The 58,842-nt window shown below is 40.0% G+C and overlaps 2 protein-coding genes and 1 long non-coding RNA gene across 5 annotated transcripts; 1 reads left to right on the plus strand and 2 right to left on the minus strand.

Annotated features, from left to right (window-relative positions):
- Positions 1 to 11,556: 11,556 nt before the first annotated feature.
- Positions 11,557 to 18,228, minus strand: LOC107310361. The gene is made up of 3 exons (XR_001553574.2): positions 18,120 to 18,228; positions 15,580 to 15,796; positions 11,557 to 14,568 (listed from the first exon to the last, which is right to left on the minus strand). It is a non-coding gene; the product is annotated as an uncharacterized LOC107310361 (long non-coding RNA).
- On the plus strand, positions 18,222 to 28,757 carry OSGIN2 (oxidative stress induced growth inhibitor family member 2). 2 transcript variants are annotated; one of them, XM_015855914.2, is made up of 6 exons: positions 18,222 to 18,505; positions 20,858 to 21,012; positions 23,155 to 23,291; positions 24,220 to 24,411; positions 24,962 to 25,053; positions 26,956 to 28,757. In XM_015855914.2, exons 1-6 carry the CDS (start codon positions 18,462 to 18,464, stop codon positions 27,998 to 28,000), a joined length of 1,665 nt encoding a protein of 554 aa, XP_015711400.1. In that variant the 5' UTR covers positions 18,222 to 18,461; the 3' UTR covers positions 28,001 to 28,757. The 2 variants fall into 2 exon arrangements, with proteins under 2 accessions (XP_015711400.1, XP_015711401.1); XM_015855915.2 differs by lacking the exon at positions 18,222 to 18,505 and adding an exon at positions 18,582 to 18,897.
- Positions 28,758 to 36,083: 7,326 nt separating this feature from the next.
- NBN (nibrin) lies at positions 36,084 to 58,575 on the minus strand. 2 transcript variants are annotated; one of them, XM_015855912.2, is made up of 16 exons: positions 58,359 to 58,575; positions 56,639 to 56,772; positions 56,325 to 56,470; positions 55,406 to 55,565; positions 53,912 to 54,015; positions 51,989 to 52,106; positions 51,526 to 51,716; positions 50,680 to 50,780; positions 48,590 to 48,722; positions 47,244 to 47,504; positions 46,551 to 46,983; positions 43,614 to 43,685; positions 41,673 to 41,828; positions 40,915 to 41,028; positions 39,971 to 40,020; positions 36,084 to 36,534 (listed from the first exon to the last, which is right to left on the minus strand). In XM_015855912.2, exons 1-16 carry the CDS (start codon positions 58,387 to 58,389, stop codon positions 36,504 to 36,506), a joined length of 2,235 nt encoding a protein of 744 aa, XP_015711398.1. In that variant the 5' UTR covers positions 58,390 to 58,575; the 3' UTR covers positions 36,084 to 36,503. The 2 variants fall into 2 exon arrangements, with proteins under 2 accessions (XP_015711398.1, XP_015711399.1); XM_015855913.2 differs by lacking the exons at positions 56,325 to 56,470; positions 58,359 to 58,575 and having other exon boundaries at positions 56,639 to 56,751.
- Between the last annotated feature and the right edge of the window lie 267 nt (positions 58,576 to 58,842).

A 58,842-nucleotide genomic window follows, 5' to 3' on the forward strand; every position in this document is an offset into this window, starting at 1 on the left:
AGTCACATGCAGGAAAACTTGTCTAATTTTCCTAGTATTACAAGCTCATCTAATAAGAGACACTTGCTCCACCAGCAAACTGTCTTGGTTATGTCTTTAGGCTGTCATAACAGCACCATCCTTATATTTAACATGACATAGTCAACCAGTAGATATATTTTGTCTTCCCATAAGTGGCGCATAAGGCAAAAATTCCATAACTTGTGGCTTCTAAAGATATAAAAAAACAATTGAATGAAAAACTAAATTCAGCATAAGGAAAACACCAAGAAATATATTCAACTAATAGTATCTAAATGTCAAATAAACTCTTGAATTAAACTGGAGTTATATGTGGAAAATTCTTTATAATGTTGAATCAATTGAATACTACACTTAACCAAACTTAGAAGACATAAAGCTGAATACTTTCATTTCCAGGTTTCTTTTTACTTCTGTTTTTAAAGGCTGACATCTGTCAGGGATACTTTTTTGAGGAGAGAGAGAAAACCCGTATAAGGAGATCATTTGCCAAACAAGGATGGGGCATGATATAAGCATGATGTGCAAAAGCTACCAAGAGAGGTAGTCTATTGGGACTGCTTGAGTAAGTACAGAGTGGCGGAAGGGAAAAGGAAGGAAACAAAAGGCATGCAAATATTTTGGCTATATGTACAGAAAATGAGCAAGTCTTAGAAATCTGATGTAGATTGAAAGGATCTGGTGAAGGAAAGGGAAGGGAAGGCATTGACCAGACCATGGCTTGGTCAGTGAAAGAAGATGAAAACATCTGTGTGAGGATTGTAATCTCCATCCAAAATCATGTAACAAAAAGAATCAGAAATAGTAATATTACTAATTACGTATCAGGAACAGATATTCTTAAAGCTGGTTGTTAACCACTGCTTTCATGTAATTTCTGTTATAAAATTCAATCTCATACTTCAGCAGATGTTAAAGACCTCAATTGCTTCTGAACCGGATGACTGTTTTACATTTGCAGATTAGTTTATTTTGCTAAAAGTTTAATCTGCTAAAGGTAAAGCAGACACTACAACGTCAAAAATCTTTCACTGACTGTTGCACTGTTTTTAATGAGTAATGGAGAGCCATTCAAGTATCTGTTTCCTTGAATAAGCTCCCTATTTAAAGAGGCATATTGGGGGTTATTTGCACACATATTTTCAAACATTCATTTGGATCCATCACTTTCGCTTTTCACACTTCTTTAAAAGAAGAAGCAGACATCTGAATTCCAGTGTAAGCGCATGTCTACCACGCATCATCTTCTGCACAGGTGCAGTTGTATTCAGCACTGAAGAGAGAAGCAATTTCACAGAGCTGACAGTGTTATTAGAAGGGGATTAGTCTAAAGGATTAACAATGATTGTTTCAATGCTACACTACACAAAGGAAGGGAGCTTAAAATAAAAGCTTTCAGATACTCACTACTTACTATATCTGAAAGACTATTTCATTCTCCTTTTCAGACTATTCCAGAAATTAGTTCTGAGCTCCCCAGAAAACAATAGTTTGAATGCTAACAAGGTCAGATATCTCTCCCTGGAAGGGACAGACTCCTTAAATAGAATGGTGACTGCCACAAGTCAAAGAAGGAACTCAGTAGTGAACAATGTGGGGGGATGTCTCTTGGTGGAGCCTACAGGAGTGGAACATGCGGTATTAGTTCAGAAATGGGGAGCTGGAAATGATCATAAGGTGATGGCTGTTCACTGAAAGGAAGGCTCTATCAGATGAGATAAACTTCACTCAAATCTTAGATATTTATAATTATTCTGCCAACTTTTTCTTTCCTTTCTCCAGTTTCCACACCACCTACAAATAATTCAAATGCCTACTTCACCCAAAAGTCATATACTGAGAGTCCACCAGAACCTAAACTTTGTGGATTTGAAAATTTAAGTATGGTTGTTAGCATAAAGTTCTGAACTTTAGCCATCATCTTGCCTTATTTAGCCTCAGGTACCTCTATGGCTAAAGAGCCTGAATTTTATTCCCCCATGAATAATCATTGGAAAGAGCCTGCTGAACTCTATGCAGGCACAGCCATTCTTCCTGCACCTATTAGTAATTCTGAATGTCCCTACAGAGTACTGAGGTAACTACACCAGTGAGTTCATGAAAACCACTCAGCATATACTACTGGAATAGGCTCACAGGGAGTTGGTTGAATCGCAATCCCTGGATGTGTTTAAGAGCTGTTTGGATGTGGTGCTCAGGGATATGATTTAGCAGAGGATTGTTAGAGTTAGGATACTATGGTTAGGCTGCTGTTGGACTTGATGATCCTTGAGGTCTTTTCCAACCTGGGTAATTCTATGATTCTATGATCCTTGAGAGGATCAACAATTGCTAATGATACTTAGCATGTCACAGAAAAATGATTTCTTAAAATAACCGCTACTTCCTCCTTTGTTGGCTATTTCCCTACTAATGTATATTTTGTGGATTTCAAATTTCAGACATTTATAAACAGCTATAATTAGAATTATTTATTTATTTATTTATTTATTTTTAATGAGGTACTATGTGAATATGCAGAACCGGACATCATTTGCACATCAGTCTCAAAACCACCCAATGATACAAGAAAGCTGCAGTTTTCTGTTGCAGGGGAGCTGTATTAGATGACTTTAAAGGGTCCCTTCCAACTCAAACGATTCTGTATTTCTAGGACCCCATGATTTTAAAATACTTGTCTGAATTTTCCAACAGAGCTCAGTAAATCTCATCTCTTATGCTTCCTTAAACTTTAGAACACGTGAAAAAAGAATCTATATTGCTATGAAAACGCATCACAATGTTTTTCTAAAGTCTGATTCTTGCTGTAAACCTCAATGGAACTGGTTTCAGATTAGAAGGTTCCTTTTAGTAGATTGGTGTCCCTTGGTAACATGTGGTGAATAAAACTACCATAGACTTCAGCAGGACTTCAGCTGGCCTAAGGAATCCAGCATCAAATCAGACAGGTAGAAGTCACAATCTTATTTCACCATCTTTAAAAGCACGAAAAAGTCAGAGCCATTTTGTTGAGTTCTGGTTGTTGGTGGTATTTTTAATTACATCCAACCAACTCATTGACCAAAGGCATCAGTTGGTGGCCTCTGGAAAACTCAAACTTCTTTTCTGTAAGAGTTCATGTTGGATTTTCTGCTCATGTTTTTCATTCTCTGTTCACGTAATCGTCTTAACAAATTGTTTGGATAACAGCTTTCCTTCTCAAGAGCGAAGTGTTAACTGAGTTCATTTGTAATCCGAAACATGCCCACTTAGCAACCACCCTTCAAAACGATGCATTAAAATTCCAAAATGTTGTTTTCAAAATGACATCCAAAATGAAGGAATCAAATCAACACGTTTTGCATTAAAATTCATACAATCCTCAGCACAGATTTCAGATTTCATTATAAATTCTCTTAAAAAAATTAAAAAAATAAACAAAAGAAAAGCTGACAAAACATTATCAAAGTATCTATATTAGTTCATGTCAGGCAACATGACAAAACTCACATTTTCCTTATTAGATAAAGTCTATTTTTATGCAAACTCTTTTAGAACAGCGTGAGCTCAAGCAATTCATGAACAATATAATTTCTCCTCACCCACTGCGATGCACCTATAAAAATACAGCTGCGCTGCCCTCTTTTATGGAACTGAGGCACAGTAACAAATTCCCTCTGGCTTTTGATGGAGAACTCATTATAGTTTTGCTTTTTTGCAAGCAGTGTCTGTTCAAACTGTTATGTCATAGTGTGGGACCAGGTGACAGGAGTGTAAAGCCAGGTCTGAGACCTGGGTGAAAACCTACTGCAGATGCAATGAAAAGAGGGCCTGCAATGGAATATGGTCCCAACCTCATAATTCATCATTTTCTACTCTAAAATTAATTACTTGTAATACTTGCAGAACAGATTTCTACATTGCACCTTCTGCCGTCTTCATTTTAACGAGTCTGTTGGTATCAACATAAATTTTCCATAAATAAGCCCCATGGACTAAAATCTGAAAGCTTTTCTACCACTGGCAGCTTCAGCCAGCGATATTCGTGCAGTTGCCATCTCATCCAACGTGGGCAGGTTGAGCAACAATGTACCTCTCAGATTATATTTCTTATTTTAAATATAATTAGGCCCTGTTGATGGGTGCGGACAGTTCACCTGGCTGTGTAGTTTCTCCATTAGAGCAGTGTGGTGCTCCTGCTAGTAAGGTCTCCCCAGAAGGCACTGCTTTCAGATGTGACCAGACTTAAAGTCTGACAGCACAGTCTGTGAGGAAAGCAAACACACACCAATTTCCCACTGCATACCTGGATGCATCTTTATTGGTCTATAGTGACACAGGATACCTTATACCATGCATGCACTCTCTTTCCAGGTACTGGAAATGCATTAAAATTGAGAATAAGAGGAGTAATATTATGGCAACTTCAATAAGGACATCTTTTGATGGCCTAATGAAGAGCAAGATTCAGAGGCTGATAAGTCTGAGAATCCCCACAAAAATGAAGTTGCTTAGACCAATGCATTCCTATACAAATGAAGTTTTGGCAGTATTGTTCACTTCAACAGTACCGCGAAGGTGACTTTTATTGCCTTAAACACATATTCTGTATCATGCACTCTTGTCAGCTGATTTAATTAAACAGATCACAGAATCACAGAATCACAGAATCACAGAATTACCCGGGTTGGAAGGGACCTCAAGGATCATGTAGTTCCAACCCCCCTGCCTAGCAGGGCCACCAAACATACGCCTTTACTAGATCAGGTTGCCCAGGGCCCCGTCCAACCTGGTCTTGAACACCTCCAAGGACGGGGCATCCACAACCTCACTAGGCAGCCTGTTCCAGGACCTAACCACTCTCCTAGTAAAGAACTTTTCCCTAACATCCAACCTAAATCTTCCCTCCTTCAACTTAAAACCATTTCCCCTAGACCTGCAGATAATGTTCTATCCTAGAGGTAGCTGGCTTTGTTATGAAGCAGTGATTTACCATTCAGGAAAAGAAGTGTTTGCTTAACACCAGTAACTACCAACTGCAGATCTGGTGGTTTAAGCTGACCTCAGTTGACTTTCATGGAACAACAAAGGTGCTGACTGGTAGGAAGGGCCTCTCAGAGCTGCTGGCTCTCAGCTGCCAGCCAGCAACTCAGCGGGGTCAGCAGCTTCTTGTGTTACTGCACAGGGGGACAGGGAAAACAGAGATACAGACTGGGAGAAGAACTCCATGAGAGAAGCTCTGCTGAGAAGGAAGAGGGGATTCCTAGAGGGTGCTCAGAGGGCTGGAGCACCTCTCCTGTGAAGACACACTGAGAGAGTTGCACTTGTTCAGCCTAGGGAAGAGAAAGCTCTGGGGAGACTTCACTGTGTCCCTGCAGTATTTGAAGGGAGGTTATAAGCAGGAGTAAAACCAACATTTTACATGATCTGATAGGGGGGAGTGATTTAAAACTAGAAGAGGGGAGATTTTGATTAGATGTCAAAGGAAAATTTTTCAGTCAGAGGGTGGTGATGCTCTGGCACAGCTGCCCAGAGAAGCTGTGGATGCCCCATGCCTAGAAGCACTCAGAGCCAGGCTGGATGGGGCCCTGGCTTACTGGGTTTACTGGGTGGTAAGCTGGGGTTGGAAGTATATGAACTTTAAGGTCAATTCCAACCCAAGCCATTCCATGATTCTATGATGCCGTGATTCACATAAAGAGTAGAAGCAACTGGAGCAAGACTTGTCAGTTGAAAAGCCCTGTGATTATGAGACGATGAGATTTTCCAGTTACTTGAGTCATATTAATCATAGCTCAGCTAATTAGCAATTTTAAAAGGATCAACCCACTAACAAATTAAAAGAAATATCTGTGTACAAAGAGATACTGTTCTGTTTGGCTCTGCTCTTGACAGTAGGAAATAAAAGCATCTATTGTGTAAAGGCAGGGAAATGTCTCATCTGTAATGATAGCTTTGTTTCGGAGTGACACAGTCACAGCTTCTGTTTTCTCAGTGTTTTGTGGGGAACATTTGGTTTTCTGTTTATTGAGAGTGAAATTGAAGGTTAGAGCCTAAATAATGTCAAAATGCCTTTTGATCATCTGATGTGACAAGGCAGCTGAACTGTTCAGGGATGTGTCCCAAATGCCAAGAATAGATGGTGCTTAAAGGAATGATGTTGCTGCACTTATTGTTTCAGTTTACAGCTCAGATTTCAAAAATAAAAAGACCAAGTAGGAAATCTTTGAAAATATTGCAATATTCTTCTAACATGAGAAATACTGTTACACTAGCACATAGATTGCCATAGAAAAGTGATTCAGGAGGTGCTGGCTTGATGCCTCATTGCCCTAAGCACTGTGATGGTTTTTATGGGTGCCATGAAACATTTCAGTTTCCCTTGGATAAGGACACTGACAGTACAGATCATGTGATACCAGCCTCGGTAAAACATTCTTTCTCTTTGGGATACAGCTATGGAGTGATTTTTCCTAGGAGATTTAATGAATCTAGCCTGGGCATCTCCAACACCTTTTTTCCTCTCACATAATGGAATGCTTTTAATCAGAAATGCAACCCAAGCTACTAACTGGGGCCCTACTGGTTTTGTCAGATCAAAAACAGAGAAATCAGAAAGTTCCAATGAGCTTAAACTGGCTCTCTGTGTATAATTCAAACAGAAAGAGCTCCGTGTGCCAAAAAGAGATTGCAATTGCATGCTCAACAATGATTCTACAAGCAACCAAATCAAACCAAACTTTATACCAGCAACTATATATATATACAGGTATATGTTTATGATTTGTGTTTTGTTGTTTTGTCATTTACTCTGTCATTATATGCCACTACCTGTGATGAGAGGTCTCTGTCATACTGAGCATGATAGCCATTGCTGATGGTGGTAATGCCGCAGTAGAAGAAGCAATGTTTGGGCTAGGGGATCTGCCAAAAATAAGGAAGAGTGCTGTTGGTTTTTATTCTATTTGAAATGACGTGCACAATTATGTTCTGCTAAGATAAAAAAGATAATTTCCTAACTTGATTAAATTACCTTGTTCCCAAGTGAGGCATTTCTAAAATGCATGTTAGATAGATGATGATGAATAAAGGGAATGGATTAGCACAAACAGTAGGAAAAAGAAGTCATGTAGGAAATAATTCAACAGAAGAATTTAGTAAGAATAGAGGTGATCTGAACAGTTTTCCACATGCCAGGGGTCTGTGGGAAGAAGGGTCAGAGAAGAGGGACTGCAGGGATGGGACAAGCTGTAAAACCAGAGAGGAGGAGAGTAAAACTGACTTCTAAAATTAAAGCAGAATCATAATTATCTCCAAGCATTTAAACCAAAGTTATGAACAGCTGAGGGTAAGTGGAAACTATTTTTTATAAAGAACATAGCTTAGGAGCAATGACAATTTAGACCAGATTAGATGAAGCCACTTTTGGAAAACAAAGATAGAAGTACCCATTAGCTACTAAATGCAACATGGAATCTGCTTTTCATACTAAGAATGGAGAAGATGGCTAATTTTAATTGTAACTAGTGATTCATACTCAGAGAAAAAGCAATTACAGAAATGAAACTCAGATCAAGCATTGCTTTCCTCACTGTCCAGGTGATGATTGATTTTACACCACCTTTAAGTACAGAATTTACAAGCATGAACCATTCAGGAATCCACAATGACTACAGGTGCAAATAAATGGTATGTGAAACAATCTCATCAGTCACACCTGAATGAATGAAAGCAAAGCTGAGATATCTGTAATATGTAATTCTCCAAGATGAAGATGCCAATATGGACTAAAGGAATGTGCCTTGCTGCCATTCCATTAACAGTGTGGAAGCACCAGGAGTATATATTCACATCCTGCATCCCTGAGTAGTTCTGGCTTATATGTCCTGAAATACTAAATGCTTGCAATTGTTTCCTGTAGTATGCAACGACCAGTTGGCCAGACTGTAGAACAGTTAAGCCTTTATTGTTACTAGACTTAACATTTTCAGCAAGGTTGAATAAAGCTATTATCAGTGAGTCTTTTGCCTGTTGTTTCACTAATGTAACATGAGGCTTTTCAAGCAAATGCAGAGACCTATACATATTACTGAGCACTGATCCCAAAACAAAGTTGCACCAGAAAAGCTAAGCCACTTAACAACATGCAAAATTACGACCCATGCTTGCCTGTGTGCCAGTTATTCATGCTAACTTGTCCCAGCAGATTTTCATGCAATCAAACTGAGGAGCAAGATGACCATTTTTTTCATCAAGTGTTCATCCAAAAATACACATTGAAGATGGAGATCAGACCATTCAGTCAGTAGCAAACTATATTTGACTCCTGAGATAAATAGTCTGAGGATATAAGAGCATCTGTTCTCATCTAGTACTGAATTCTGCTTGTTCATTTAAAAGATTATTATAAACATTGTAGTATTGTATTGTTTTGTAGTGTTCCCCGGGATTATAATCCAGACTTAAGTGTAACGGTACCATATGCTGTACAAAACAAGAAGAAAGCACTACCACTCCCTCAAACTCTGCAGAATTCAGTACTTGACTGACAAGATGAAGAAGGACAGAGTGATGAGATTAATTGTATAAGTACTGGAATACATCGTATTTCTCATAAGAATTTTTAAAGTGTTATTATTAAATACCCTCTACATTTGGATTCCTTTTGCCACCAACCAGCTTGTTTTCACTTAGNATCAAGGTTGGAAAAGACCTAGAAGATCATCTAGTCCAACCATTACCAATACTTCCCAGCTAAATCATATTCCTCAACACCACATCCAAACGTTTATTGAACACTCCCATGGTCAGTGACTCCACCACTTCCCTGGGCAGTGCATTCCAATGCCTGACTACCCTTTCTGAGAAGTAATACTTCCTAATGTCCAGAAGCAAGTCTTACTGTTGAGTGGATTCATTTTGCCAATTCTGATTTTCATATCTGATTTCACTGTAACTGTGTTACTGTAAAATGCAAAAGTCCACTTGGGGAAGGGTTTCTTATTTCACTTCAGTGGTTGAATAAAGCCAGAAAAACTACATATAATATCATATTGGTTACTACATATTATAACTTATTTGATACTCCATATTATAATATTGGGTCAAGTACTTTGGTTTTAACAGGGTGCATGATGCAAAACAGCATGAAGATTGTGGCCCTGAGCAGATCTCACTGAGACAAATGTCTGCATTTACCCTGAAAACATGTCCTTGAAGTCATAATACATTATGGTTTATAATTTGATTATGGTTTTTGTCTCACGTGAAGTAAAGAGTAACAACTGCATTAGAATGCAGTAAATACAGCACGCCCTATACAAACTGCCATTGGATTTACAGCAATGACAGGATAATCACACACTCAGATAAATAATCTTTTAGCCCACGTACAAGAAGTCAAACAGGGAAAGAAACAAGAACTAACAAATAAAAGCATACTGTACCTCAGTGGCTTGTGGAATAATCCATTTATTCTCAGATAGAAAAACATAGAGTTCGTGTTTATTTATGTGCTTCCAGCTACATCTTTTCTCAAATTGGTCTTTAAAAATGTCCATCTAGGACACCGCATTTTGTAAAAGCAAACAAGCTACAAGTACAATCAGCACTGACAAATGCTTTCAAAATGCTGTGAAGTCACCTCTCAAGTCAAATCTCATCCTGTCTTCAAACACACATGGAACTAAAGGCAAGCTGCACATCATTTCTGAGGTCCGAAAAACAATACGGGACACAAAACAAAAGCTTAAGTGTCAAAAAGGAGTGAGAAACGTCATGGTCAGGCAGTCATGAAGAGTCATGACGATACACTTGAAACACAACAGAAACTCGTGTCATTCTTTCTAAAGCTTTCTGCAATACTTGTTCTCTGGCCAGCTTGATTATTTTGACTGGGTTTTGTCATTTTTAGGATGCATGCTTGTCTCATTTGTAACATGCGTGCTATGGCTAATCTCATGTTTTGTTTCAGTACATAAACCCCACAGTTCTTACAGGATTCCTGGAGAGGATCCTCCAGGAGGATTCCTGGAGAAAATAAGGCTGTGGGGCGACCTCATTGCAGCAATTCAGTACCTGAAGGGAACCTATATCCAGGAGGGGAGTAAACTCTTGGAAAGGGCTGATAATAGCAGAACAAGGGGAAACGGATTTGAGTTGAAAGAGGGAAGATTTAGGTTGGATGTTAGGTGGAAGTTCTTTACTATGACAGTGGTGAGGTCCTGGAACAGGCTGCCCGGGGAGGTTGTGGATGCCCCGTCCTTGGAGGTGTTCAAGGCCAGGTTGGACGGGGCCCTGGGCAACCTGATCTAGTAATTGTGGAAGTTTGGAGGCCCTGCCAGGCAGGGGGGTTGGAACTACATGATCCTTGAGGTCCCTTCGAACCCGGGTCATTCTGTGATTCTGTCTTTTACAAACATGAAATGGTTAATAACTTTGACAATTAAAAAGGAGTAGCTAATAAATTGAAATTCATGTTCATATCCAACCCCAAAGTTTGGTTGAAGCGTAGTTGCTAAGGGGGTGTAGCTGTAACCAAGCTGTCCGTGGGTACCGTGATATTCTTACATTTTAAGACATCTAACATTTAAATGAATAATATATTTTGCATAGTCCTTTTTGGGGGTTTCCTTTCATGTCGACTGAAAAGCAGGAAGTTTGATAAAAATATCTGGTGGATTTCGGATAGTGTGAAAAATGACTTCAGCAACTGCATCTCCCATTCTGTGACATCGCTGTAAGTCACTGGCAACAGAGTGAGAAAAATACATTTGTCGCTTTCAATTATTATCGGTCAGCTTTAGGAAACAAGAGTGTCAGATTAAAAATAGAGACCGACATCACGATCATCTTGCAGCGGAATCAAAGAAGCACTGACAGTCTCGTCTACACTGTGAGATTTACCCCACGCAAATGGTTACAAAGATAACTGAAAAGCCAAATCAGCCCTTAGTATATTTTTCACCAAAGTATTCTGGTCATGCAGTCTCTTCATTTTCATTCTCCTTACTGACTTTGGTTTACAGAACAAGCTGAAAGCCCTAATCAGAGCCAAGGCATGGAAGGAGCTGCCCAAACACACTGGCACACACTGTCCTCCTAAGAATGTACTCAGAAATAAAATGCTACAAATAGCTGTGGTGGATAACAGGAGAGACAGAAAAGAAAATCAATCACAATTCTAAGACCCTATATGTAATTACATTGCCAGGTTCAGTGACTGAAAGCTCACACTTTCCTGATTTTTCAGTGTTCAGGATATATACCTGAACATACAAAGATACCACTGTTTTGATGTTTCTCACCCACTCTCTCCTTCGCTTCCCATTCGGGCAACACAAGAAAAGTGTGATTCAAAGAAATGTGTGAAGTATTAGGACACTTATGGCAGCTGCCTTATGAATGGATTAAGGGGGGGAGGAATATAGAAGTCACAGCAGAAAGAGACACGTTGGAGGACACTATGTTGCTGCCTTTTGCAACTGAGGAATTTGAGCTCTTGTAAACAATGGGGTTTTGGTCTGTTTGAAAACCATTGATATCTTTACTTGCATTAAGCTCCACATACCTCACAGTTCCATACATGGCGGCCTTGACCAGCGTGCTTCTCTCACAAGTTTCTCCCAGCCCTTGCAGAACATCAGTGCAGGTACACACAGTGCCACCCCAAGGATTCAGCACTGCTCCTGAGAGGTGTAATGTGATGAGCATGTTATTGTTTTTCCAGCTTCCCCCATGAGAAGCCTCAGGCTGTGCTGCTGACTGAGAAGGTGGCATGAGACGTGCACTGGATACTGTCAGGAACAAGCAGAACCTTGTCACATTTATATAAAAATGCTGTTTGCATCACGATGATTTGTCTGAAAGAAAGCAAAGCAATGCAATGGGGCTAGCTCAAAGTATACAAGAAATGATGAGGAAAATATATGGAGCCAAAATTCATTTATCTTAAAGAAGTTACATTTGATAAAGTCTTCTTTGCATTAGATGTATGACTGAGTTACATTTCTCATAGATTTTAGGATTAGATGCAGCCAACAAAGTGATTTGTCTCCAAGAGCAGGACATCATTGGTAAAATAACAAGGATAAAGAAGGACATGGCAGAAGTAGGAGGTGGGAAGCTCTACTCTTTAAAAACAAAAATACTTATTTATAAATGAAAACCCATGTTCTAAAAAAAGTTCTGAGGTAATAGGAAGCCTTTCCTAACTAAAAAATGCAGCCTTTCCTAACTAAAAAATGCAGATCTGCTTCCTCCAAAATGAATGTGCATCTGGATATACGATAGACAATGGATATATGATAGAAAGTAGCATTACTTTTAACATTATCTTTTGTCTTAGGATGGATTTCTGACAGAATAAGACTTTCAAAATACACAAGATAAGAACTATTATTTGTAGGTGGGACGTACCTCTGCTGTTTGATAGCAACGTGATTCAAAGCAAGTCACTGGTCCAACTTTTAAAGAACAGGGACTCACAGTCATTTCCACTCTGATGTTTCCAAACGTGTTCCTGCATCACAGCATTTTGTATTTCAGATGAGCTACATGAAGTGTTGGAATTATTTTATTATTATTATTACTATTATTATTATTATTATTAGTGCTTGTTACCAAAAGCATTTAAAGTTACAGCCACATCCAGGAAAGATTCAGAGCTGTCTGACTGCTTGGGCAGAAACAGTGCACTAGTATTAGTAGAAGAACCCATGTATTGAACTGTTCTTCAGCCAACTAGGCCTAGTTTTATGTCAGAACTACTAAAGTTTATTATACTTTAGGCTTAGAATACACACTTGGCCTGGGCCTGGTCAAAAAAGTAAAACAGATGCAACTGTATGCAACAAACTGTCAATGGCTTTTGTAGAGCAATAGAAAATGACTTTCATGTGTATTCCAAGCATATTTTTCATGCTTGTTACTATGAGGAGAAGGTCACAACAGACAACTGTAGAACTGCAAAAAGAAACAGAACTTCCAGACTAATTATATTTACAAAATACCAGTGGCATATTTTATCAACAGTCTATTTATTATTATGGAGAGCAGTCAACAGTTTTGCTGAGAAACAGAAAAATTTCTAAATAAAACCTCATATTAAATGTACCAGATAATGTGCTAGTTAAATATATACATCCATTAGAGACATGGCAGGACACAACCTTTACTTCCCAGGATACTTACTCTTACTCATATTCCTTTACCACAGATAACTTGGTACCCTACAACCAGAGCAGTTCATGAATCCAAAATGCGATACAGTCTTGGTTTATTTGTTCTAGTGATGAAACAGTTGCCTCAGAGATTAAATTGATTAATTGTACAGAACAGGTCTAGAATGTGCCATAGGACATGTCCTCAGTCAGAGCTTCCCACACATCCAGACATACTATTGCAAACAAATCTATGGCAATTTGGAATATTTTGCCTGAGAGATGTGTCATAAAACTTGTTGCACACCTTTCAAGATGTTTACTTCCGTACATTTGTTTTAATCATCAAGTTCTACAGTTCTCAAAGCCTTTAAGTTCTAGTCCTACCACTTCTCACTAGTCTGGATGATGCCCCTTTCTACAACTTCTCTTTTTTTTTTGCATCTAGCTTCTTCCCAGACTCAACAAATGGTAACCAAAGCCCTTCTGGCTGTTCTTCCTCCCAGCCGTGTCATCTTTAGACCATAGCAGAGATGAACCATTGTGGCAAAGTCACAAAGCCCTCAGAAGACTGAAAGATGTTATCATCCATCCATCTTCCTGAGACTGTGGGTGATTTGGTAGCCCAGAGTGGCTCATCTCCAACTCTGGGTACAACTGCCCACGTGTGTCAGCCATGGCTGTGAGTACAAGGCAAGAGCTGCCACTTGGGTCTCTGCAGGAGATTAAATACGTTGTACCATCTGTAACTGGAAAATCTGACATTATCTTCATAATTAAGTGCTTTCTTTTTTTCTGGAATTTTAGTTCATCCTTCCTCTTAAGTACATGCAATCCCATTTTCACAAGCTCTTCTACTAGTAGGTTTTTTCAAGCATTCATGCCTTAGGAAGCTGGTTTCAGCAAACTCCCTAACAGTGAAGCGACCTGGAGAAGGCTCTGCAACACTCCTATTTCTTCTAAAGTAGCAAAACTCATCATTACTTTGCTGCTATCTCATAATGCTTACTTAGAATTCTCTTGCAAATGATTATCTTGATTTTTTTCCAAAAACACACAGAAGTTAACTAGCATGGAGGCTTGGATCTATAAGCTCTCATCTTAACTATCTACAAGACTGATGCCACCAGCAGAACCCACATGGTCCATCTCTTCCAAGTGTTCCATTTTCCAGAGATCATTTATGCCTGTCATGTCCTGATCTTCCAGGCTTTCTCCAATGTGATTCTGTCCATCTTCCGAAGCAGTCCAGTGCTGCATTATGAAATGCTCTTCAATGTGCATATGACTCTGTCACAGAGTCTACACCTGGCTGAGAATTTTGACCTTACACCATCAAAATTCTCATATCCTGACATATCCCAGAATAATACATGGCCCCTTTTGAGATATTCAGGCACATTTCTCTCTGAAAAGTAAAAAAATAAAAATAAAATGCCATTAAAGATGCTCATGTTATTTACTTTGTGTTATTAATTCTTTGACACAGAACTTACTGCATCTGCATTCTCCAAGCAAGTACTACTTTATGAGTGCTGGGAAACCCTTGAAGAAAACCAGGCTATGAAAAGACCCCAGGAAACTGACATACCTACTCCTTTAATCACAGAATCATAGAATCACCAAGGTTGGAAAAGACCTAAAAGATCATCCAGTCCAACCATTCACCTACTACCAACAGCTCCCACTAAGCCATGTCCCTCAATACAACATCCAACCATTCCTTGAACCTTCCCCTTCAGCCCCCCCCCCCCAGGGTTGGTGACTCCACCACCTTCCTGGGCAGTCCATTCCAGTGCCTGACCACCCTTTCTGAGAAGTAATATTTACATTACATAACATTAGTCCAGCCTGAATCCCCCCTGCCGTAGTTTGAAACCACTCCCTCCAGTCCTTTAAGCTTCTTATCTTGTAGTTGTCCCTCTCAGTAAGTACCTAGCTTTTTCAGAAAGATCTGTCCTATTTGCAACATAGCTTCTTGATTGAGACTTCTCTTTATTTTTCCTTGGCCATGCCAAAGAAGACTTGTCTTACAGCTACATTTCTCAGTTGCTCTTGCTTAACAATAGTAAAAGCAAATAACCTGAAACATTCCTAATCTCTCCAAAACTTTCTTCAGCATTTGGTACCTCAGGCTGAGTACAAATTTGCTACAGACTTGTTTGCTTGTTTCTGAAAATGCAGTACCTTACTGGGCCTTGCAGTTCATGCATTTTTCAGTCAGTTGATGTTACAGGGAACAAGTCTGTTATCGATGAGACATCTGTCCTGAGTAAGCTCTGCACTGAGATACTGCATTATTTATCAGGACAGAGTTGATCATACTCCTGCAGTGACATTTGAAGCTTTACAGCTCTATTGTCTACTCAATTTATACTTTAATCTCATATTGCAGTGGGTGGAGGCACAGAAATCTTACCAACATGTTGTTTCCCGTGCAGAGTTACAACCAGCAGGTTGCCTTCTTCAGTTACTCACTGATCTTGCTGCTTTTGCCACAGCAGATAAAGCCCTCTTGTTCCAGGTCATGAGTCTCACGTTCCCCTGAGATACCAGTTCCATGCTCTGATGCTTCCATCCTATGGGCCCACAGGATTTTCAGGAATATTGCAGTGTCAAGCTGGTACTATACGTACCTAATTGATCAACAAGATGATTTGGGTAAGAAAAATAAACGTTGAAAAAAACCTTGTGGTTAACAAAGTGATATTCCACATACTGATAATGACTTACTGAACACTTGGGGAAATGGTCTTTTAATTTCAGCTGACTTTAAAAAACTATTTACTGAGCAAATGCACAATTTTATTGAGTGTTAATGAAATACAGGAACTTTATGCTGGTTATCGTGATTTAAAACGTAGAGAACTGTAGTACACCTAGCACACAGTCATTGCCTGATTCTACTAACAGAAATGAGCAGAACAGGAGATGGAAATCCCTTTAAAGTGTGATGGGTTTATAAAATACTGTTGTTCCAGTCTACCAATTTTGTATTAAAAACTGAAGGTCCAGCATAACAATTCCCATTTCAAATGTAAAAGTGTGCTGGGAAAATAGTCACTCTGTAGGCATGGACGCAGTTGTGGTTGTTTTTCTCTTCTACTCAAAGTCATATCCAAGGGCAAAAATTACTAATACTGCCAGTCTAGCTGAAGTTGTGAGTTATATCCTAGGCAGCCAGTTCTGCTGATGGGCAGAAATGACAGAGTAGGCTGTGACCAAAGGCTGCGCGATGCCTAAAGCTGAGTATGCCCTTCATGTGTCAACTTCAAAGTCAATGTCATCTGACCCCACTGTCAAATGGCTTAGAGACATCTGGAAAACTTCCTTTCTGCTACAGGCAGTTTTCTCAAAGCATGAGGTTTCTGTTGTATATTTTCTGTAATTTGATGCAAACAAGGACACAGTTCTAATAAAACAAGGTGAATTATTCAAGTTGGGTGTTATCTGGTAAACAAGCAAGTACTTCATGTACCTTCTTGAATTGAAGACACTGTTTTGTAAGGGTAGCTTCTGTTCAAAATCTTTTGAGGCATAATAATAATAACAATGACAAGCTAAAAGCAGCTTCACATTCTTAATTCTGGTCTAAAGATGTGTGATAGGCACTGTTAGGTAAACACGAAGAACACTGTGTTTCATTGGATGTGTTTTGTACTCGCTAGAATGAGATTTTATATCAAGATGCTCCATTTCCTCAAAGCGCAGGAAATTAAACTGGCGTGTAAGAAAGCACATTTCATTGTGAGGCTGGTCAGCACCCACAGAGGTTGCTCAGAAAGGCCGTCAAGTCTCTGTCATTGGAGATCTTCAATCTGCCTGCGTTGTTAATGTTTTGAGACATCAGCTGGATGTGATGCCATTGGGACATTAGCCAAACGGTGCCAAGTTTGTAATATAGTTAGCTTTCTATTCTGCTAATACCCACATGTGCATTTGCATAGAATCACAGAATGGTTTGGGTTGGAAGAGACCTTAAAGCCTTGAAGTTCCAAGTCCCTGCTGCTTGCAGGGCTGCTACCCACCTGCTCAGGCTGCCCAGGGCCCTATCAAACCTTGTCCCAGACGCCTCCAGGGATGGGGCATCTGCAGCTACTTTGAGTAGGCACCCATGCCAGTGCCTCAGCACTTTCTGCATAAATAATTTCTGCCTAACATCCAATCTAAGTCTTCCCTCTTAGTTTAAAGCCATTTTCCCATGTTGCTATCTTGATATGCAAAGGGTTGGATTACTTCCTACTTATAAGCTCCCTTTAAGTACTAGAAGGCTGCAATGAGGTCTCCCCGCAGCCTTCCCATCCCCAGGTTGAAGTAGCCCAAGTGAAACCCGACTGTGCAGCAGAAAGAAATACAGGACGGGACGAGGGGCTGCATGATCACTGCGCCTGCTTGCTGGCATTGCAGCACTGGGTCAATTGAGCAAGAGCACAGAATCACAGAATCACAGAATGACCCGGGTTGGAAGGGACCTCAAGGATCATGTAGTTCCAACCCCCCTGCCTGGCAGGGCCACCAAACACACACATTTACTAGATCAGGTTGCCCAGGGCCCCGTCCAACCTGGTCTTGAACACCTCCAAGGACGGGGCATCCACAACCTCCCTGGGCAGCCTGTTCCAGGGCCTAACCACTCTCCTAGTAAAGAACTTCCCCCTAACATCCAACCTAAATCTTCCCTCTTTTAACTTAAAACCATTTCCCCTAGTCCTGCTATTGTCAGCCCTTTTGAAGAGTTTACTCCCCTCCTGGGAGTAAGCTCCCTTCAGGTATTGAAAGGCAAAGCACTTCCTTCTCTAAACACAACCTGCTGTGGCTCTTGACTCAAAAACCCAGCAAGAAGACAGGAAACAAACATCTCTTTCTCAAGTTTTCCCTCAGAACCACAGCAGCAGCTCCCACCACATAACAAAAGGCCTAACGGGTTGAAGCGCCAGGCCCAGGGCAGCAGGATCCCACCTCATCCCGCTCCTCAGCGCTTCCCCCCTTCGCCCGTGGGGCGTTAAGCGCGTTCTTCTTTCCCCCATCACCGGGCGAACAGTTCCGCCCACTCTCTCGTCGGCAGCGCATCTCCCTGCTGGGCGGGCAGGAGGAAGCTCGCTCTCATCCCGCTCCTCCCTCCCGGTGCCGGCGGCGGCTCCTCCTTCCTCGTGTGACCCGCAGCCGCCTGCGAGCGGGGAGGAGGCGCGGCGCGGCCCCAGTGTGGCGACGGCGGGAGGAGGAGCGGGAGCAGCGGAGCGACGTCCCCCCGCAGCCCCTCCAACGGGCCCCGCCGGCGCCCCGAGCCCGCCGGAGCCCCCCATGCCCGTGTGGTGCTGCCGCTGCTCCTTGGCCGGTCCCGTCAGGTGAGGGGCGGCGCGGCGCCGGAGCCGCGGCCTCCGCGGGAGACGTGCGGAGAGAGGGGCGGGATGCGAGGGGCGCCCCGGCCGCGCGGTCACCTTGGGCAGCGCCGAGCCGGGCTGCGGAGCGCGATGCCCCGCGGGGTCGTGGGCCGTTCCGCCTCCGCCGGGAAATAAGAGCAGCCCGGCGGCGGGATGTGCGCTTGGAACCGGGTGTTACTCGTTTCTGCGTGACGGGATCCGCGCCGCTGCCGTCAGCCTGCCGCTATGCACGGCGCTGTGAGGGGCTTCGGGAACTGCTCCGTGAGAACGGCTCCTCCGTTAGGAACTCGAGGGAGATAACGGCAGCTGTTGAGAACGGTTTATTCTTTGCTAAGGGAAGAGAATGTTTACGCGTGGTATGTGTGTTCCTGCTTCTTTTTCTTTCTCATTTTCCATTAGAAATGTTGACTAACTGAGAATAACTACAAAGCGAGAGGGAAGCGACAGCGCCGGGTCTGGCAGCCTCGCGTCGCTGCGGTTCCCCGGCTGGGGGCTGAGCGCAGGCCATGGGCCGGAGCATCCCGTGGGGATGGGATGGGATGGGATGGGATGGGATGGGATGGGATGGATGCCGTGGGGATGGGATGGATCACAGAATCACACAGAATTGTAGGGGTTGGAAGGGACCTCTAGAGATCATCGAGTCCAACCCCCCTGCCAAAGCAGGCTCCCTACACCACGTCACACAGGTAGGCGTCCAGGCGGGTCTTGAATATCTCCAGAGAAGGAGACTCCACCACCTCCCTGGGCAGCCTGTTCCAGTGCTCCGTCACCCTCACTGTAAAGAAGTTCTTCCGCATATTCGTGCGGAACTTCCTATGCTGTACTTTCATCCCAAAGAGACCAGCCTCACTACTATGGCTCCCACACCTCAGGTATTTATAAACCTGGATCAAGTCCCCTCTCAGCCTTCTTTTTTTAAGGCTAAACAGACCCAGTTCCCTAAGTCTCTCCTCATAGGGGAGATGGGTCTGTTTAGCCTGGATGGATGCCGGTCCCCACCGTGCAAAGCTGGATGCTACTGGACGGCTTAGGGGCGGCCACCACCACTGTCCTAATTCAGGACCTTACCAAGCTTTGCTGTGCCGTTCCTATGAGGCAAGGACGTGTCTGATGTGCTGCTGCTTCGTGCGTGTGATAGCTGAGGAACTGAATGTGATGCTTAGGCAGCTCTGCACAGTTCAGTTCTGCACAAGAGAGATTTTCAGGTGTTTCTTTTGTTTCAGCTTTCCATCCTGTGAGGAGGTTGTATCCAGCCCCCCCCGCCCCCCGCTCTCTGCCAGTCCACCTGCAAAGCACAGAGTGCTGCTCCAGAGTGAGCTTGGAGTGCAGGCTGGCAGGTAATGGAGCCTACCTGCCCCTGCCTAAAAGAGCAGTGTGATGGTTAAACATCCTCTCTATTCACTTCAGTGTGCAGTTTGTGCTTTAACACACATCCGTTATCGTGACAAGCCAATGCACAGCTGTAACTAAGTCAAATCATAAATTTCCAACTTTTTTTTTTCGCCTGTAGTGCAGGAAGTACAGATGCAAAGTAGTCACTTCCAGAAGCAAATACAATTTCAGAAGAGCTTCCCCCTTTTTAGCCAATAAATGACTATCATGGGGCTGTGTGGTGGTGCTGTCACTGCTGTACAGCTCAGCCTGCAGCCTTCTGTCAGGCTTTGGGAACGTGCAGCAGATCCCACAGTGCCAAGGGAGCACTTAAGGATTTTTCTTAACATGGTTAAAACCCCCATGGTCTGCATCTGGGTTTTGTAGGAATCACAGTTCTCTCAATGTTTTGTATCACTGCTGACTTTTAGCTTTACATCTACCTGATCAAGGCTGTGTAGGTGTAAAGTCTTGTGTGCGGTTCAGCAGGTAGGAAAGCATGTGAGCTGCTCTTGTATATCTTACCTGCTTGGTTGGTCTCTGTGTTGTTTGTGGGCTAGGCAGGGTTTGTCTTCTCTTCTGATGGGGATAATGAAAAATGAGCTTTTCCGTATGGCGGATCAAAATAATGTTCATTGGTTGTACTTTGGCTTTGTATAAACTGAACTGGAAATCTGTGTCTCCATGGAGCCATCTGTCTGTTTTTATTGTCTTGCTGTGGACTTTCTAGGAGAAAATGGACTTGGATTTGCTGTTAGAAAACAACTCTTCTGGAGAGTAGAATCCTGTAGGTTGGATGAAGCATATCTATTTTAGTCTGTTTTTTTGTTAATTCTACAGCTCGTCAAATAAAGCATCCAAAGCAACTTTATTTTGAGAAGGTTGTTTTGACTCCGGTACAACTGTTTCATTTTCAGTTTTCTTCCATCTGTCCTCAATTAGAAACTACAACAGCTCTGAAACTGAAGGACAGCTTCTGAATTCCTTTGGCCAGTATTTTGGTGACAGCCTTGGGAAGAAGATAAAAAAGATGCCTTTATTAGAAGAAACTGTTCTGCCTGGGGACTCTCTCCTTAGCCTTCCTGTGGTAATAATAGGTGAGTTTTTTGACTCTTAAAACTCTTCACTGCTGCCATTCCCTTTATAGACTTGCTATAAGAAGTCATTTATCACTAAATGAATAATGCTTAACAGCCTTACGGTGTAGGTGCTTGCTAGAAAAATAGTTATTATGATTAACATCAGTGCCATCAAATCATATTGAAGTTCTTGTAGCCAGAGTACATTTGAATTCAGATGATGATTTGGCAAATGGAGCTGCATTACTTGGCAGCAGATAGATGAGTCTTAGCAGCACTGCTTGGATTCAAGCATTGATCATGAAGGGCTCGGTTAACATGGTACAATGTCTTCGTTGGGTTGCGTGGAGGTTGTTGATGCTGTGGTGCTAAAAATTTGTGGAGTCATACAGGAGAGTGAAAAGCATAATGTGAAGTGTGTGCTGTGTATTGATTAGATGCTAACCTGGTTTATTAATTGCATTTCTCTGTAGCATCTGCCATTAACATCTGAATATTGTCATGTCTTACCAGATGAATCCATGCCAGTTCAGCCAGCTGAGAGCAATCTTTTGTAGTCCTAATGAAATAGTTAAAGGGTTGTAGTTGTAAAATCTTGCTGAATGACAGGATGGCAGAGGGAATAGTCTCCCTGGGTACACAGCAAGGGTGGTTTGTATTGGGCTAAGGCTCTCGAGCAGCAACTGTCTGCTAGCTCCTTATGCCACAAGTTGATGAAGGGATAAAGAGAAGGTCTGAAATAAAAGAGGCTTTCAAAAACCTCCGAAGTCCAAAGCTGTTGGGACTACAGCAAATCAGCACCTTTCATTGTACATGCAGACAGGCAGAGAGATTCCAGAGAATGATATTTCAACATACATTCATTCAAAATCTCCATGACTTGGAAAGATCAGTGTTGGTACAGTGCACATTCTCAAAGGTTTCTTCATAATGGCTTAAAATAGTGCTCATGGAGTATATTTTATGTGAATGTGACAGACGTGAATCACTTGCTAAGTTCTGCAACGCAGTTGAAGAGCAACAGCTTCCTGGCATTTCATCAACCTTAGTTTAAGTTTACCATATGGCTAATGACTCAGTTTTCACTGTTTAGCTTTGCAAATATGTGTTATGCAAATACCTGTGCTCAATACTTACTTTGTCTAGAATGCCTTCCTCTTTGCTGATACCAAACACAGCTGCTTTGACTATTTGTACTTGGGAGGGAGAAAAGTTACCCACAGGTTATTTCACAGATACATCTGAGAAATGTCTCAAGTTTATCTCTCTCAGAATCACAGAATCCCAGAATGACCCGGGTTGGAAGGGACCTCAAGGATCATGTAGTTCCAACCCCCCTGCCTGGCAGGGCCACCAAACATACACATTTACTAGATGGACCCCGTCCAACCTGGTCTTGAACACCTCCAAGGAGCTGCACGTTCTCTCATTCATTGGCTGTCTGGAGAAGCCTTATGAGAGATCTAAATTGATCTTTAATATTGTAGAAGAACAACACTGTTTTTTCCTTCATCCATGTGTGTGCACAAACAGAATCTCTGCTGGCCTAATCCTGTGTGCTATTCCTGTGTAAGTGGAGTTTAACATTCTTTAAGCTTATCCATCAGAGTGTTTGTGTGAGAACAGTGAATTTAGAATCATAGAATCACCAAGGTTGGACAAGAACCCAACCATCCACCCATCACTCATTGTTCTCACTAAACCATGTCCCTCAACACAATGTCCAGATGTTCCTTGAACACCTCCAGGGTCGGTGACTCCACCACCTCCCTGGGCAGCCCATTCCACTGCCTGACCACTCTTTTGGGAAGGTAGTGTCTCCTAACATCCAGCCTGAACCTGCCCTGGTGCAGCTTGAAGCCATTCCCTCTAGTCCTATCACCATTTAATTTGACATGCTGAACTATGAAATCCCTTTATGTTCGCTTTGTTTCATAGTGCTAATTGACATACACATTTTTTTCCTCACCTGGTAAAAACTGTGCTTGGCTTATCTGGAAGAAGTTCTAAGGCAGGTGTTATTTTACTGTGATAATTATAAGCTGCTTTGAATCAGGATGGTAGTGGGTTATGCCACTTTATTGTAACTTTATTGCTGCTTATTTGATTACTTAATAAATTCTATATAAATTCTAAAACAGTTTCCTCTTTCTTTAATAGGAAATGGACCTTCAGGAATTTGTCTTTCATACCTACTGTCTGGATACAGGCCCTATTTGTCTCCTGAAGCTGTACATCCAAACCCCATTCTCCACACTAAATTAGAGGAAGCACGGCATCTTTCCATTGTTGATCAGGTAAGCTTGTTTTGCTGTCTTGTCCGGCTCTTTTCCTACCATAAGCTGCATTATGGACTGGTAGTCTTTAACAAGCCTATTAAAATGCTTTTGTAACTTACATAAGCAGCGGGTAGATGAAAAAAGGGCTTAATGTTCTTACCCTGCAAAGAATGAGACCACAGTGCAGCTCAAGTAGCTGTGTGGCCTCAGCCAACTATCTTTACCACTTGGCCTGTGCTGCTCTTACCTGCAAACTGAAGGGCAGTAGAACAGAATCATAGAATTACTCAGTACATCCCTTCTTCAGTGGCTCATTAACAAATTATATACAGGGCACTTCCAGATAAAAATGGTACATTCTGAGAGCTGCTTGTCTCATAGCAGGTAGGAGAAAAATGTGTAGAAGCAGCCTGCTTAGCTAATTGCATTTCTAGTGCATTAATAGCGTTCTTCTGTTGATTTAAATGATCTAAGGCTCATGATCCAAGGCTGCTGTGTTTGTCATGGTAGTTTGTTTTGTGGATCTAGAGAACTTTTTGTTTGTGGCATTTTTGGGTTTTACAATTTGCCTTTTGTAATGATTTTATTGCTTGCCAAAAGCGTCTGAAGCACCACTTTGTCAGCGAGGAGCTGATGCAGGCCTTCCAGCTCTCATGTCCTAGTTTGGCTGCAGTTGTGTGGTGCTTTAAGTTTGGGCACCACATACTGATAACGTACTTCAGATATGTGTTCAAGTTCCATTCATGGAAATACTATCAATTCTCTGATAAAGCAGTCCACTATCAGCACATATAAACGTTAGCAAGTTACTCTGTTCTTTGGATATTTGTCCCAGCTTTTAAAATACCACCTAGCCCTGCTGTTACTACATTAGTAGTATGTAATGAGGCAAATGTACTGTATTCAGAGTTACAGGAGTAAATCACAGCAGTTATTTCTAAACCAGGATCTGGAGTACCTGTCTGAAGGCCTTGAAGGACGCTCTTCAAACCCAGTTGCAGTGCTCTTTGATACGCTGCTTCATCCTGATGCTGACTTTGGGTATGACTACCCATCCGTTCTGCACTGGAAGTTAGAACAGCATAATTATATTCCACATGTAGTGCTTGGTAAAGGACCACCTGGTGGGGCTTGGCATGTGAGTAAACATTTCATATCATGATCATTTTGCGGTTTGGGACTTTTCTTAGTATGGTTGTTTTAAATGTCAATAGTGGCAATTGCAGTTTCCATTATCAAAGGTCAAGTGTGTTAAAAATTGGCAGAGGGAGAAGTTACTCTTTAATTGTTGGTATTGTGGTCTAACTGCTGTCTTGTGTTTCTTATTAGCTTAAATTATAACAAAGGTTATTCTCTAACTTTTCTCCCGTTGTTTTCGGGTGTGATTATACAAAATCTAAAATCTTAATATGGCCATATCCTGTTAATTTAATCATTCTTGTTTCAAATAATATTATTTCTAAGTAACCTGCTTTTATTTTCCCTTTCACTTGTCCTCTCTTCCTACTTTATTAGATCACATAGCTGATCATTAAAATATCTAACTGTAGGCCAAAGATCAGGATGTATGAGGCTGTATTTTGATATCAGTCTAAAGGAATACAGTGAGAAGAACTTTGCTGTTTCACATAAAAGTATCTATTTGAAACGCATCTGGTTGTGCATCTCAGTTTTTTCCTCCACTGTAGGCCATGGAAGGCTCCATGCTAACCATCAGTTTGGGGGACTGGATGGAACTGCCTGGACTCACTTTCAAGGAGTGGGCAGCCAGCAAGCGCAGGTAAAGGTGCTGCCTGAAGTACTGGGAAATAAGTTGTAAGAATGCAAAACTGGAAAATATTTGGCCTTCATTCTTTACAGGAAGGCTTCTTTTGTTTATTAAATTGCCTGGCATTGGAAATGATTTATGTACTCTGGAAGAAAACTGATGACGGTTGGCCAGAATATAATAGCTTTGAGTGCATCGAAAGCATACATACCAGCAGTGGTGTGTTTTAACATTTCTCAAATAAGAGCTGTTACTGTAAGCTGATTCAGTCATATAAAACCTACCAAAGTATACCAGAAGTTCCTCTTTCAGTGTGGGTGTCAACTTGAGCAACTTAAGTTGCTGTGGATACTAGCTTACGATTCAGGAAGTCAGTACCTCTCAGTATTTACTTTACAAAGCTGCAGCATCTGAAATGTTACAATCTATGAACTATACTTTTAAGAGGATAATTCATTACTTTCCAATGTTACTTTCCTGTAGTAAGTTCCTTGGAAAGCAAGTTAAAGAAAAACCACTGTCTTGCACAATCTCCTGGCATTTACTTTGAAGCTGCAATTAGTTCACAAAGGTCTGCGTCAACAGATGCACTTTGCTTAAGCCTGTTCTAAAACAAATATTCCTAACTTTGTTCTAATAACTTCCCTCTTAAAGTAAGTTGCTTTGACACATAGGGCAGAAAAGTAGAAGGATTTCTTGGGTATGTGTCTTAAAGAGCAGAGTGTTACTCATTTCAGGTTATCACTTACAGTGAAGAAACTGTACCTCTGTTGTTTAATAGCTTTCTTAGATAATAGGAAGGCAAGATTACTGTCATTAACTGAAATCCCATAAGCTGCTTATTATCTGAGGCTAATTTGTTTATAGTATTGTTGAAAATTACAGTATAAAAAGAAATGCTGAACTGTTTTACTACAGTTAAACAGGCATGTTTAAAAGTATCCACCATAATTAATGCTTACAGTCATGTGAAATAGTTTTCTTATACCAGGTGTCACCCTGACATTCATCATATCCATTAAATACCTCATTAGGATTTTCAGAGCAGTAACCTGAATTGAAAGCACATACACTGTCTTTTGAACTGTTAGGAATAAACAACAAGATCTCAAGTAAACAAGCTTCTAAGCCTGATTCAGTGGTTAACCTGCTATTTGCTACTGTTTCTTTTGGCTTATTCCTAGAGTGTGCTTCTGAAGCAGCAAACAGATTCATTCAACTTCTCAGACAGCTCAATTTTTTGTAAACAGGTCAAACATAAGGTAGTATCAGGATTCCAGTGCAAGAATGCTTTTTATTGGGCATCTGGTCATTGTAATCCTATTAAGGTGTTAATTAAGGGTCAGCGTGATACTTGCTTTTTTCATTCAGGTTGGATTTAATTCTCTGTTACAGAGCTACTTAATTTGATGCTTACTGAACTTATCTGTACTCACAGGAGAGTCTTTCGAGTTAAGCTCTTTTCTTCATTATGCTTTGCAAGCAATATACCAAACCTACAGTTTCAACTTTGGCTCTTAGCTGTTATGATATTTATTTATTTTAGTAGTCATTGAGTGCTACTTTAGCTGGTGTTGTACTGTAGATGGTCATGATGTTCAAGTGATTTTGTGAAAGGCTTCCATATAGACCTACTGTAACACAGCAGCTTTTATTTTTTATTTGTTCATCACCTTAGCACTTACTGTAATTGTTTACATTGCTTAAAAAGAAAAAGCTAGCTTGTCTCTTATATCAGGAATCAAGAGAACAAATAAAGCAATTTGAGTAAGTTTAAATATGTTGAACTCCACTCTGGTTACACTGGGCAGATTTAATGCTCTTAAATCTGACTGTTGTGTTGTAGATCATGGATGATGTTGAAAGTATTGATAAGGTCTTTATATTAACTGGAAACATTCAATTTTGTTTCAGAACTATAAAGAGTGACCGAGTAATGCCAGAGGAAATAGCTTGTTACTATAAACACTATGTTAAAGTCATGGGCCTCCAAAAAAACTTCAGGGACAATGTTTACATAACATCAGTATCCAGACTTTACCGAGGAGATGATGAAGATAGAAGTCAACTGAACGACAATATTCCAACGCAGCATTTGGAAATGGAAGATGGACAGAAACCACTGATTAAGCGAAACTGGGAAGTCAGAGGTTATCAGCGAGCAGCAGATGGTTCTCATGTGCCCTTCTGCCTCTTTGCTGAGAATGTGGCTCTTGCCACAGGAACTTTTGACTCTCCTGGCCGGCTGCATGTTGAAGGTGAAGATTTTCCTTTTGTCCTTCATTCCATGTCTGACTTTGGAGCTGCTGTAAGCAAAGGAAAGCTACGTGGGAAAGCAGACCCTGTGTTAATTGTGGGTGCTGGACTTACTGCAGCCGATGCAGTACTGTGTGCCTACAATAACAACATCCCCGTAATTCATGTGTTTCGTAGAAGAGTTACTGATTCAAGCCTGATTTTCAAACAGTTACCTAAAAAGCTTTACCCTGAGTACCATAAGGTCTATCATATGATGTGCACTCAGTCACATACCGGAGACTCTAATCTGCATTCTGCTTACACTAGTTTCCCTGAACACAATGTACTTTCTTTTAAGCCTGAAATGAAATGTGTTCTTCAGAGTGCCTCTGGACTGAAGAAAATTTTGAAGTTTTCTGTAGCCTTAGTTCTGATAGGTTCTCACCCAAATCTTTTCTTTTTAAAGGACCAAGGACATGGCATAGGTCATCACTTAAATCAGCCCATCACGTGCAAGGGGAATCCTATTGAGATAGATCCATATACATACGAATGTACTAAAGAAGCAAACCTCTTTGCTTTAGGTCCTCTGGTTGGAGACAACTTTGTGCGGTTTCTAAAAGGAGGCGCATTGGGCATTGCACGATGCTTGGCAATAAGACAAAAGAAGAAACAAGAGTTGATGGAAAGTGGGGATGGAGGAGGTGATGGGGTGCCATAAATAAGGCATTAGCAACTTTTCACGTGTGGAACTAGACTTAGTCTAACAAAACCCTCACTGACAGCAAAAGTTGTTAGCAGTCATATTTCTGTATACAAGTAACCTGTGCTTGTATTGTTTGATAAAGGATGCTGATACCATAATACTTCCTTTTCAAAAAGCAAAAATTTGATCTGCTATTACAACTGATCTCTACTGGAATTACTTCCAGGCAAGCAGAATATGAGACTAACTCTTACTGACCTACCTGTCATCTCTCGCTCAGCTGAGAGAGCAGACTTCCTCTGGGAAAAGCAATGCATGCCAGGGCGAGTTAATCTTTTAGTGTCAAACTTGACGAAATATTCCTATCCTGAAATTCAGTTAACTTCAAAAAGCAGAAGGCTGTTAGTAGAAAGTGATTCTTGGTCCCAAAGCAAACTTGGAGCCTTTTGAAGTGGGAATTTTATTTATTTGCCATAATAATACCTGGAATGAGCGCTTACTAAAATGGTCTTTACGAAGGATTTTCCATAAGCAGTGAAGTGTTGGTCAGCAGTTGCAAGTGACCCTATTTGGTAACTGGAATAAAAGAATAGGCATTCACATTTAATCTTCAGTGCATGATTTGACAATCCATTCATGTTGTTTTCCTCATGCAATGCCTAGAGTTTGGTGAGTAGAGAAAGACGTGACATGAGATGTTCCCCTGCGGCGATGTGTATATTGAGAAAACTCACCAACATGAACAATAAAGTACTGATGGAAGTGCTCTTAATACAGTGTCAGTATAATGAATATTTAGTGCACTGGTAGAAAAGTCTACGTGAGAAAGCTTTTCAGCTTCTTGCCTCCTAGCTCAGGAAGACTGGGATCACTTGAGTGATGAAGGTGGGTGGTAGATGGTAATATTTCCCATTTCACTTAGCCAAATACTGGTTATTTTTCTTTTCAGCTTGCGTATTTTTAAAACGCCGTGGAAAAGGACTATATCTTACAACCAGCGTAACAAAAACAACCATACTTTGTATGAAGGCTTACAGGTCGCCGTAAAATATAAACATTTAACATGTAACTACCTCTGAAGTTTCACATTTCTCCTCCGTAACAATAAGGCCTAGAGTTCATTTGTTGGATTTTGGTCTGAACGTGCTCTAGTTATTGACTATAGTAAGCAACAGCTCTCTGTTATTCCAGAATTCTCAAGTTAAGTGCTTTAGTTCATTACCACACACTTAAATCGGGATAATTCATAAAACAACCTGGGTAGACTCCTAGTTTAATTTTTCATTAGCGTTTTTCTGTGTTGAAGAATGTCATGTCCATTTAAGGCATTGTATTTGAGTGATTGAAATCTCCATATTAGAAGTTAAGTAGATTTTAAAGAGGGAATGAGGTTTGGACTTGGTCTGAAACTACCAGTGCTTGCTGGTACCCCAGATCACTTTCCCAGGGTATAGATACCTATAGTGACAAATGCCTGTTTTCTGTGCCAACTGAATTACTGAGTTCTGTGCCTACTGTCAGCCTTTATGTACCTGAGGAAGGTAATTAGGCTTGGATCGTGGAAGTCAAGTCAAAAAGGCTGAAGTATATAAAGATGAAAGTGAGTTGTTTGTTTGTTTGTTTGTTTTTCAATGGAAATCCAAAATTATTTATGAAGCGATGCTACTACTGATAAATTTTAGAGACAACTGCATTAGCATAAGGAGGGCAGACTTGGTGTTTGTTATATTGCCTACATGACTGGATTCAGCTGTAGGTTTTCAGCAGTGAATGTATTTTTAATACTGACATTTGGACTGGTTTTAATTATTCTAGGTTTATTTTGTTGATAAGTTTGAGATTCTATAATTAGCCTCTGTTAGTGAGAAGTGTGTATATAAATCTATCCTAAATCTGTGCTACCTTATCATTTAACTGAGAATTAATGTTGCAAGCGCTAGATTATAGACTGCAGGTTATAAAACTGAGTATTTTAGAACTGCTGAATACTTGCTTACAAAACCTTATTGCAATTAACATATTGGGAATGTATCTATGCTGTGATTAAATTCCTTCAGTTTTGTATAAGTGGCCAAGCAGAGCATATTGCAGCACATTATGGTACCTCCCTTCGTTACATGAAACAAAATGCCATAAAAAAACACAGGAAACAGTATACACTTGCTGTGTCTGTTGTGGATTAGCTGGGAGCACTGAATAGTTGCCTTTAGGGAAGCGTGTTGTCTCTCAGTTCTCAAATATATACATGTTCAATATATGTATTTAAATTTCCTTTTTTCATAATAGTTCCCAAAAGGGAAACTTTGCTTCCTTCAGCATTTCTTTCCATGAGGAAGAGAAGTTCTCAAATACTGCACATTAAAAAAGGTTGCTTATTATTCAAGCTTTATTACTAATATACGGAAAGAATATAGCTGTTAGCTGAAGCAATTTTGTTTGGATTTATAGAACTTCTAAAGGTGCAATAACCATGCGAAGTATTTTCTAATAGGCTGGTGGGGAAATGTCTTTTATTAGTTGTTCTTGGTTCTTTAATGCTGAACGCATCTCCTAAGCTATTGCTAAGGTTATTTTAATTAGTTCCCAGCTGTGTTGAGCTGGGACTAATATGTGTTATGGTAGGTTTTCCTAGTATGTAATTATTTAATGAAGGCACGTAGCTGGGTGGTAACAAATGGCCTGGTTTCTGTTGGCTTCCAGTGGCTGATGGATGAACTTCTGCTTAACTTGTGAGGAGTGGCTTCATTTTACCCTGCTAAGTGCAGAAATCCACATTGGTGTGAGTAACGTAGGGCCGTTCTGTTCTGTTCTCTTAAGAGAAAGCACTGCCTGCAGCTACCAGCCTTGGTTTTCCACTGAACGTATGGAGAGAGTGTAGGGCCCAGATGAATAGGTTGCAGAAACAGGGCCTATGTGCTGAGTAAGGGACACCAAAGAGCACCCCAGTTATGGGTCCCTAGTCCTCAACACTGTGGGGGCTGTTGGCGGGTGTCATGTTGTCCTTCTGGCCTGTTGCGTAGGCGCTCTTCAGTTAATTTCTTTATGATAGTTGCCTAAAGAAATATAACAGTTCTGTAGAAAGAGGTGGCTGTAGCTTTTCTCTTGCAACTTTTAAATGGGGAAAAAGGTGAGAGACAGAAAAATTGAGTACTTGGTTTAAATTCCTGCAGCACTGAACAGACCTAGACTTTGAGGCAGGCTTGTCTTGCATGGCCAGCTGGAGAGAGAAGGAATTTACCTCATGAAAACTTGTTTTTAGGCAACCTGCTCTTGAGAAACAAAGAACAGGTGTGAAATCTTCCAACTCCTCGTGCTAATTAACAACTCATGACCAGTAAGGACCAATAGAAGAAAGCACTAAAGAATCTGAGTGATATTAACTGAAAGCCTATAGGTGCCAAAAAGAGCCCACATGGTAATACGGGGTGTTGGGCTTCTATCCTCTATAAGGTTTATACTGTTACATTTTCATTTTGCTAATATTATAGAATCATCTGGCTATGATGTTCTCTTACCAGTGAGGATTGTTTGGTGAGGGTGAGAGCCAGATGGGAGCACAAGAGCTCAACTGGTAGAAGAACTTTCTGGATATTCACTTTTTTCCTTGCACAACCTGGAAGAGAATGCATGCTTTGTTTGAGGTTACCACAATGCTTGGTCTGTTGAGCAGAAACAAAGGAAGCTGAAATGCCTTTGACAAAGGAATGCTTTGGTGACACCAGGGTGACAAAGTTAGATACTGCTTTACAAATAACTCTTTCTGCAAGACAATAGGGTCTTTGGGGGGAATAGTTCACTTCTGAGTTAGGTGTCTGAACCAACTCTCAAAGCTTGAATTGCACTAGGAAACATGAAATCATACACCGGTGTAAGGAACAAGAATTGGGTTGAAGTTTTACAGTAGTGATTGAGGTAAGGCTAAGCACTCTTCCAGGGATGGTTTTGACAGTGCAGCCAGTGTATCTGGCATCCCGCTACACCTATCTATGTGCTAAGTAACTTTCTAGCAGTGATCATTAAAGGGCATATTAAGCCCAACTTTTACAACTCACAAAACTAAAAAAAAAATACGTATACTTAATATTCTTAGCTCTTTTAGTAACTTGGACATTCATCACATTCACGTTTTCCTCCTCCATCTCTTCATGATGAGGTCAATGGCAATGTGCTTGTGTCCAACCCGCTGCCTGTGGTGGATACTTCAATCAACTAAACCTCAGCGTAGTTCCTGGGTGCCCCCTGCAGACTTGCATGCTGGCAATGAACATCTATTTAAAAAATAGTACAGAATCCTGGCATTATTAATTTATTATTATTATTAAACTAGATGTATAAAGAATGTTGTCCACAATTCCAGAGACAAGGAAACAAAAGATTAGGTAGACTTTCTAGAGGATGCTCCGAGCAGAAGGAAGAGTGTCGTGTTTAGTGGTAGGACCAGTTGTTTGAACACTGAGGTGCTCCTTTTCAAGATCCTGCCACCTCACGTCTGCAAAACACTGAGTCAGTGCTCTGATATTGGCCATTCTTGTTAGTTCTGATGCTCTGGTTGCAGATTTCCTGTTCTAAATGGGCTGAAGATTTATATTCACCCACCCACGCTTCCTGCTCTTACGCAAAGCAGCTGGAGCTTGAAGTACCAGGTAAACATTGCAGAGTGTCAGGCTTCAATATTTCTGCTTTTGCTGAAGTGCACTTAGGTCATATCCTTTTATAGAAGTACACTGTAAACATAACACGTAGACGGTATCTGCTGTCAGCTGAAGTAGATTCTCCTTTTGAGCTGAGAGCAAAACCTCAGTTTTGATGAGATGATAAACCTACCTGAGGATTGCATACAAACCTTGTTTCATCTTCAGGTTTGAAAACTGATGGCAGACGAGGGTTCTCCACCTCATTTGGCCTTTCAAGTCAAATATATGTGGTGAGGCAAAGGTGTACAATGTGCAGGAGGAGGAAAATACATTGATCTGGTGCTGCAACTAATGCTTGGGAGAGAGATTCTGAGAGTCAGACCTGAGGTGGAATGGTGTAAACAGTGGTAAAGCAAATGGTAGGGCATGCTGCTGGCTGGGGAGATACGGAAATGGTAGGCAAACTGGAATGTGGTGATGGTGGTTATCAAAACTTGTTAACAGTAGAGTGGACGATACAGGTGTTTTGCTGTTTGGTCTAGGAATGAAGATACCGGAATTAGCAGAGCGCTGTCAGATGAGGCCTATTGGTGATTCAAACACTGGATGTGGCCAGATGTGACTGGAGGTAGATTCAAGAAACTGAATGGAACAGAAGGGCAAGGAAGGTGTATGGGAGGGGAAGTGATGGGGAGGAGATTTTCTGCACAAAAGAGCTGATGAATGCAGAGCTGGTTGGTGGTGGAGGTAGGTCTCAGCACTGCCTTCAACTGGTACATCAGCTATGAGCTGAAGTTTGGTGGGAAATGTGAAACAAAGCCTCTGATTGAGGAATGGTGGTCAGCGGACAAAGGAATGTGAAGTTGATGGCAAGCACATTTTCAGACTATAGGAATTAATGCAGTGCCACAGGAGAAGCCTGCCTTGCCCTCACCCCCTGCTGCATCAGCCCTAAGAGAAGATGGAGAGTAAGGGCAGGAGAGAAAGAGGTGGGTTGTCACAGGTGGAGGTGGACAGAAATGGAACACAAAGCTAAACAGTCTGAAGGTAGCTTTGCCCAAGGCAGTGGCTTCCCTAACAGATATATGGGAAAGGCAGGAAGTCAGTGGAAAGTGAAATGAAGGATGATGTTCCTGCACTGATGCAGCACCTGGGTGTTGTGCTCCAGGGCTGTGCGAGTTAATTCAGCCTGTGTGGAACCATGCTCAGTGAAGCTGCTGGATGTGAGTCTGTACTCTAAAAGCCTTGCTAATAAAAAGTCTATTTAGTTTGTATGTTGTGTGCATCTCCTTCCTGTGAGCAATGTGAACAAAGATGGTTCTAAAAAAAGCAGACCCACAACCCCTCAATGTTCATTACTACAGATAAAGCTGCTGCTTTTTTATCATAAATAAATCTACAAGCAGAGTTCTGTCGAATGTGTCTATGCTTTCAGGTTGTAGTTTGGATTAGAGAAAGCTTAGAGGCCCAACTTAGGTTAGCGAATGTTTTTTAGTTGCAGATTCTAAGTTAATTAAGTTAACCATACAAGTTCACTAAGAGGAAAAAAAAACCCAAACCTGTTCATCTGAATATTGAAACCACAGAGCACAAACCATCTGTAAAAGCGAAGCGTGCAGCAGCAGCTGTTCTGAACCACACAATGCTCAGTAAATGGCTACCATTCAGGAAAAGTAAGTCTGCATAGAGATACGATGCAGGGAAATGAAATGTGTGAGTACAAATCTCCCCAAGGAGAGAATTGCAGCCCCAAAGCAGCAGCAGTAATTTCTAATACAGTGGGAGAAACAAGGAAATGAGTATTGCCACAACCACCTTTCCCATTATAGTTTCACAGATGCCTGTGGAAGACTGCAGAGAAATGTGGGCACAGAGAAAACAACTCAAGGTTTATGATGAACCCTCCAAGTGCTTCTATTTAGGTGCTCATCTAACCACACGATGGGTGAATCTATCAGTTCTATGATGCTAAACTGAAAAAAAGAATCGGGGCTGCTAATCAACTGCCTGGAGAACTGGATGTGAGGAGCCCTAACTGGTATAATGTGAACATAAGAGTGGTCTCAGCTGTGCCTCTGGGGCTGCTCAAGTTGCAGTTTGAGTAGCAGAAAACTTGGCTTCAGCATAATTGCTACTGACATGCATAGATCTTGGGGAATTGTTCTTCGGAGCTGAAACGTGACATAATGGTTTGAAACAGCCTAGTTCACCTGGCCTGTATGTTCTGAGCTCTGTCAAAAGAAACAAGCTTTGTTAAAGATTCAATCACATAAGAAAAGGGATCCTACTGTCTTACAAACGGTGATAGAAGTGTTGTTCATCATAGCTTTATGTAAGTGAGCAACTTCAAGGCTTATTGAGCTGAACTTAAGTACGATGAAGAAAAACTGATTTATTTCCAGCTTCAAAATCTTTTAGAACAGTAGCACTAATACTTGCTCTACTTAATGAACCACTGAGAAGGCCACCATGATTAGGCATTAGCTACACTTAAGTCTCTTAATGGATTCCTAACTCTTAAGACAATATCCCTGAAAAAGTGCTCAAGAATTCAATTAGCTTCTCCCTCTTGAGACCAGGTCCTTTGGACTCTCTTGGCCTGAATCTTCAAGACCAGATAACAGACATTATTTCAAGTAGCAACAGCAGTTGTTTGGCTTCCCTGCCACTCCCTGATCTGGAATTTTCAACTTTCCTGAGTAGTTCAGGAAGTAGAACTGACCACGTCCCTTGAAAGGAACAGCACTTTGCATTTATCAGTTAGCAGAAGACCTACATCTAATTCCCTTAACTACAATGTTCTATTGTGTTTAAAAAAAAAAACAAAAAAACAAAAAAAAACCAAAACACAAGTCTCATCACTGTGCCTGTGGAAATCATCAAATCCTCCTTCCCATCTGTCTCAAGTCCTACTGCAAATGAAAACAATGTAGACATCTATACTTCGGAGGAATTAATAAGGCTGATTTTCATGTGATACTATGGGAATGTATATAAGCTCCTATAAGATGACTGTCATCATGTGGCTTTTTAAGAACAATTTGTGCAAGGAAGAAGCAACAGCCATTTTCAAACACAGTTCTTTCCTATTTGCAAAGGAAAGGGAATAGGAGAAAGAAACAATCATTGCTTCTCTCCCCTCTGAAAGAAACAAAAAATCAACTGAACTGCTTGCTGCTGTTGTAAATTTTTCCTGAGTTTACAGGACTGTTTCTAGCCCAGCTGTAGGGTTGAAACAAATAGATCTGGCCCCATTATCAGATAGTCATAAATATTGACTATCTGAATACTGATAATGGGGCAAGATCTCTCATTTTTTAATACTAAGTTTTGTTTCAATATTTGCCATCACAAAAAAAATTTGGTGTCTATAAGTAATTTGTTGTTACCAGCTTCAAGAACAGGAAGAAGCTGGAGCTGATTAACATTAAATCTGTACCCAAATAAACAAGAAATACTTAAGGTTTGGTGTAACTTCTGTCTTGATTTTGTCTTCAAAAACTTTCAGTGTAAGACAAAAGTGATAACATACAAAAAGCTAATTAATTAACAAGGCCTTTCCACAAATAAAAAAGCCTGATCCTAGCTTCCTTACTTCCCATAGCCCCCTCCAATTTATAGAAAATGAAACATTAGAAAACAGCTGCCTGGAATTAAATCCTAAGCATTGCTCTGACATGAAAATATTAAGGTCTTGAATGTACAATCCTTGATAGAAACTTCTCTTTTTCTGTAACAAAACCAAGATTTAAAAACAAGTCATACAATAACAGATAGCTCAGACAGTCATACATATGTATATATTACATGCTGTAACCAGCAAACATATCAGTGGAGCAGAAGACAGATTTTAATACAGAACTGCTGTAAATTCAGGTCACAATTTATCTTCTCCTCTTCACATTAGGATCATATCTGCAACAAAAAAAGAAGCTGTCACAGATAGGCATAGCTCTGCGATACATAAATATAAGAATGCAATGCAATTGATTATACAGACCTAACAAGGGATGGGGCAACATTTAGTCCTTTCTCACACTGCACTTATGTGATTAACTATGGTCGCTACAATTTGACTGAAGAACGCAGCATTAAAACCTGTGCATGAGCTAAAGGTAACACCCTTCCCTGACTCCTTTCCTAGCTACTCAAAATCTTTCCATCTATCCCATGTATAAGAAGATTCTCCAAGTGTGTAATGTATCAATGTATTATTGAGACACCCTGAAAAACTCCAGAGGTGGGGGATGGAACAGTACTGTACGTTCACAGCAATCTACATTTGGCCAAAACTCATTCAGCAAAAATCCTTCTGTTGCCTCCTACTCCCATACAGCAATTCCCTGTTTTATCTCCTCCTTTATACAGCTTCCGATTGACTTTTAGTTACTAGTATCTACTTTCTGGATAAAAGAATTGTTTTCTGAGTTACAGCGCTACGTTTATGACTTCCCTGTGCTACACCCCATGGCCTTCTTTGGCTCCATTTTTGCTTCACCTCCCCAAATCCTCGGTCACTTCTTTGAAATTTGATATGCTTCCTACCCATGCGTGAATAACTTATGGGCAGAACAAATGATCAGGCAGTTTTACTTCCACTAATCCTGACCTCATTCATCAGGAATTTTTTTTTTGCTTAGGCAGGAAAATGTCCCAACCTCTGAGCCAAATTACATCACTGTATAACTACAAAGCCGTTGCAGAAGTCACTGCTCTCACACATGAAATGTGTATCCTTTGAAAGCAACGCTCTATTATTATTATTATTTCTGTGAACTGGGTCTGTTTAGCCTTGAGAAAAGAAGGCTGAGAGGGGACTTGATCCAGGTTTATAAATACCTGAGGTGTGGGAGCCATAGTGGCAAGGCTGGACTCTTTTCAGTAGTGCGTGGAGATAGGACTAGGGGTAATGGGATGAAAGTACAGCATAGGAAGTTCCGCACGAATGTGCAGAACTTCTTTACAGTGAGGGTGACGGAGCACTGGAACAGGCTGCCCAGGGAGGTGGTGGAGTCTCCTTCTCTGGAGATATTCAAGACCCGCCTGGACGCCTACCTGTGTGACGTGGTGTAGGGAGCCTGCTTTGGCAGGGGGGTTGGACTCGATGATCTCTAGAGAGTCCAACCCCTACAATTCTGTGATTCTGTGATTAACTACTAGCGAACAATACAAGCTGTTAATGTGGTAAGCTTTTCTGAATGGTTTGTACACATGTTGATACTCTGTATGGTGCCATTTTGACGGCCATTTGGACAAAAAACACCTTCTTCACAATCTTCTAGCAAAATGTACAGTTTTTAGTGTAGAATGCATGGCAGGTCAGAAGACAAATGGTGGTTTATTGTTTCTTCACATAAAAATAAGAAAATAATTAAAGTTTTGCTAACTAAAATGAGGCCCCTTGTACTCAGTCTCATTTGACTTCATTGCTACAGAATGGTTACAAATCAATTATAACATTTAAGGGTATCCTGGACACCAAAACATATTTGGAGGTCTTGAAGAACAGATAAAACCAGAGGAGACATTGCTTGGTATCCTGATGGCAGGGTTCCAGTTTCAACCCCATCTGCAACTCTATATGGAGAAGCTGACACTGACCATCACAAACACCTTTCTATTTAATTCCCTGTCTCACCTCCAGCCATTGTTCATGTTAAATGAATCACGGATGATGTTTTTCAAACAGAATGAAATCAAAGAGCATCTGAGAAAGGGAACTCTACAGTGCCTGTGGCGTGGAGCAGAAAAAAAGCTACAAAGATTCCACTGCTGGCACGAATGTACAAAGAAACAAAAGACCTTGCCAGGAAAAGGGAATGAAGTGCGCAAAGGGGTGTTACCAAGCATAATCCATTCATTTGTAGTCCTAGCAGAAAGATATTTCCTTGCCTTCCTCCTCTGTTTCTCTCTGTACTGAATCAGAAGTAGATGAAGGCACAGTTCTTTCCAACTCATCTTTACCTTGGAGCACAACTGTTTCTAATTTCATCTTCAAATGCAATTTTCAGGGGAAATTGCGGCTGTTAACATTAGCAGCACACCAACCAGTTTTGCTCAGGATTAAGGACAAAAATCAGAAGTAGGTTACGAACTGCTGAACATTAAACAGTTTTAGTATTTTTGGAAACTTCTGTACGCGTCACTATCCTGAATAAATTGGAGCTCAGGTCAAAACTGCTCTAAGCATGAATGCACGTCAATTATCTAAGCAGCCACTGCTTTCAAAAGGTTCAAATTAATCAAGATATTTTGGATCAGTTAATTTTCTAGCACAGCAATCAAGCTGCGCCATATATTTGTATAACCGTATTCATAATTGACATGCATATAAATGTACCGAAGACATAAAAACTGGGTAAAATAGCAAACTTGGCCTAGAGCATCTGGAAAGCAGTTATAAATCACTGAAATAAGATTAGAGTTGAAACTGACCAGACAAGAAATCAATTGAATAAAATGATTTTCTATACTCTTGCAAAAGAGAGATGAAGAAAAGTGGTAAACAACTGAAACAAGGGTTAATGGAAGAAAACCATGGACATACTTTAGATGTAAATATAATGAATTATGCTAAAAAGCACAGGAAATATAGCATTTAAATGTATTTATACACTGTTAAGTTTTTGGGAGTAATTACTCCAAAGGTTAAAAAAGATCACTTTGATGATCACTTCTTTCACAGAAATCACAGAATCATAGAATTACCCAGGTTGGAAAAGACCTTGGAGATCATCAAGTCCAACCGCAGCTTAACCAGAACCCTAACTCTAAAAACCCTACACTAAATCATATTCCTGAGTAAGAAATATCATTCCATTGCTTTAGTTTCCTCATCAAAAGACAGACAAGTACATTTAGCTAGCACTAAAGTCACAAATTCCAGAACTGCTTCTCAGGAATTCAGATGACCAGCTTAAATCTCACCCCAAACTATTTCATCAGGCAAACACTAATGGCACAGAGCTTGACTTTGGAAATCTTTTCCAGTCTTTGTGTCAGAGAACCACACAATATCTTGAGGAACTGAAAGAGACCCACCAGTATCACCAAAAGTTTTGACTTCTGGCTCCACACAGGACTAAGGCATGAGACAGAAAATGGCAACATTCTCTTTTGAGAATGTTCTAATTAAAATATTACAGTAATTCTGAAAAAAAGTGGAAGTTTAAAGCATAAGGAAAATCACCGAGAGTTGTTACAGAGTATAACTGCATACATGGGAATACGTGAGATTTTGAAAAGAACAGGCAAAGAAATAGCCTTCTGTAGAACTGGCATTTGTCCGAAAAAAATGACGATGATGTGATGAAATATAGACCTTTCCTAAACATAAATATAAACCTCTTACCTAAAGAGATCATCAGCAAGTGATTCTTCCTTTGCACGTCGATTCTGCTCCTGACAAAATAAGATTTTTCAGCACTGTATATTAAGGGCTAACATATTTTTTCTCAACTTAAGTTCGTGATAATAAACTTCATTAGTCAAGGCTGGCTACTGATGCCAATTAGCAGATTAGTCCGTGAATTGGTCAGAAATTAGCTTCTTGTTTTTCAAAGCATGATAGAAATAGGGGAAATTTTGTCTGATTATTGTGGTTTAAGGGAAATTTTAATTAGCATTATCTACATCCATAATAACATAATAATAAGCAATGGGATCTTGATCAGGCCACGGAAACAACATATGGATCATCAGCAAGTATTTTCAAAGAAAGTACTGGAAAATGAAAGTGCTGGTGAAGTGCTGGGATAAAATTGTAACTTCTGTGTAAAAAAAGGGAAAAAAAAAGAATAAAACATCTCAGTGCATTTCTCAGAATATTGCAATGGAACTTTACTCAGGTATTTTCTGTTCTGTTCAAGAGAACACAGAATATCAACTGCACATTGTATCAATTCAAACAAAGATTACTAGGCAGAAGTTCTTCCTGTCTCTCTGTCACATTTGCAGGAATCACAACTTATCATCCTCCTTATTTTAGTTACTAAAAAACAACAACAAAAAATCCCTCTTTCATGTTACTGATCTTGATTTAAATCATTATTCTGATTATGTGAATTCTTGATGTAAAATGCATTCAAATTACCAGCAAAAAAAAAAAACCAAACTAGCATTACCTCTGACCTCTGGCTTTCAGTAACTTTTCTAATGCACATCTAACAGCCAATTGGCTGAGCTTTTGAAATAAAGTCAAATTTCCACATATATCAGAAACAACCACAGGTCAGTGTGACCACTTTCAGGAGTGAAGTTTCGGTTTTGCTCATCTTTGAGAAAAAAATTCCTTACCTCCAATTCTTCTCTTAACCATTCTTCTAGCTCTGAATTCTTTCTAGCTTGGTGAGCAACCAAATCTGATCCTCCAATTATGTATGGAAGTTGTCCTGCCCCTGGATAAGGGACCTGCAGACAATAAATTCTTAAAGTTGCAATGCAAGACAAGCATAACGCAGGAAAAAGGTCAGCAATGAAAGTCAGTCTTCGTTTGAATAACATTCATCAGACATTATACTTAAGGGAGACTGAAGGGAGAAAAGTATTTATTGCAAGCTACTGAGTGCCTCCTTTTGCCAAAGGAAACAAAAAAAATAGCTGAATAATTATGAAATAAATTAATCTGAAAACATTATAAACCGATTTCTCCTGATAGAATCTATTTTAAATCAAAATACATAAACACCTATTACAGAAGGATGGCAACAAAAATACTATCAGAAATTTCAAATACTTTCAAAAGTGACTGATTACTCACAGATAGCTGGAAGCTTCATTATTTGATGAATATTGTTAGATTTCAGTGAAATGCAATTCCAGTGATCTTAAACCATATATCCTCCTTAGGGATATTTACGGCATATATACAAACATATATGTACTTATTAATAATGTAGTATGATGCTGAAACTGTTTAGTTTTCTGTGATTATTATCAATTAAAAAATATTCAGGATATTTTTTCTACAGTATTAAGGAACATTTCTACAGCATTAAGGAAATAACTCCAAACATTTTAAACAGTGCCATCTTGTGACCATTTCAAATACACACCTTTCTGAACGTTTTGAAATTGTTCTGTCCCCTGCATCTGGTATTGCCAATAGTTGGGCTGTTCGTTCTTGGACAGCTGACAACCAGCGATCGAAACTCAGTCAACAGAAGTCTGCTAGGAAGATGGCTGGAGTCATCTTCGAGTTTGTTGTGGTTCTTCAGTGGGAAGAAAAAGAATGGAGCACTTTAAGCGTATAAAATGACATGCAATGGTATCTCTCGCAGCCTTCTCATACACTACCATCAGAGATTGATGCTATGTGAATTTATTCCTCCCATATTTACATCTGCTGAAAGCACAGGATTATTAAAAAACTGCAATCATAACCTTGAGGTTAGTGCACCTTGTTTTACTTGGATATCTACACTTTTTTTGCAGTGAAGCTATTATCTGAGAATTACTTCTCTCCTACACTCTGCCTCTAACCTGGAGTAATTTAATTGTTCATTCTAACAGAAACAGAGTTAATTTTAGACCACCTCTGTCACGATAAACTGAACCTGATAAATGAAACAGCTTTATCTTGTGCATGCTAATGCTCATTTGTCAGCAAATCTGCAAGCATCCTTTGCACCTTGGGGTTAGATCTGTGTAGATTTAAAATGAAGTTGGGGTGGAAAACAAGTACACATACTTACAATATCTTCAGGGACAGCTTTAGCCGAGATACAGCACTACTATTTCATGGTAATAAAAGTTCCTTAATCTAAGATAACCCTGCACTTTGGTATACTTGCACAGCATTCCCTCTTCTTGAATTGTACTGCGTACCATGCTAAAAAAATAAAATAAAATCCTGCTGTTTGTGGACTAACTCCACTCTTCTTTCTACAGAATCTTTCCATTTCTGATGCACTGCCATTCCCAGCTATTCCCAACTTTTGAGTTTCAGTAGGACCAAGTGTCGGGTCCTGCATTTTAGTCACAACCCCAGACAACCCTACAGGCTTGGGGAGGTGTGGCTGTAAAGCTGCCTGATGGAAAGGGACTTTGGTGTGCTGATGCTCATATTCAGTCAGCTGAATATGAGCCAGCAGTGTGCCCAGGTGGCCAATAAGGCCAATGGCATACTGGCTTGTATCAAGAATGGTGTGGTAAGCAGGACCAGGGAAGTCATCCTGCCCCTGTACTCGGCATTGGTGAGGCCTCACCTCGAGTACTGTGTTCAGTTTTGGGCACCTCAGTACAAAAAAGACATGGAGGTACTGGAGCAGGTCCAGAGAAGGGCAACGAGGCTTGTGAAGGGCTGGGAGAATCAGCCCTACGAGGAGAGGCTGAGGGAGCTGGGGAGCTGTTTAAGCTGTTTGGATGTGGTGCTCAGGGACATGATTTAGCAGAGGGTTGTTAGAGTTAGGGTACTATGGTTAGGCTGTGGTTGGACTTGATGATCTTCAAGGTCTTTTCCAACCTGGGTAATTCTATGAGTCTATGATACTCCCTTCTCCTCTCTTTTATTGATTCATACTCCTGCAGTAATTTCACCTATAACAGTTAGAATGCTATTTACTATTAACCAGCATATGTTACATTTGTTTTCCCAGCGGTCCATCTGTTTCAGTTTAGTTCTGACCTCCTTAGAGCAGACAAGGAGATGCCATTCTTGTCTGGTCTTTAAGTAGTTACCTAACATAAACATCTGTACCAGCATTAACGACATTGAAAAGTTAATACAATTACACTAGGTTTCTGTAATCTCAGTCATCTCAAATATCCATAAAAAACAACTTTATATAAACACAAACTACAGTTCTGCCTTTACAAAGTCATTGAGTTGGTCTATACTATTCAAATTTATGTGTGATTACTTTCAGGAGTTCTACCTCCCGAGTTTCCTTACCCTGAATTATGATTTCCCAGTATTATGTTCTTAGCGGCAAAATTTTTGTGTATTTTCTTAACAATTCTCAAACTTTGAAACTTACAATTAATTTGTTTCTTACCAAGACTGATGATTCTTTCTTGATCTCATTTTTCCCTTCTGGAGTCAGAACTGATCCAACTTCAGCTTTTCTCTATTGAGTAAAGGTTGGAATTAAACATAACTTATAGCGACAATTAGATAAAATCTCATTCTGCCTCTTTACATTCTGCACATTTAGATCAATATAAATACATAGAAAATAAATCATAATGAAGCATGCTATATTTAGAATATCACATGGTTTTATGTACACTGTAATAAATCTGGTTTGTGTCATAAATGAGGATTTTTTGCTGACATGCTTTTTTTCTTACATAAGTAGCAAATACTTTGTGCACATCTTCAAAGTCCTGCCACGTTCTACAAAATATTTAAAAGCTTATGAACATAATAAACAGTAGAATTTCCAATTTCATTAAATGGTGCATGTGTAAAAAGTCAATTCAATTGCTGGGACAGGAAAGCATTCTGTTGGTTGCCTTCATCTCAAAGGTTAAATCTGCTTTGCTTCCTCTAAATGGCTTTTAGTGGTTGAAGAAAATCAGGTCAGCTTTATGCACCCCACAGATTTTAAGTCAGTTATCCACATTATCTGTCTTGCCAGGCAAGCAAAGTGCTTCTATGCCTAAAGAAAACAGGTAATGTGCCTGTGGGCTTTTATCATGAACCCTTCGTATTTCACAGAGAACATGATTTATCTGAAGAAAACAGGTCTTTGTTAGCTAATCACAGAAACACAGAACAGTTTGGGTTGGAAGGGACCTTTAAGATCATCTCATTCCAACCCTCTGCTATAGGCAGGGACACCTCCCTCTAAGTCAGGTTGCTCAAAGCCCCATCCACCCTTGATGGAGGGGACATCCACATCAATTAGAAGACTTTTTCCTCAGCAAAAATTCAGTGTGCAGTTAAAATAATAAAAGAACAATTTAGTTATATATAAGAATTTTTCCTCCCTTGTCACTCTACAAGATCAGAGGAGCAGAACGTCTCAGATCATTAAAAAACCCCTAAGACTATTCCAAGCAACCATTTCAGTCACTCAGTACAGCCAGACACAAGGGAAAGTACTTCCTCTCTAATAGAATAAACCAACCAAACAAAATAACAAAGAAATAACTCTACAATTAGATTACATCCTTGTCTTTAAAAACATGCCAGCTAGAAACATTAAAAAAGAAGTTTATAAAATTATACCAGAGTTCAAAATTCAGACCTCACAGAAGCAATTTCAAGTATCAGGAGAAGAGCATTAAGCTGGTATCAGCTATGGATGCATGATTGATAATGCTGCCTTGCAAACTCCAGCTACCCAATTGTGCATTTCTTACAGCACTTAGAATCATAGAATTACTCAGGTTGGAAAAGACCTTGAAGATCATCAAGTCCAACCGCAGCCTAACCAGTACCCTAACTCTAACAGCCCTCCACTAAATCATATCCCTGAGCACCACATCCAAACGGCTCTTAAACACAACCAGGGATGGCGATTCAACCACCTCCCTGGGGAGCCTATTCCAGTACCTAACTACCCTTTCTGTAAAGAAGTTCTTCCTAAGATCCAACCTAAACTTGCCCTGGCGCAACTTGAGGCCATTTCCCCTCATCCTGTCACTTGTCACTAGTGAGAAGACACTTAAACACTGCCTGGACAGTGTAAGAATTGGCTGGACAGTGATCTTTAAAATTTTTTAAATAGAAACCTTTTCTTTCTTTTTGTTAATGTTTTAGTTTGGTTTAATTCCCTCTCTACCACTAAAGTGGCTGTTTTTCAACATCTCTCTTAGAAAAATACCTTAATCTGAAAAACAAGAGAACTGAAAAAATGAATCATAAGCTACTTAACTACATGATGAATAAAGTGTATCCTCTTCCTCTTCTCTAGACTACTTTGTGTTTCTGCTCCTCACAGGGTAATAAGTCAAATATAAATGTTTAGATTAAAAATAAAGGAAACTGAACTGCAATATGCTTTTAAAATTATGTAACTTTTAGATTAAAATTCAAGTTAAAGTTTGCAGGGCTCATCAATTTGCAAACTAGGGAATGAATATGGAATGAGAGTATTTTACACTATGATGAAGCTACACAAATCGGAAGGCTGATATTTTGGAACTTCTTGAGTTGAAGTTTGGCATCTGGTCACCAGATACTAACATGAGGTTTAGGTTTTTTAGGTTGGATATTAGGAAGAACTTCTTTACAGCCTTCTGTATGTGGTACTGAGGGATATGATTTAGTGTAGGGTTGTTAGAGTTAGGGTTCTGGTTAGGCTGCAGTTGGACTTGATGATCTTCAAGGTCTTTTCCAACCTGGGTAATTCTATGATTCTATGAGCCAAGTTTTGCCACCTGGCTCTTATTTCAAGTGGTATGTTTGCAAAACTTCTGAACTGCTTTGCAAAATGTGACACTGAGCCTGCCCATATTTTACCAGGCATTCTGTATATACTGTTTAGTGGCACCATTTATTCATTTCTAATGGGCATTTAGGGTTTGAATTGCCTCATGCGGGAATTCTAATTATCTTCCACGTCACATCTAGAAATTCTGAGTTGAAAGATGCTGAAGACCACAGCATTATCCAACAGAAGAGGTCACTGTAAAAGTTTCTTCAGGAAATTCATTATATATAACTGCGTATTATTTGAGCATCTATATTAACATTACAATTAACACAACAATGCACACCATGAGAAGTTATTAGACCACTGATATATTCTGACATTCTGCCTGCACTGCTTTGAGCAAAAAGAGAGGATAAACGTCAGAATACAAGCAGCTTTCAATTCACAAGGAAACAATGTTAAAATGAAAAAAAAGAAGAAAAAAAAAAAGCAATTAGGTGTAAAACTGTGATGTATGAAAATTCGTCCTTATCCTTAAAGTAGCCATTTGCTTCCTTCACATACAGTCATAAACTTCAAGATCAGGCATGTAAGAAGAATGTAACTTACCAACATTTCATTCTCCTCTCTCTGCTTTATATTTCCTTCCTCCATCCTGATGTCTTTGGTTTCCAGACATCTCTTCTTTCGTTTATTGCTTTGAGCTTCCTGCTCACCATTTGCTGATTGCTCTTCCCAGTCTAGGTCTCTGCTTTCAAACACCATCTCTAGAGTCTCTACATCTTCATATACATCACCTAACTCCTTTCTTTTCTTCAGTGCAGGTTTTTCACTACAAGTAATTTTAGTGCCAGTTTTATCACTTGCTACTTCACCACGTTCCATTCCAAGCTGGATGTTATTTCCCTTTCGATGCTGTTCTTTTTCACTGTTCCATGTTGGTGAAGCTGAGGATTCAGTGCACTTGGAAACAGGCAACGGCCTTTTCTCCAGTTTTGCTAGTTTGGGTAAAGAAGTTTCTTCTCCTTCTTCAGCTCTTTCCCTTAGCCATAAAGTAATTACAAAAAAAAAAGAAATTACAAAAATGTCTTTGAATATGATTAGCTGCATCAGCAACACAGCAGCCTCCTGAGGTTTAAATGACGGCACCATGAAGTTTGAATGTAAATACTCTTGTGAAATAGCTTTCCCTTTTCAGGAGCTTTTCATTAACTCTGTTTTGAATAAAACATACACCACTTGAGCTATGCAGGAACAGCAATAACAAAACTATACGAAAAGTAACGTCAAAAACATACATACCTTTTCCTAGCTACAGGGAAGTAATTTGTAATTGAATTAGACTGCTGACGTGGAGTGCACTCTCTAGGTTTATCAACTTCCAAAATTTTAGATGGAGATACTGGATGATTTTTTTGACTAAACCCAGATGTTCTGTTCACTTTAGATATCAGTGTTCCTGTATTTGCACTGCCACTTGTACTCGGGTTCTCCTTTATAGCAGTTTGTTGGAAAGCCCCTTTTTCTCTCCCCTTCATCTGAGAAGTGTTCTCTATCTCCATGCTATAGCAGAGAAGAAAAACATGTATTAGGTGAACACACAAAAAGTTACCATTGATATACACTGCTGCATAATATTGCTTTTTTAAAAACTCATGAACATACTTACCAACAATGTATTTGTGCTAACATCTGATGCTGAAAATCTGCTATAATACTTACTTTTCATTATCACAAAATGGCTTGAAAACTCTGAATACAATTAAGATAGTCAGATATGCAACATCTACATTCCTATTTATTAATCCATATTGTTATTTATCACTTGAAAGCAGAAATTGCCTCACTGCAGACAAATGACAGCAATTTAGTAAGCACCATTTTGAACAGTGTGTGCCTTTGTCTATGGCGCTGATGAAGTTCCTCAACCACAGAAGAGTGCTTTATTTGCAAGTTTTTGATGGATGAGAAGCTGGACATGAGCCAGTAGTGTGCGCCAGAAGGCCAATTGTGTTCTGGGCTGCATTAACAAAAGGGTGGTCAGCAGGGGGAGAGAGTTGGCTGCCCCCCTCTACTCAGCTCTTGTGAGCCCCATCTGGAGTATTGCATCCAGGCCTGGAGCCCCAGGACAGGAAGGATGTGAAACTCTTGGAGTGGGTCTTGGAGAAGTGCCACTTTGGTCAGAGGGCTGGAGCACCTCTCCTATGAGGAAAGGTTGAGGAAACTTTGATTATTTAACTTGGAGAAAAGAAGGCTCCAGGGAGACCTCATTGTGACCTTTCAGTACTTGAAGGGAACATTTAAAAAGGGGGAACGGCTGTTTACAAGAGTTGATAGTGATAGGACAAGGGCGAATGGTTTTAAACTGACAGGGGAGGTTTAGGATACATATTAACAGGAATTTTTCATACTGAGGGTGGTGACACACTGGAACAGGTTGCCCAAGGAGGCCGTGGATGCCCCAATCCCTGGAGGCATTTAAGGCCAGGCTGGATGTGGCTCTGGGCAGTCTGGTGTGGTGGCTGGTGACCCTGCACATAGCAGGGGGGTTGAAACTATGTGATCACTGGGGTCCTTTTCAATCCAGGCCATTCTATGATAATCATGTAGTCTACAAAGCTCAGAAACTATTTCCATGCATACTTTACCATGTCTGCTCTTCTGTATCAGCTACATATAATGTACTGCTATCTGCGGCAGCAGTTGGCATTACTGTGTCATCCACAGCCAAACTCTGAGATATAGCTGGCCCTGCTCTTGATGGAGTACTTGCAGTTACAGCTGCAAGATCAACACAAGAGAAGAACGAAAAGATTAATATCCAGTGCTTTTCTTTGCATGTAATATCACACAACCACTTTAACTGATCAAGTGAGACTTTGGAAAATCGTATTCATAGCATCAAAGAATTGCTCAGGCTGGAAAAGACCTTAAAGATCATCAAGTCCAACCACAGCCCAACCACACCATGCTAAGTCTATCAACCCTCTGCTAAATCATGTCCCTAAGCCCCACATCCAAACAGTTTTTACACACATCCAGGGATGGTGATTCAGCCACTTGGGGGCTCAACCCTAGAAGCCTATTTGTGCAGTTTTGATTTTAAAAAGTCATGTAGATTTAGTAAAAACAAACAAGAAATAAACGAACAAAAATCCAACTAGAAGAAACCATGTTCTAAATGACTAAATTCTAGGGTCTGGTTTTGGTTAAACATTTCACTGAATTAAGAAACAGAATTTTGCTTAAATACGAATGAAGTACTGTAGAAAATTATTTATGGCCAAAATATATAAATCAGACAAGGCATATTTCCACATCTTACATGATTTTACATGTCTACTTCAAGTTAGACGAGCAAGGTATTAGTATCTTGACATTCATTGTTGAGTCAAGATTGGAGAAACAGGTCTTGTTTATAATATCTGTGATTGGCAACACGTACATAAAAGTTTCTGATTATCCTCCAAGCACTACAGTTTGTTCCCCCTTGACAAATAAACTGCAAACATAGCTAGCCTGAAATAATATAGATAATCTTTTAACATAATAATTTAACTTTCACCTAACTGAATCGTTCAGACAGGAAAACAAGACTTGGTATTTCTAATTTATTTACCTGCCTGCTGCATTAATGGCATTAAATTTAATGTGAGAGTCCATTTATTTTGTGTTGCTCCCTAAGCTTCACTGGATAGACAACAGACTACAGATAAACTATTCATATAAGAACTCGAGTCAATCAAAACATTTATCAGTCCTCTGCCAGTATTGCTGCCATATCTTTCTCTCTTCAAAATACATTTTTGAATAAGAAATGCTCTTGTGTGTAAGGACAAATTCATGGTGTTTACTGAACTAAAAAACAAAACAAACATTCAAATAACAACAGCAACAAAACAACACTTAAGTTGTAGAATTTACTACCTGATCTATCACTCTGTAGAAAAGAATAGAACCTAAAATTATTCTATTAAATTGTCAGAATTATGTGTAACAAACTTCATTCTAACAACTTTGGAAGCAGAATGAAAAGAAAATTAGACCAAAAAAACATATAATCTGTCTCCCAAAGACTTTCACTGTTGTTCTATTGGCAAATATGACTTACGCTTCAAGACAACACACAGAGTTTACATTCCCCCTACTGTTACTTTAAAAAATATGGCAACGCTGCCTCATTGTCTTGACATGTTGCTCTAAGATTAGGTTTGATTTTGAACTCGAACTGGGGGCTGGGGGGATTTCCCTACAGTAAATACTTCTATGTGTAAAGAACACAAGTCTTTACAATTTAATTTAGTTCTTATTCTCTAGATTTCTAACCTCAGCCTATTAACTCACTACCCCAGCCTTTTCATAAAAGATAGAATCTCTTGGAATTCACCATTACCGTACACATTGATTTAGCAGCTACAGAAACTACCAACTTCAGAACACTGTTTTAAAGTATCTTTCCTTGAAACGTCAAATAACTGCATCTGCTCCTCACTTTAACTTTAGATGATACTTTTCTTTCATTTTAAACCTACACCTGTAGGTCACATCATTTTCAATGTAGCTTATAGCAAGCTGTTGAGAAAACATTTAGCTCCTCAGATTTGCATACATGTTTCATGCAGCATCGTTCTATTTCAGTGGTATTGCAAAATAAAAGAACCTTGGCATTACATTACTTGTACCAAAAAAAAGCTACTTATTTACTGCTTGAACTTAGTACTACCCTTCTTCTAATTACCTTTGTGATCAGGCTGCCTCTGGGGGTTGCAGTATCTTTCTGTAGACATGAAGATAACTGCCAATCCAATTTCTGCTTCAGGAATAGCCCTGAGATTGTTGCTGTTAACATATAGAAAGTCAACACATAAAAATAAGTGTCTCAATACATGTTGAAAGCCGAAAAGGCAAACAAGTACATATATGTCAAGATACAAAATGATCATCACACATTTTACTGTACTACAGCCATGAGAAGAGCTTGAATATAGATGTTATCTCTGTTCCGAATAGAAATTCATGGTGACTAGACTTAGCTATTAAGGTTTAGGATTATGTTTTCATTGATAGTTTACAATAGTACTATAAAAGTACTAACATCTACAAACAGCCTGCTCTCTTAAAAAAGAAAAAAAATAGGTGTGTGTGTGTGTATAACACAAGGTACCTTTCACAGTCAATTTATGCAAGTAGATAGACAGGATTGAGACACATGGCCTCAAAGCGCCCTGTACTTCATGGAAAACAAGAAATATGTATGACTGTTGAAAAAAGAATTAATGATACATCCCCCATTTTTAGAATATACTAATCTTTAACTTTTTCTAAACAGCAGGAACAGAGCTTGCCTTCTCTAATTTCAAACCAACTCAATAAGTAGAAGAACCTCCTCCAGAAAACCACCCAAATCCCTAACTGCCAAATCCTCCAGTTCCCGCTTCAAGAGATTTTAGCTCCTGTACCATGCACTTAAAACAACATCCATCTAAGTATACTGGTGCATTCATACATATGCAAATGCAATGACTAAAATAACTGCAGAAATTCTAAAACAATCCCCTCTCTGTGCAAGAGAACAACTATTCACCTTTCCAACACAGTCAGAATGGAATCAGTCCAGTTTCTCATGGACTCAGATCCCAGGATCTGAAAGTTTGCCATCCCAACATCAACAACACAAACTTCAGGAGAAACCAGTAAAGAAGTTTCTTTTCTTCCCTCCGTGATCAGTTTTGCTTCTCCTCCTCCAAGAATAACTGCTGGACCCAGTTTCTTGTGCTAAGAAAAGAATGCAATTAAAACACTCTTAAAATACTTTCATTGAGAAGTATGCTAACCTACCAGCACAAATCTTGTTGCTCATGTATTAATGCAGATGTGATGCATTCTGTTTCTACTCCTGCATTTCATCTTAATTAGGTTGTTTTCATGTAAAAAGATAAAGTACACATAAATCTTTCCTGATGGACCTAGAACAAACCTGAATCCAGAGAAAATAGAATATATGCTCAGCTGTCCCCCTACATCTTTGCATTGTAAAGCCCAGTTACCTGCTTGGCTGTCAGAAATACAAAAGTTTTTCCACTGAATATTCTTTGCCTTTCAGGATGTCCAGATAAATCCATGTTATCAGTACCAATGGAAGGCTCTTCAACTGAAGGATAAAAGCTGTAAAAACCAAACATTAAAGTTAGAAAATTTAGATTTTTCTATCAGTACTGATTGACAGTCCCTTCTGTTTTAGCTGTAAGCTGAGAAATTAAAATACTTCACTACTTTGTTTCTGTTAAAGCTATTTATATAAATATTTCTTCAAAGGATTAAGAGAAAACAGAACCTCTCATTTCTCAATATCTAAGCTCAGACCAACACTTCCTATCTCAGTAAGTAAAAGAACCATCTTCGTAAAGTATTCAACCTTCCTATCTTAAAACATCAGTTCTCCAAACATCTACATTCTCCACCAACAATACTGACAGACTTGATTGCTATTTCATTCTGTGCTTGCCCAGACATATTGCTTCCACTACCCTTCACCTGGGATAGCCACTCCTGTTTCTCTTGTATTGGACAGAGAACATTATGTTCTACTATGCTATGTGACAGCCTATTAATGCAACAGAAAATAAGTACACTCTATGCCACTTTGCTGGTGGCAAAGAGAACTGAACTGATCCACTCTGCAACTTCTTAGTGTGCCCAGTACAAGGAAAATGACACTGAGGGCTCAGATTAGGTAGAAGCAAAACTCTAATCTGAAGTTCTAACTTTCGTGATCTCTGATCTCAGCTCTAGTTAATGACAGTATGTGTTTATCATAAAAAAATGCCTCTAGAATGAAGACAAGCATTTTATTGAAAATACAACAGTATTTACAGGCTCTCACAGCCACACGTTCTCTGCTACAACAGACTTAGCACACCACAGTGAAGGCATACGCTCCAAAGGAGTGAGAGCACTGGTAGACAGTTTATCCATGTGGTCTGGCAGAGCTTATGATGACTTATCATTCTCCTAATCACTGATTATACATCCTGACTGCTGAAACACAATCCCAGAAACAGATTTAGCAGCTTAAGAAATTCTACATATACATGTACATACATACAAGCGTACATGCTACAATATTTTAATTTTCCTAGCAAAGATGAACAGACTTTAAGCAAGAAACATAATCCATGAAATTCTGAAATCTTTAAGTCTCAAAAGTAAAGAAAAGAAAAAATTGTTATTTTGGTAAAGTTAACCTGTTTTGATCAAAACTTACAAGCTCTTTTCTCATGTGACAAGTGGCAGAATACAAACAAATAATCTCAGGATGTGTCAAGGAAAGCTTAGTTTGCACATTAGAAGTAATTTTTTTCCACAGCGAGAGTGGTCAAACATTGCATCAGGCAGCCCAGCAAAGAGGTGGAACCCCCAGCCTATTCAAGAGACAGGCAGATGTAGCACAGAGGGACATGCTTGACTGATGGGACGTGGCAGGTAAGGTTGGATTGATGGTTGGACTTCATAATCTTGAAGGTCTTTTCCAATCCAAAAGATTTTACAAGTCTATGACTAAATTCATAATCTAAGCATTTACTGGAAGAAATATTCTTTATAATGAAATAAGGTTAATATGGTGTTTTTTGCACAAATCTAATTTTCTTCACTTTAATCTATCAACTCCCAAAAGAGCTTCAGTAGTGCTTCAAACACATCAGCATAGAGATTGCTATAGCAACCTCTCTGACAACAAGCTCCTATCTAGAGTTAGTAACATCTCTAAGCATATAATCAAACCCAAGATCTCACCTTATGAGTCTAGGCATGAGAAGAAAATTGCCTAAAGATTAAAATGGTGGGCGTTCTTCCACAAAAAAAGCTATTGTAATTCACATATTCTGCCAAGTAACAACAGGTAAGTGTGCAGTTATTTGATAATCTAACTCACATAAAATTAATTATGTGACATTGAAAGCAATACTTACCTTTCAGGAGTTGGCAGCTGTTGCCTGGACTGAACAGCTTTCATTAATTCATTAAAAAACTCTGGTTTTACAATTGGTCGTCCACAAATCAAAGCACATATCGTCTGAGAAGAGAGAAGGTACATGTTTAACATACAGAAAAAGCCTATCTAGAATGTGGTTCAACTGACTAGCTTTATACTAGATCACAAAGACATCTGCACACATCATATCACATCTGTGTGATGTGAGCAGTATCATACAAATGTAACTGTACTTGATTTTGCTATGGAAAAAAAATGTCAGTTTAATTTCTTACAGCACAGCTTTCAGCTGCTGTCTTAACCGAAGCTCTGAAATTGTATATGGCACCTAATGATAACATCAGTAAAAATGAAAAAAAACCAGCACACATCAAGCCTCTGCACTAGGCAAATACTAGTAATTAAAATCTAAGCAAATACTGTCTGATTAGACAGATTTGTTTGACACAACTAGAATAATGCAAACTTTAATGTTTTCTATTAATTTAGATATTAATAAGTTCCATATTCAGAAAGAAAAAAATTGCACAGGCTCCCACCAAAAGAGAACAATTTTTGTATTTGTTGCTCTTTTATAACCATCCCAATACCCTCAGTAGGCTGATGTTAGCTGCTGTCAGCACAGGAGAGGGAGCTACAGTACAGTGGGAAGAGACTTAATATATTCATGAAAAGCGGAACCAAATCAGTGAGAAATTTAACAAAGTCGTAAAAGAAAGACCTGAAAAACAAACAAAAAAGAGAATAACTGCACGCACAAAAAAGCTGTTGGAGAGGGTCCAGAGGAGGGCCATGAGGATGGTCAGGGGGCTGGAGCACCTGTCCTATGAGGACAGGCTGAGGGAGCTGGGCTTGTTCAGCCTGGAGAAAAGAAGACTGCAGGGTGACCTCATTGCAGCCTTTCCATACCTGAAGGGTACCCATAATCAGGACGGGAGTCAACTCTTTGAAAGGGCTGACAATAGCAGGACTAGGGGAAACGGTTTTCAGTTGAAAGAGGGAAGATTTAGATTGGATGTTAGGGGGAAGTTCTTTACTAGGAGAGTGGTGAGGTCCTGGAACAGGCTGCTCAGGAATGTTGTGGGGGTCCCTAGAGGTGTTCAAGGCCAGGTTGGATGGGGCCCTGGGCAACCTGATCTAATATACGTGGAAGTTTTGTGGCCCTGTCAGGCAGGGGGGTTAGAGCTTCATGATCCTTGAGGTCCCTTCCAACCCGGGGCATTCTGTGATTCTGTGAAAAGAACCAACCAGCCAATAAGACCATCTTCTTTTAATGACAGATAGGATTTCCCACGAATGCTACAGCAACACTGAGAGGGAAGAAAAAGATTTTTCTTCATTTCTTGAAATTTCTTAATTGTTAAATACAACTTTTTGCCATAATCTTGAGCAGGTCTAGAATTTAATTTCTTTAACAGGAAAAAGTCAAAAAGTCAAACCAACCTGATCAATACATGTAAACTCAACATACCTTAACAGTAACTCTTACTGATGCCATTACAAGGTGAGTACATTCTTTTGTCCATTCATTCACAACAAGACCTCCGAGCTGCTGGATGGCTTCATTTAAAGCAGTTTTCTGAGCAATATCTAAACATGAGGAGCAGACAACTAAAGATTCATATTCCACTCTGCAAAGAACAAGTAAAAGAGAATGCCTTAGTAACTTTGGTAGCATTATAATGAACAAAGCAGTCTTATGAATCACTCCTGTTTCACAGGGAATTCCAATAAATAAACAGACTCCTGTAATTCTTACATAAATCAATGACTGTGCTTTAAAATGTCCTGATGAAAGTAAGTAACTGATTTTTACTGAGAAAAATAAGCAGATTTTTGATTTGATGTTTCAAATGATTATTCTTGAGACTTTTGATCTTAAGAAAGAGCAAGGACACCAATGAGAATCAGTGCTTGAAGCAAGGTTTGAGAGCTGAAAATATAGGATGAAATCCAAGCTCAAGAAACCTTTTCCTGAGACTGCTCTTACACTTGAATCTGTAGACTGTCCATTTAGAATTAGAGAATATCAAACTCTATGATTTGACTTGGGATAGGCTACAAAGGAGAAAATACTTATGTAATCATATCAATCATGAAAGTCATGGAAGACATCTTTTAAAACACCAACAGTAAATAAATACACTTATCTTAATAAATTAAATGCATTTCAAAATTAATTATTATAAAAATATGTACTAAAAAGGCTTTCAGAAGCATGACGTAGAACACAGGAAAGTATTATTTGTTTCCTCTGCTTTCTGAAAACTCAACAGGTAAATTCCCGTAGTGTTCTATCACTCATCAAGTTGTATGACGTGCTAAAACACTGTTTTTGAAAGCTGTTATTTTCCACTCAGTAGTTTATTATCAGTCTGAGCACTTCTTACCTAAACTTGCTCTCGAAGACTCCAAAATTTACTCTGTCACCAGACTGCAAAGACCTTGAAGCACCACTTAATTTTGATCCATTAACAAAAGTACCATATTTGGAGGTGTCTTTTATTGTTAACACAGGGACTGAAACAGACTGGCTCTGAAAATAAACATAAATAAGCCTTGGTAGTTCATCAGAAACAGGTTACATAGAAGGAATTTTGGTTGACTGGCTTCAAAATATCCAGAGAAACTGTAACACAAGTGCAATTCAGTAATTGAGTGAAACATGCACTCCAGAACTGACTGTAAAATGCTGGCTACTTACCTGGGTTGTTTCAGGATGATTTACTGTCAGAACTGCATGACTTCGACTGATTGATTGATCATCTTGGATCAAAATAGCACAATTTTTGCGTCCAACAACATATTCAGTACCAACTAAAAGTCGAAATGGCTCTCCTGAAAATAAACAAGAGACAGAAAAACATAAATTTACAAGAAACACCAGAATACCCAAAGAACTTAGAATCAATTCAGAAGTTTGTAAACTATCTAATCATGTCTATACCTTATTATGCATCATTTATTAGCCTGATCAGAATCATGCATTTTATTTATAGACAAAACCCGTTTCTTCCTCTGTCTGTTATGAAAGGATAGGATTTCATAATTAAAAAAAAAAAGCAGTAACAAAAGTGGTGGTACTAAATATTTGTACTAATACCTTATTTCTTTTATCTCGTATTACATCTTCATAGAAGAAGTACACAAAGCACAAACTTTACAGATACATAACTTATTAACAGTATATAACTTAGGGACTAATTTAAGTGTCTCAGAGAAAAATGCCTCCCTAAAGGATGCTGAAAGATCTGCATTGTAAATCAAACAGGTACTTTGTAAGTTTGGTCTCTGATCTATGTTGTAACTTTCTGTCATCTAGACAACGCTGAAAGAGGGCATGGCTTGGAGACATCCAAAAGGTGTAGGTCACCCACAAACAGTGATTCAGAAGTTTTTTCTTGATAAAAATGAATGAATTAGTGACGAAATTCTAATACAAATAACTGTCCAAATAAGTACAGCTCAGAACTCATCATCCTGACTACAAGAACAATACCAGTGTCCTGGCTGGAGAGGTTTCCAGGCAGTAAGAGATCAAACTCTATTCATTTCAGTACAAATAATGTGTGTGTTTGGTGGCCCTGCTAGGAAGGGCGGGTTGGAACTACATGATCCTTGAGGTCCCTTCCAACCCGGGTCATTCTGTGATTCTGTGTGAAATAGATAGTGCTGTCACTTAGATGTAAACCAAGCATCCTTAAGTCACTCCTAATGAAGCAAGAAAAAGGAGATACAGCAGTGATGTGACTGATTTTTATAAGATGAGAGAAAGGCATTCAAGTTGAAATTGCCTGCACCCTGGCATTATGGAAATACCTATCATCAAGTTGGATAGCACTGGAACAGGCTGCCAGGGCAGGTGTGAGAAGACTCCTTCTCTCTTGGAGATATTTTAAAGACCGCCTGGGGACGACCTACCTGTGTGACATGGTGTAGGGAGCCTGCTTTGGCAGGGTGGTTGGACTCGATGATCTCTAAGAGGTCCCTTCCAACCCCTACAATTCTGTGATTCTGTGATGAACAACAGTGCAGTGATGACTGTCTCAAAACTGCATTCAAGAAACAAAACAACACTTGGTCCCTGAAACATCAACATAAAAGTCAGACATCATTCCTGGAAGGAGAGACTGAATGACCTCTGCCTTTGGGCTCAGCACTTCAGATCCCCAAGGGCAGCAACCCTGGGACGCATCGCCAGCAAAGCTAACAGGGCACGTCTGCCTCATCGCCAGCACGAATAACAGGGCACGGCCACCGAGATCAGGGCTCCAGTGAAAAAGGGAGCCCTGCCCGGTACCGGAATGGAAACCGAAAGCAGAATCTCTAAGCGTGCCAGCTTCCCAAGGAGGAGGTGGTAGGGGCCGACCCGAACCCAGGCGCGGGAGAGGAGTGGACGGGCCCCAGGCCCGCAGTGCCCTCACCTGTTCCTGCGGCGGGCACCAGCTTCCACATCCTGAGGCCGTAGGGAGCTCCACGGTGAGGAGCTGCGGTTCGCCTTGTACTCCCGTTCCAGTCGGCTGCCGGGCTGGAAACGGAGAGCCGGAGCTTCTTTGCCGCCCACCCGGTTACCCCGCCCGGCAGCGCAGCCAGAGCGGGGAGCGCCGCATGGCGACGGGCGGACGGCACGGCCGATACAGCCGGCACCGGTGGGCATGCGCAGCGGAACCGTGAGGGCTCGGCCCGCCCCAGCGAGAGGTGCAGTGCCCGGCATGGGGCTGAGCCCTTCCCCTATCCCAGATGTGAATTCAGGAATGTTATTTTGGTGGAATCTTAATCTGTGTAATAGAATCATTGAATGGTTTGGGTTGGAAGGGGCCTTTAAGATCATGTAGTTCCAACGCCCTGCTATAAGGGAGCTTACTTCCAGGAGGGGAGTAAACTCTTCAAAAGGGCTGACAATAGCAG

This window comes from Coturnix japonica, chromosome 2, assembly GCF_001577835.2.
Source record: "Coturnix japonica isolate 7356 chromosome 2, Coturnix japonica 2.1, whole genome shotgun sequence".
Taxonomy (NCBI): Eukaryota; Metazoa; Chordata; class Aves; order Galliformes; family Phasianidae; genus Coturnix; species Coturnix japonica.

Bases quoted from the DNA above. Each gene is read 5' to 3' on its own strand.
- OSGIN2 (XM_015855914.2), top strand. From the start codon at position 18,462: ATGCCCGTGTGGTGCTGCCGCTGCTCCTTGGCCGGTCCCGTCAG. The intron at 21,013-23,154 runs GTGAGTTTTTTG...TTTCTTTAATAG, and splicing joins CCTTCCTGTGGTAATAATAG to GAAATGGACCTTCAGGAATT. The intron at 25,054-26,955 runs GTAAAGGTGCTG...ATTTTGTTTCAG, and splicing joins TGGGCAGCCAGCAAGCGCAG to AACTATAAAGAGTGACCGAG.
- NBN (XM_015855912.2), bottom strand. From the start codon at position 58,389: ATGTGGAAGCTGGTGCCCGCCGCAGGAACAG. The intron at 56,773-58,358 runs GTGAGGGCACTG...GTTTATTTTCAG, and splicing joins GGTGCCCGCCGCAGGAACAG to GAGAGCCATTTCGACTTTTA. The intron at 47,505-48,589 runs GTAAAGTATGCA...TCTCTGCTATAG, and splicing joins GATACAGAAGAGCAGACATG to CATGGAGATAGAGAACACTT.